Genomic DNA, 72,089 nt, shown 5'->3' with positions numbered 1-72,089 from the left:
CATTATTAGGGATAGACTGGGCCATGGATATGAATGGAGTGATTAATTTAAAGAACCAAAAGATGATATTTGAGAAGAAGTCCCTACGCGTAGTCGTTCCGCTAGACCCAGTTGAAGGAGCACGCTACACTGAACCCGTACGCGACGATGAAATTGATGAGGACTTGGATCATATCTACAAGATAACTGTGCGAGATCAGGATTGGGTAAATATGACTGCAGAAGGAAGGATATTGTGGGAATGCATAGAGGCCTACAATTCAGATTCAGATGAAGAATATGAACAATGGCATAATCGGTTGAACAGAGTAACAATGGTAAACTGCAACATGATGACTAGGTCGTTGTATTGCGTAAAAGCTCAGGATCGAGAGCTGCCGATGTATGATGGGCTGACAGCGATGGACGAATTCCTGACCATGTTTGAGAGCGCGGTACCAGAGCACCAGTGGTTCGATGCATTAAAATGGGCTTTGCACGCGACACCTGTGCATTAGTGGGGAACACATGACGGAACCTTTGAATACTGGTGCGGTTGCAGGCGGATGATGCAGATAAGGTTTGGGAAGCCGGAACTACAAATAACTGAGAAATATGATGGATGTGATGACCCACACATGCACCTCACCAGATGGACCCAGGCCTATGGAGAAGAACCCTAGCTAGAGTGGGTACACTTATTTTATCATACCCTAGATTTCATCCCAAGAAACTGGTATACTAAAACAGAACTCCACCATGGTACAGGCGAATGGTATATCTTGTGTGAGGGATTTTTATTGACATTCTTATTTGAGGATCAATGGATGGATACTGTTGACGATGCGTTGCAAGTTGTGAAGGCCGCCATTTTCAAAGTACCACTGGAACCAGAAGAAATAGTGCAGCTAGATTGGTCGCATCAGTTGAGACAGGCCCTCGAATGTTACAATGTGCAGGTAGAAGATGATGAGGATGACCCTAGAAACATCAATATTCCAGAAACAGAGGGGAGTCACAAGGTTCGTGAACCAGCGATCAAGGACCCCAACATCACCGCGCCATTGAAAACAAAACAAGTGAACATTGGTACGGAGGAGGAGCTGAAGTATTGAATGCTTGGGGAATATTTGGATGATGCCATGGTGGATAAGGTCATCGAGTTACTTTGCGAATATCAAGATTTATTCCCGACCAAAATCACAGAGTTAAAAGGGATCCTCAGCGACCTAGGAATGATGAAGATAAGTCTGAAGCTAGATGCGAAGCTAGTCAAGCAGAGGCCTTATCAGTTGAATCCAAAATATAAAGCAAAGGTCCGCGAAGAGTTGGACAAAATGCTTGCAGCAAGAATAATTGAAACAGTGGAGGAATCTGACTGGGTAAGTCCTATGGTTGTACAGGAGAAAAAACAGAAGGGAGAAATTCGCATCTGTGTCGATCTCAGGAATCTCAACGATGCATGTGTTCATGATCCATTCCCGACGCCATTTATAGATGAATTACTAGAAAGTGTTGGTGGACAGGAAGCCTACTCCTTCACGGACAGTTTCTTAGGGTACAACCAGATCAAGATTGCGCCAGAGGATAGGAGTAAAACAACTTTCACAACCGAATGGGGATATTTTTAGTACACTGTGATGCCCTTTGGACTAAAGAACGCGCCGACGATATTCTCACGCATCGTGGTAGATACATTCAAGCAATTTATACATAAGTTTTTGGAGGTATATCTTGATGATTGGACTGTATTTGGGCTAGTCAAGAAACATACCGCAAGCTTACGGTTAATGCTGGATACTTTCCGATGGCACCAGATTGCACTGAATCTAAAGAAGTGTACTTTCTTCATCCCCTTCGTGAACTTGCTCGGCCATGTGGTCTACAAGCAAGGCCTAATGGTAGACCCGACGAAGATTGTTGTCATACTCAATCTACAAGCGTCGCGAAGTGTTAAACAACTACGCGCCACAATGGGACACACTGGTTACTATTGAAAGTTCATAAAGAGCTATGCACAGATCACAACACTAATGGAACGGTTGTTGAAAAAGGACACTACTTATTGTTGGAATGAGGAATGTAACAAAAGTTTGGAGACTCTCAAGGAAAAGATGGCATCAGCTCCCATTCTGGTCTTTCCAAAATGGGATATTGAATTTCACATACATGTTGATGTGTTGTGTATTGCGCTAGGTGCGGTACTCACACAGGAAGGAGCGAAAGGAATTGATCACCCGATCGCGTTCGCAAGTCGAAGATTGTCCAAAGCTGAAAAGAACTACTCCACTATTGAGCATGAGGGGTTGGTGATGGTATAAACGCTCCAAAAATACCGCCACTATCTACTCAGAGGACACTTTAAGATGTATACTAATCACTCCGCGTTAAAATACCTAGTGAATAAGCCTGTTTTGGGGGGACGCATTTGTAGATGGTTGTTATTGTCACACGGAATTTGTCAAGGGTGCGGACACGACTGACCTTCCTAGAAGTCTAAGACATTCTAATGACAAACAAGACAAAATGGAGTGATCTTTCTCTAAATACACCTTTTACAACATGAAAACTACAAGTGTTTAGGCTTACCTTATTCCAAAACGCTGTTGTTGAAGTCCGTTCTTGACGATCCGGATGAGCTCCTCCTTCAAGTCAATTCCTGCAACCACAAACAATCAAACAATTACCAAGCACTTGCATTTCATATAATAAAACATATATTCAACATGCAGACCAAGGAACACATGAAATAACTCATTAACACAAGCTATTGAGAAAAATAAACCAGTTTGTATTAATAACGAAACAAAGAAACTCTTACAACCTGGCCTTGATGTTGTGCAAGTTCCTCCCAGGGTCCATCAAGGGTTTTCCTCTACTTTGACAAAGCTCACCCTCTCCCAAGTAGAATCAAGTGAAGACAATCTCTCCTCACAAAGGCTCTAATGGAAGACCTAAATCCTGCAGCATTTACCCAAAGAAAATGTATAGCTCCAACCTCCTCTCCCTCTGGCTCAATGTCTTTATTTATAGTGCTGTAAAGAGGTTATTCAGGTCCACTATCAATGGGATCATCCCCCTCTTTGGGTGGGATAGCTCCCTTATTGATGGGATAAGTTCCCCCTTAATAGAGATACATGAACCAACTGGAGGCGCATCCATTTCATCAAACCGACCTCTAGAATGTTCTAGAAGTAACCACAAGTAACTTTTTCAAGATAAAACTCGCGCATTTTGCCTTTTACAGAGGGACGCACCTGTCCCTTAACATACAGAGCGTCCATGGACGCAGATTTTGTGAACATGGTCAGCGTCCCCGCAGGTAAGGCTAGAGAGAACCTGCGACCCCAGAGATAAACATAGTTTTTACAATACTTTCTCTCTTCTTTGAGTTTGAGATGGATAACAGAGGCATGAGACTTGCCTAAGAGGGTAGCATGACTGTTGATTTGAGCCATACTAACTGTAAGTAGTCAAGGTGACATTTTTTAGTGTAACAGTTATTATTTCAAGAATATGATTTTGAAGTCATCGTAAAGCCGGGACATCTAAACGCAGGCCCAGATCACCTGTCCCAAATTGAGAATGGTGAAGAGCCCACAAACTTAGAAGAAGGACTACCTGATGCATAGCTTTATGCAGTGCACATTGCGGATGGCCATTTTGAGGATATAATCCACTTCTTAACCACAAGAACCACGTCGCAGGGGTATTCTATTCAGCAAAGGAAAGAACTGGTGATACGTGCAACAGACTTTACTGTTATTGCAGGGCACCTCTACAAAATGGGCAATGATGAAATATTATGCAGGTATGTACCTAAATTTGAGCAAGGACAGATCCTTTCCGAAGCACATGGGGGGGTTGCAGGAGGACATTATGCGGGATGCACCACAACACAGAAGATTCTTTGCATTGGACTGTGGTGGCCAACTCTGCATCAAGACTCAAAAGCGTACTGTCGGGCCTACGACCTATGTCAATGGATTGGGAAACCATCACGGAGGGATGAAATGCCACTCAAGCCATAGATGATGCTGCAACCATTCGAAAAATGGGCGATCGACTTTATGGGGCATATCATACCTCAAGGGAAGACAGGTGCGCGCTATATCATCATTGTGACAGAATACTTGACTCGATGGGTGGAAGCACAACCGGTTAAGGACTGCATAGATGCTACAGCTGCGAAATTTTTGTTCGAAAATGTGTTGATGCAGTTTGGATGCCCAAAAATTCTAATGAGCGACTGTAGAACACACTTCCTAAATGAGACTATCAGCGCCCTCACTGAGGAGTTCTAGATATATCATCAACAGAGTACGCCGTACCATCTGCAAGCAAATGGGACCGTTGAAGCTTTCAACAAGATTTTGGAGACTGAGTTGACCAAGGTATGTAATGCGCAGCAAAATGATTAGGATTTGTGCATACCTACTGTGCTATGGGCATACCGAATAACATGCAAGAAATTGATAGGCTAGACACCTTTCCGGTTAGTCTATGGCAAGGAAGTCGTCATGCCAATGGAATAAATTATACCTAGCTTGCGAATAGCAGCGATGACAGGCATGGAAGACCATGGGGCTTTGGAAGAAAGGATCGCACAATTGGAAGAACTTGAGGAGGAACGGTTTTTGGCAAGACTCCATCAGCAGGTATGGAAGCAGTGAGAAAAAGTTTGGCATGATCGCCATATCAAGTTGTGCACGTTCAAAGAAAATGATCTAGTATTATTGTATGACAACAACTTTGAGAAATTCCTTGGAAAGCTCTGAATGCATTGGTTGGGACCCTATGTAGTCAAAGAAGTCACCGATGGAGGCGCAGTCCAGCTTGGCAAGCTTAATGGAGAACCCTTTCCGGGCAAAGTAAATGGCCTGAAGCTCTACACGGGTGGGCCGACCACCTGACTAACCAACCAAAGTATAGTCTCACCGCTCCAGATAGTTGAAAGAGAGCACGAGATGATAAAGCAATCTGTGAGGGAGCTGCGCGACAACAAGGGTGCGCGTAGAATCAGTATGTCACAAGGGTCACGGTTGCGTAGAAGAGGCTGCACTGCTACGTGGATAAACTTGGAGGTGACCATTGCTATCACTGTTCATGACAAGATGTCTAAGCTAAGGCAAAAAGGAGTGGGCGGCGGGCAATTAAGATACAAAGTACGAGCCAGATTCGAAACAATCTACCATAGATGTAATGTTAAAGTGCCAGAAAAGGAGGGAATGACTAAATTTGAATTTCAACACGCCTATAAATTGCAGGGGGGCATCCATCGCATGATCTATGGTATCGAGAAAAGTGAGCTATTGGGCCTTCCCACTGGTATGGAACTGTTGGTCGTTGTTGCTAAAGGAGTAAGCCCAGGGGTTGTAATATGGCCCCTCAGAATGTAGGACCTTCTGGATAGTGTGGTGTTGACGGCCATGGATGTCGTGGTGAGTTCAGCACCAATGGTAGGGGAGGTACCGAAAGTTCTTATACACGAAGCAGAACTGGTCCGAATGTCGCTGCCTAAACCACGGGTTGGCCGACGACCCATGAAAGATAAGGCAAAGACCATGAATAGTGAGACAAATGAAGGAATTGCAGTTAACAACTCGTCTATGATGCACCTTGAAGATTGGGATCTTGCGGACAGCAACACCTTTCTTGCAAAAATGCAACACAAGCTATAACAGACAGTGTGTATAGTAGACCAAAAATTGGAAACTTGCTGCGTTGGCATGAAGAGTTCCCATATGTGGCACCCCAACTTGAGCTAAAATCTTATGAGGGGGTGCTCTGTGTTAACTGAGCAGAGCAGAATGAGCATCATCGATTATGCGAATTACTAGAGGCAATGGAGCAGGAGCTTGAAGAAGAGTTGCAGGAGACAAAGAGGGAGCAATAGAACGTAGTGCGTCACTCACAGGGATGGTGGACCACGAAGCCATGGCAGTGTGTATCGCTGCACCAACGAGTGGCTCGGGACAAGTCACAATGATTGTGTTGGGGACCTGTTGGGTAGCGGAGGCCCCGGGTAACGGTTTTGGGCCTTAAAGTCCATAAGTTAGGGTAATGATATTGTAAAAAGTTCCTCGAAATGCGCAGAGCGCGAAACGTAATAGGTCGAGTCAAAGGGTTGTCCGCCCGAAAATAATGTAAAATAAGAGAAGTAAGTCGGCCTACCCATGGTCTACAGACCATGGGAATGTGTAAATAGAGTGAGGCTCTAAGGGTAGAGGTAGCTTTTGGGAATATCCAAGGTATTATGAACTTGAAAAAGAAATAGTCGATCTGAGTCTATAAGTTCGAGTCGTGGGTATTATTAGTTAGATAGAGGCTCCACAGCTGTGTGCGCAGAGGCCTGATAGAGTCCGCAGCTATGTGCGCGGACCCCTGTAGCTGAGTGTGCATGACAGGAAGTGGATTGTACTGAACGAAGATATTAATAGAGATAAGTTGGTTTTGAAATATTGTGCTGATTCTGGACTATTGTAGATTTGTTTATATTCTAGTTTATGCATCATTTTTATGAGTTTACGACTGTCTTTGAGAATTATGATGGTGCGCATGGGTTATTACTATTAAATGTTTGCTTAAAGACTATAAGAAAGAGGTTAGATCTGTAAAAAACTCATTAATAATAAAGCGTAGCAGCACGGATCTACGCGGAAGCCTGACAGTAGCACAGAGTGGTGCGAGGGCACAGATTGGTTCGCGACCGCTCCAGACCACATCAAGACATCCCAAGGGTGCAGGAAACTGGTTCCAAAACCCTCCCCTACTACCTCGAGTGAGACTTCAGTCTGCACTCCGTGGAATGTTTCCGAAAGGGCCGGTAGTGCAGGATTTGTTTGGCTAATAACTCTTCAGAACCTGGGTCAGGCCCCAATAATCCAACATTGTGAATCTACAAAAATTTCTACAACGTCCCTACAACAGATCGAGTCTTGTTAATGACACAAGGAAGTATTTAATAGAAACTATGCATACCCCTTGAGTTTCATATCTGTTTACATATATGTCCTTCCCCTGTCTCCCATTCAGGTCCTGATAGTATTTAAACACCACATCATAAGCTCACACATTTCATTATTTGCGATAATGTAGAGAACATGACAGAATGTTAATTGTATTCAAAAATTTAAAGTGAGTTTCTAGTGTTGCTCTGTTGTTAGCAAGCCTGTTCAGGTGGAGTCACTCAAGAAATAAAAAAAAATTCTTTACTGCCAAACGGTTTCTTCAGTGCCCCTGCAAAGTTGATTAGATAACCTCTATATGCAAGAATCCTTTCTTTATCCTTTTCCATTTATTTGATTGATTTCTCTTTTATGTACATTGGCATCATTTATTGGGCATTCATTGCATTAGGATGGATGAGGGATCTCGACTTATTTTATGGGAAAGAGAGGTTGTTCCTTCTTTTTTTTTTCAAAAACTAAAGGATTTCTTTGACTTAGGTTTACCCTTATGCCATGCTTCTACATCCCATTTATGACTGACAGGTGAACAGTGAAAACATACCATTGAAATATTTAAGACCAAGCTATACACAGGGTTTAGCTTACATATTTAGGTCATAAGAACTAATTAGGCATCCCCATGAGCACCTATTTGTGAGTTAGAATCATAGGAAGGATGTTGAACACATATTTTTAATGGCAGAATCCATGAGAGGCTTCCTCTTGGAGCAGCCATAGTAGCCACACACAACCATAGAATTAGGGTTTCAACCCTAGGGAAAAATGACGAGACATGTTATTCTAGGGTTTCAACAAGTGTAAAGAGGAATAAGGCAAATTATTCTAGATATAAAAGGCTTGTGAAGAACATGCAAGGAAAAAGGCTTAGATGAAAGCGTGGAAGCTCATCGTGACATACAAGGTTAGCAGGGAGCATGCCTATAACAAGACTTGTGGAAGCTCATGCAGTGCCATGCAACATAAAGAGATGCAATGCTTGGTAAGCAGGGAGTGAATGCAATGTAAGGAGGAGATATTGCTAAGCACAAAACAAATGCATGATGTAATGCTGCAATGCAAAAAAAATACTACATGTAATACAGGAAATACAATGCAGTGTAGTGCAATAAAAATAAACCATGCAATGATTATGCAATCAATTTGCAAATTCAATGCAAAAGAATGAATGCATTCTAAATGCATAATTTCACTCAACAAATTAACTACCTTAAATAAAGAAAACATTAAAAAATCATATATAAACCCTAGAATCATAAGAATCAAATCCTAATAGGAAAACCTAATTAGGAAAATTTGACAAATAAAACCTAAGATAGTCTAAACCTAAAACCATAATTTAACTAGAGATGAAATCGAGTCATGCGAAATCAAGCTTCCAATGTGACCATCACAACAATTCCTTACTTGCAACAACATAGATATCAATGATTAAAACATGAATATATAATTGTGCAAAAAAGAATGTTTATCTGTAAAACATGCACAAGAGAAACAAGGTCATGTCTGTTGGCAAGAAAACATGCTAGAATATACTGTTCGAGCCAAGATGCAACTCTATCTTGGTAAACATAATGATTAAATTGAAAGCCTTGATAATTTCTCCATAATATGTATTCATTTGTATTTAAACCTAAATCCAACATAAGAGAAAAGAGATGTTTCCTACTTGTAGAGGGGTTTTCCAGATATGACTCTTCCAACCAGTCAACAATTCTGTCATGAAATTCAAAATGATCAAATTGAAGACCTGTTAGCCTCCTCCTGTAGCAGGTTAATCATCTTTCATGATCGACATTTTTACATGCCAAATATGTCATACTTTGCTTGCTGCAATGCTCCATATTTTCTACAGATGGCCAGAGAAGTATCCATGAGAGTGTGCCTGTCTAAATGCCACAACTGTGTTCCATTTTTTATGGGTTGATCCATTTTTGATGAGTTTTCAGCTAAGGGAGGTCCAAACGGCTTAATATTGGCTTCCCTAGGTTTCAATTTCCTGTTGTAGAATATAGAGAATGAACATCTGTCCAAACAGCTTAATCTTGGTAGATTTGTAGATAGGTAGAGAAACAAGGGTGCTCAACAGCCTAATCTGAGCCCCTGGATGCAATAAGTGTAGTTTTAGATAGGAGGACAGCAAGAAGAAAAGAATGAAAAGATGGGTATGCTAGTTCAAGTGCACCCAAACCAAAAAGAAGAGAAAATGCTAGGTGAGTAGGTCGGGTAGGTAGCTTTGTGGTTGCAGAATCATGGCTTGTGATCCATTTCATATTGTCAAGTGTTATATCTATCATATCACAAGTTGAAGGTGATTTTTCAGTTGGAGGACTTCAAGAAATGCATGTCTAACTTCCCCTTCTCCCTCTTTCCCAAATCACTCACTAACTTCCACTAAAGAGGTCAAGATCTGCTTGATACCTCTTAGATTCATCATTCTCCATATCATTTGCCTTGGTGAAGGTCTGCTTCACTTAAGGAAGGTCCTTACTGCTTCTATGAGTCATTTTCCCTCTTAATAGCCTAAAATTCACATACTTAGCGCTTTCTCATCATTATCATATTAACTACTAACTTTATTATGTAACTCCCTATCTATTTCCCCTTCCCCTACTAAAACTATGTATATAACTCCCCTGTATACTTATCCCTTCCCCCTCGTTGAAAAATAACCATATACATCCTTCGGAATTTCTAAGTTTATCAGAAACTCAGCAAGAACCCACACTGCCCCCCTTTAACCATCTTCCAAATGCAAAAGGACTCATTCCTTTGCATAGTTTACCTTCATATGTATAAAAATCATCCCTTTGGCCTTGGTCTGCCTTTACAAGGCAGGAAACCCTCTTTGGCCACTAAACCCCTCTCAAAACCACATCACTTTCCCCCTAAGTGCCTCTCGACTCCTTCTAAGCCATAAGAATACAAAAACCATGCAAAAACCATGAAAAACCTTCGAAAAAAAGAGGATAAAATCCTCCCTTTTTGGCTATCGGACCCCTTCCGATGCCTTAGAATCCATGCCAAACTATAAAGGAACCCTTCCGATTTCCCAAAAGGCTTGGCAGTTCACAAAAACATGGGTCCAATATAATAAAGTTTCATTTGGACCCCCTCCGATGCGATATCGCTATCGGGAGGGGGCAGTGGCATATATAAGCGAAAATGGCTAAGTCTCAAAGCATGGGGCATAGTGCCGATGGGCCGGACCTGAAAACATATAAAGTGGACCGGTAATAGTATGTTGGGTCCACGCAATTCGGCAATCCCATATGTGCCGCCCTCTGGTCCCTCCGATTGCCGATTCGCCGACGGATCCAGGACCGTTGGATCGGGCCCCAGATCTGACGGTCCAGATCTTGTCACGCGGTCCCCCACTTCACATCGCCCCATATACTGTTCCGATTTGGCGGAGCCGATGAGTTATCAAATGCAGTGTTAAGGGTTTTCGGGTCCGCGGACCCATTCCACTGTTAAAACCACCGATTTGGGTCCCGCCGATGGGTCGGACCCAAAATAAAATAAAGAGGGCTTGTATAACTTATCGGGTCCGATGGGTTTCAGCGTTTTTATGTGGCAACCCCATGAACCCATCTATAGCGAATTGCCGAGTTAATCTCAGCCGCCCATTCAGGCCCAGAGATCAACGGCCCATATTTAATCGCATCACTCCTATATGGCTCCGACCAGCGGAGCCGAAAAGTAATAAAGCGCGACATAAAGGCATATCGGGTCCGAAAGGGTCCGCACTGTGTGCTTCTATATCCCGGAGCTGAAAAATATTAAAGGGTAGTTTTAAAGGATTTCGGGTCCGCATATTGATTTTGTTAAAATCCGCCGATATGAAATCGTCGATGGGCCGGACCTGATCTCCATAAAGAAAGGGCATATAAGCATTTCGGGTCCGCGGCATTTTGGAGGTTTTATGTGTTGGGACCAATGGTCTGCCCCGATGCAAGTTAGCGCCAGCCGTTGGATCTGCCTTTGCGTGATCCAACGGCCAGGATTTAATCTCCGCTACAGTGTCGCTCCTGCCTATGTTTTTCACGAATTTGACATAGAAATTGGTCTTTTTCTGTGTAAAAGAAAAGGTGGCATTTGTTCATATTTTCACATATATGCCCACGCCCGGCTCCCGATAAGGGAATTCATGCATCCCTAAGCTTTCTGAGATCGCTCGAAGGCCCAGTTTTGCTTCAGATAGCCAGTTTCAGCCTCGGCACAGTCGGCAACACTTTTTCCGCCTGTTTGCACCATTTTTTAAAGTTTAAAGCTACTTTTGATCGGCCAGAGCGCCGATAGCATTCCAATGGCCACGGAGCACATTAGCAGCAGTTATTTTTGCATTAAAAGGCAGAAGGGGGCGATGGGACAGTTTAAAGAGTATCAGCGGTGAGAAAAGGCCCAGATTCAGTGCCAAAGTGTATCAGGATGCGACAAAGAGTATCAGTCCCGTTTTTCAAAGCAGATGAAAGCAAAGCAAGCCCAGCAAAGTCAACAAAGCATCATTCAGCCATTAAGGCTCACCAACACTTCTTTTGTTGCCTTAAAGCCACCTAAAGGCATAGATGAAGGCTTTCAAGGCAGAGTTATTGCAGAGACATTGTTCCCAGTCATATTTTTGGAGCAGCGCTGCTTCCTTAAAAGCACAGTTATCACACAGAGGACAGCGCATGGCTCAAGGCACTCTTTCACTCCATTTTTTGAAGCTGCAGGACCATGCGCAACCCTAAAGAGCCATTTTGATGAGGCTGCTCCCTGATGAACACCTGTTTTAGATATTTTATTGCATTTATTTCTAGCACAACTTAGCATTAGAAGCAGTTATTGCACAGATCTCTTTTGAATCTGTTTTAATAGATATTTTGAGATATTTTCTCCCTTGACACCTGTTCAAGGGATGTTTGTAAATATTTTCTACTTAAACCACCCTCTGCACTGTTTTAAGGGTTGGTTGGTCGATAACTTCCTCCTCCAGACTTGCATTGTATTTTCTTAGAGTCTCTATAATCAAACATCACTGGAATGTTTGGGAGATGAACTGACTGTTGTGTTTTAATGTCTGAAGAGTGACTATGGAATCCTAACACTTCTCCATAGCCCAATAAGTGTTTCTTATCTCTGTTTACAGTTTATATGTGTTTATGCCATCATTGTTTCACTATCTAAATAGCAAAAAGAAAGAATAGTTCAGAGCTCACTTAGTTGTATTCTGTTCTCAATTTCTGTGATTTATCTATGTTTTCCTCTGAAATAGTCCTAAGTATGAATACTGATTTGCTCATATTTACACTAGTTCCTTCATATATCAATGTTGTTTAGGAATCCTTGATTGCTCCTATATAATGTTCATTCACCTTCCCTCTGTTAGCATAATCACAAATGCTATCTCATGTCACAAATGCCAAATCTTTGAGGGCAAGAGAAAGCTGCTCCCTTTGCCTCTTAAACCCATCTCAACCGAGAAGCCTTTTCAACAATGGAGTCTTGACTTCATTGGAGAAATCCATCCCTCTTCCTCAGGCCAGCATAAGTGGATCTTAACAGCTACCGACTATTTCACTAAATGGATTGAGGCCATCCCATGTAGGCAAGCCAATGACACCACCATTATCCAGTTCCTTGAGTGCAATATCCTTTCTAGATTTGGCTGCCCTGAGAAGATAATCACTGACAATGCCTCTGCTTTCAAATCCAAAAAGATGATCAATTTTTGCCATAAATTCCATATCACTTTAGGCCATTCCACAGCCTATTACCCTCAAGGTAATGGCTTAGCCGAGTCATCTAACAAGAGCCTGATCAGTATTATCAAGAAGACCTTAGAAGAAAACAAGAAGAACTGGCATAGAAAGCTCACAAATGCCCTATGGGCAGACAGATTATCAACCAAGAAATCCATTAGGATGAGCCCTTATGAGCTAGTATATGGCATGGAGGCCAGATTTCCTTCATCACTAGGCATTCCTATTATCAAGCTGCTGCAAGAGATTCAAGCTGAGCCAAATGATATACAAAGGAGGATAAACCAAACAATTCATTTGTAGCAGACAAGAGAGAAAGTCTATGACAGAGCTCGAATTATGCAAGAGACGCTCAAAAGGATATTTGATAAGAGGACTAAAGCTGAGAATTTCTGTGTTGGCAACAAAGTTCTAAGGTGGGACTCACGAAGAGAAGACAAGGGAAAACATGCAAAATTTGATTTCCTTTGGAGAGGGCCATTTGTTATTTCTGTTGTTCAGGGAAATAACACATATTTCCTCAAATCTGTAGAGGGCAGCACTGCTGAAGAAGGCCCTGTAAATGGCCGTATGCTGAAGCATTATCATGATCCCTTTTGTTGAACATAACGCAGCTTTGTATATATCTCTTTGTACAGTGATATTTGTATATATCAACACTTTTGTTTGTATTTTGTATAAACAGTCCGATTGTTAGAGGAGCAACAACAAAGTTTGTGAAGACACAGCCGATGCAAGTCCTCTATTTTTAAGCTCTGTCTCTGCAGTAATCTCAGCAAAACAGAAAGAGCAATGCTATCATGTCACAGTGATTTATGTTAAAGAGAAACTGTTTGCAACTTGTAGTCTTCAAGTCAACAGTATAAAAAAGAAACGAGGATTTTTCAGTTTACTTCAGCACCCTTTCAAAGACAAGACAAGAAGAGCTCCAGTTTTATTCCCTTTTTTGTGTTAATTTCACAAGGCAGTGCTCAAGCAAAAGTGTACGCAATATCAAGCACGCAGAAGAAAGCAGGCGATGCTTTATTTTTCATAGTGTTTCAGTTAAGGAGGAGTGTTGCATTCAGAAGTTAAACTTCTAGTCATTCAACAGTTAGCACAGAAGAAATTTTCAATTAACAACAACTATAGAGGATCAAGGCATTCTGACCTGCTGTTCTTGGCTTGTCACAAGGAAAAGCCATCCCCAAGTGGAGCCACTGTTAGCCTCCTGCTGCAGCAGGTTAATCATCTTTCATGATCGACATTTTTACATGCCAAATATGTCATACTTTGCTTGCTGCAATGCTCCATATTTGCTACAGATGGCCAGAGAAGTATCCATGAGAGTGTGCTAGTCTAAATGCCACTGCTGTGTTCCATTTTTGATGGGTTGATCCATTTTTGATGAGTTTTCAGCTAAGGGAGGTCCAAACAGCTTAATCTTGGCTTCCCTAGGTTTCAATTTCCTGTTGTAGAATATAGAGAATGAACATCTGTCCAAACACCTTAATCTTGGTAGATTTGTAGATAGGTAGAGAAACAAGGGTGCTCAACAGCCTAATCTGAGTCCCTAGATGCAATAAGTGTAGTTGTAGATAGGAGGACAACAAGAAGAAAATATTGAAAAGCTGGGTATGCTAGTTCAAGTGCACCCAAACCAAAAAGAAGAGAAAATGCTAGGTGAGTAGGTCGGGTAGGTAGCTTTGTGGTTGCAGAATCATGGCTTGTGATCCATTTCATATTGTCAAGTGTTATATCTATCATATCACAAGTTGAAGGTGATTTTTCAGTTGGAGGACTTCAAGAAATGCATGTCTAACTTCCCCTTCTCCCTCTTTCCCAAATCACTCACTAACTTCCCCTAAAGAGGTCAAGATCTAATTGATACCTCTTAGATTCGTCATTCTCCATATCATTTGCCTTGGTGAAGGTCTGCTTCACTCAAGGAAGGTCCATACTGCTTCTATGAGTCATTTCCCCTCTTAATAGCCTAAAATTCACATACTTAGCGCTTTCTCATCATTATCATATTAACTACTAACTTTATTATGTAACTCCCTATCTATTTCCCCTTCCCCTACTAAAACTATGTATATAACTCCCATGTATACTTATCCCTTCCCCCTGGTTGAAAAATAACCATATACATCCTTGGGAATTGCTAAGTTTATCAGAAACTCAGCAAGAACCCACACTGCCCCCCTCTAACCATCTTCCAAATGCAAAAGGACTCATTCCTTTGCATAGTTTACCTTCATATGTATAAAAATCATCCCTTTGGCCTTGGTCTGCCTTTATAAGTGTCATGCGAAAAGAGTCAATTTTGCGGACAAAACCGACCTCCCTAGAAGCTAAGGCTTTCTATTGACAAACAAGACAATTAAGCACTATCTTTCCGTAAACATGCATTTAAAATACAAGAAACCAGGTGTTTAAAGCATACCTTTAGTCCAACGCTGTTTGTAGCAGTCCAGCCTCTCCGATCCAGATGAGCTCCTCCTTCTCTTTGAAACCTGCATTCACTAACAAGCAAATGATTACATAGCACCTGAATAACTCATAAAATAAAACACATTCATCATAAAGACCAAGGAGTATATGAAACAAATTATATATAACAACTTGTTGAGAAAAATGAACTTAATTGTATTAAGTGGAAACAAAAGAAACCATTACAACCAGTGCCTTGGTGTTGTGCAGGTCCCTCCCAGGGTCCAGCAAGAGTTCTCCTTTACTTTGATCAGCTCACCCACTTCCAAATGAAGCTAAGAAAGGATGGGAATCTCTCCTCTCAAGCTCTATAGGGGAGTCCTAATTTCAGCAGCATCTACCCTTAGGAATGCTCAGCTTTCAACCTCTCCTCCTTCTGGCCCAATGCCTGTATTTATAATGCTTTGGAGGAAGTTAATCAGGTCCACCATCAATGGGATAAGCCCCTCTTTGAATGGGATAGCTCCCCTCTTGATGGGATAAGTTCCTCTTTCATAGGGATGCATGAACCATCTGGAGGCGCTCAATACATGTCAAACCATCTTCTAGAATGCTCTAGATTCGACCACAAGTAACTTTTTTGAAGTAAACCTCGCGCCTTTTGACCTTTACAGGAGTACGCACCCACCCCTTTACAAACAGAGCGTACAAGTACGAAGGTATTGTGAACTTGGGGTGCGTACACACAGGTAAGGTTAAGAGAAACTGCGTAACCAGAGTTAATTGACTTTTTAAGGACTTTCTCTCTTTCTTGGAGTTTGACATGAGGAGCAGAGGTATGAGACTTGCCAAGGAGGATAGTATGACAGTTGATGGAGCCATACTAACTGCAAATAGTCATGGTGACAAATTTTAGTGTAACAATAAGGCAGGAAACCCTCTTTGGCCACTAAACCCCTCTCAAAACCACATCACTTTCCCCCTAAGTGCCTCTCGACTCCTTCCAAGGCATAAGAATACAAAAACCATGCAAAAACCATGAAAAACCTTAAAAAAAAAAGGATAAAATCCTCCCTTTTTGGCTATCGTACCCCTTCCGATGCCTTAGAATCCATGCCAAACTATAAAGAAACCCTTCCGATTTCCCAAAAGGCTTGGCAGTTCACAAAAACATGGTTCCGATATAATAAAGTTTCATTTGGACCCCCTCCGATGCGATGTCGCTATCGGGAGGGGGCAGTGGCATATATAAGCAAAAATGGCTAAGTCTCAAAGCATGGGGCATAGTGCCGATGGGCCGAACCCGAAAACATATAAAGTGGACCGGTAATAGTATATCGGGTCCACGCAGTTCGGCGATCCCATATGTGCCGCCTTCTGGTCCCTCCGACTGCCGATTCGCCGATGGATCCAGGACCGTTGGATCAGGCCCCAGATCTGATGGTCCAGATCTTGTCGCGCAGTCTCCCCACTTCGCATCGCCCCATATACTGCTCAGATTTGGCGGAGCCGATGAGTTATCAAATGCAGTGTTAAGGGTTTTCGGGTCCACAGACCCATTCCACTGTTAAAACCGCCGATTTGGGTCCCGCCGATGGGTCGGACCCGAAATAAAATAAAGAGGGCCTGTATAACTTATCGGGTCCGATGGGTTTTGGTGTTTTTATGTGGCAACCCCATGACCCCGCCGATAGCGAATTGCCGAGTTAATCTCAGCCGCCCATTCAGGCCCAGAGATCAATGACCCATATTTAATCGCATCACTCCTATATTGCTCCGACCAGCGGAGCTGAAAAGTAATAAAGCGCAGAATAAAGGCATATCGGGTCCAAAAGGGTCCGCACTGTGTGCTCCTATATCCTGGAGCTGAAAAATATTAAAGGGCAGTTTTAAAGGATTTCGGGTCCGCATATTGATTTTGTTAAAATCCGCCGATATGAAATCGCCGATGGGTCGGACCCGATCTCCATAAACAAAGGGCATATAAGCATTTCGGGTCTGCGACATTTTGGAGGTTTTATGTGTTAGGACCAATGGTCCACCCCGATGCGAGTTAGCACCAGCTGTTGGATCTGCCTTCGCGCGATCCAACGGCCAGGATTTAATCTTCGCTACAGTGCCACTCCCGCCTATGTTTTTCACGAATTTTACATAGAAATTGGTCTTTTTCTGTGTAAAAGAAAAGGCGGCATTTGTTCATATTTTCACATATATGCCTGTGCCCGGCTCTCGATAAGGGAATTCATGCATCCCTAAGCTTTCTAAGATCGCTCGAAGGCCCAGTTTTGCTTCAGATAGCCAGTTTCGGCCTCGGCATAGTCGGCAACACTTTTTCCTCCTGTTTGTACCATTTTTTAAAGTTTAAAGCTACTTTTGATCGGCCAGAGCGCCGATAGCATTCCAATGGCCACGGAGGACATTAGTAGCAGTTATTTTTGCATTAAAAGGCAGAAGGGGGCGATGGGACAGTTTAAAGAGTATCAGCGGTGAGAAAAGGCCCAGATTCAGTGCTAAAGTGTATCAGGATGCGGCAAAGAGTATCAGTCCAGTTTTTCAAAGCAGATGAAAGCAAAGCAAGCCCAGCAAAGTCAACAAAGTATCATTCAGCCATTAAGGCTCACAAACACTTCTTTTGTTGCCTTAAAGCCACCTAAAGGCATAGATGAAGGCTTTCAAGGCAGAGTTATTGCAGAGACATTGTTCCCAGTCATATTTTTGGAGCAGCGCTGCTTCCTTAAGAGCACAGTTATCACACAGAGGACAGCGTGTGGCTCAAGGCACTCTTGCACTCCATTTTTTGAAGCTGCAAGACCATGCGCAGCCCTAAAGAACCATTTTGATGAGGCTGCTCCCTCATGAACACCTGTTTTAGATATTTTATTGCATTTATTTCTAGCACAACTTAGCATTAGAAGCAGTTATTGCACAGACTCTTTTGAATCTATTTTGATAGATATTTTGAGATATTTTCTCCCTTGACACCTGTTCGAGGGATGTTTGTAAATATTTTCTATTTAAACCACCCCAGGGAAAATTTTAAGAACCCCCCCTAAATTTATAAATATAATAAATGGGCGAATCTCCATGGTATATAGGAAAAATAGAAGGCGATTTTATCAATAATATAATATGTATATATAATTTTTTGGTGAATCTCTCACCAGGCATGGTGAATATTTTACTCAATTATAAAATCTTGTAAGATCTTGGCGAGTCTTTCACTAAATAATAAAACTTTGTAAAGTCCTAGTGAATCTTAGCATAGGCTACATGTTGGTTTAATTCCCCCATTTAAATAGGCTACATTCCAGGTGAATACCATGGGTCAATACCATGTGCCATTTTGGTGAATACCATGGGTCAATACCATGTGCCATTTTTATTTTTATTAATTTTAATATTAGGGTTAATAATGGTTGTTTGCATGGTATTAATAACAATCTAGTCCATGGCATTTTTCCCATAGTATTTTGGCCATAGGTTTCACCTAAATATCCATTTTTTGAGTGTTCGTAAATATAAGGTGACTTATGGAGTAAATATAAAAAAATGTTTTATTTGTTTACCATACCTCTAGTTTATTTATATTTTTATTAATTTACCATACCTCTTTTACAAATATGGTATTTGGCCCATATGTTTCACTTAAATAAAACCTCTTTCTTGAGCCTTCATAAATAGAACGAGGGTTATGGACTAAATATAAAAAGAGGTTTTATTTATTTACGATACGTCTAGTTTATTTATATTTTTATTTATTTACCATACCGTTTGAGTAAGTATAAAAAGACATTTTATTTATTTACCATACCTCCACTTTACTTATATTTTTATTTGTTTACACCGTTACATGTATATAAGGTGACTTATGGAGTAAATATAAAAATGTTTTATTTATTTACCATACCTCTCATCTATTTATATTTTTATTAATTTACCATACCTCTTTTATAAATATGGTATTTGGCCCAGAGGATTCACTTAAATAAAACCTATTCTTGAAAATGGGCGAATGGATTCACTTAAATAAAACCTATTCTTGAAAATGGGCAAATGGATTCACTTAAATAAAACCTATTCTTGAAAATGGGCGAATGGAAGGTTGTAAGTCCTAATTTCAAGGGCTAAATTTACCTTTTTTACCCTCTCCCTTAAAATAAGGTGGGCTATTTGAGGTGATTTGTAAAAATGTACTATGATACAAAATATTCGCCCACTAAAAATTTAAAACCCCTTAATTTCGCCAAAGGGCGAACATTCGCCCCTAAAATTATCCTTGAACCACCCTCTGCACTGTTTTAAGGGTTGGTTGGTCGATAACTTCCTCCTCTAGTCTTGCATTGTTTTTCTGAGAGTCTCTACAATCAAAGATCGATGGAATGTTTGGGAGATGAACTGACTGTTGTGTTTTAATGTCTGAAGAGTGACTATGGAATCCTAACGCTTCTACATAGCCCAATAAGTGTTTCTTATCTCTGTTTACAGTTTATATGTGTTTATGCCATCATTGTTTCACTATCTAAATAGCAGAAAGAAAGAATAGTTCAGAGCTCACTTAGTTGTATTCTGTTCTCAATTTCTGTGATTTATCTATGTTTTCCTCTGAATTAGTCCTAAGTATGAATACTGATTTGCTCATATTTACACTAGTTCCTTCATATATGAATGTTGTTTAGGAATCCTTGATTGCTCCTATATAATGTTCATTCACCTTCCCTCTGTTAGCATAATCAGAGCTACTTAGTTGCCTTTCATTCACTGACCTTCATTCCATCCTTATTCCAGCTTGATATTGTTTTATGTGTAGCTATCCTACTCTGTATTCCTCTTGTGACCAAGAAAACGCAACAGCAAGCCTAATCCACGACTCCATGCCCAATGGTTTGAACTTCTCACACTATGCATCCCAACTCTGTTTGAAAGAATCCTCCATCCCACTAAGATAAAAAAAAAACCCAAGAAAATCATAACTAGCCTAAAATCAACCCAAAACAAAGCTAAATTATAAAGAGAGAGCCCTCTCTGATTGCAGGTGGGCTAGAACCTGCAGTCCAAAGATTGGTTTGTGGTTACCTCGGCCATATCCTTTAAGTAGCTTTAAGGACAACCTGAGTGATAACATAATGGCGACTCCACTGGGGAGCATCCTCAGTTAATCTCACAAATCAAGTTGGAAAGCTCCACTAAGAAGGAACCAGACCTTCAAAAGTTTCTTTCTAACCCTTATATTCTTAGAAAAATCCCCAGAAAACAAGCTAGAAGCTGGCTCCCAAAAAGAATTCACGTTATACAAGGTCAAATCCAGACCCAAATCCTCCAGGAGCTTTTGAAAATCCCAATATAATCCCAAGGAACCTTAGGAAGCTAGAGCGAAGAGAGGATTTTGCTGATAATAGTCTTGAAGCAGTTCACCCACGCTGTGGCCCAACCCCTGTCAAAGTTTTATTTCGTTCAACCCCTAGTTCTCCTTGTTATTCATCCACCTCTCAAAGCACTCCTTCCGCACCTCCATTCACTGCACAAACTACCACTACTACTCCTATTATCCCAGTTGTTCCTATTATCCCTCTTATCCCTATGAATATGGCTAACAGATATGCACCTTTGCAATTACTTGCTAATCCTGGAGCTATGCCTCAGGATTACCAAACTAAAATCACATATTTTGATGGCACAAGTGCCTGCACAGCCCTTCAGCATACAAAGAAAATGTAGGATTACTTTGAAAGCTATGAGATTGACGATGATGGTGTGAGAATGAAGATTTTTGTCCAAAGCTTGTCAGGTGATGTCAGGACTTGGTTTAGAGCACTTCCAGCCAATTCCATAGCAGACCCAGAAGCCTTATACCAGTCATTTATCAACAGATGGGAGAAAAAGAAAGACCCTTTGCACATACTAGCTGAATATGATACAATCAAAAGAGGTCCACAAGAAACAGTCTTGGACTATTGTGCAAGGTTCAATACCATTTATAATGCTATCCCACAAAAATTAAGGCCCCCACCTGACCTTGCCTTATATAAATTCCCTGATGGATTCGACCCATATATGGCCTACCAATTAAAAGAAAGAGCCCCTAACAGCCTTGCAGACATGCAAAATGTTGCTGTCACTGTGGAGGCAAATTTAATTGCCAAAAGGAACAGAGCTAGAATTGAGAGAAGAACCACCTTCAAGGAAGAGCCCTCAGCCTTGGATCAAAAGCTAGATGCTATTATCAATGGCATGCACAGGCTGGGAGACAGAGTAGAGAGTGTTGAGAGGAAATCATCATGGGAAGGACAACATCCCAATACCATAAGGAACCCGAATTTCAGGAAAAATCAAAATCCAAACGCTGGTAGGTCTAGCCCAGACCATGATATAAGACCTCCTTTCCAAGAAAACTATACAGAAGCATCCACATCTAGTGATGCCATAGAAAACACTCACATGAACTTGGTGGATTTGAAGGGTGAGCAACAAATTTTCCTAACTCAAGAAGACCAAGATGACCATGAGATAAATCAATTTCAGACTGACTCTGGTGAGTCTTTTGACTTTAAACAAGGTTATGATTCAGCTATTTATGAAGTCCACAAACAGTATAAGCTGAGGACAAGAACCATAGATGTGCCCGAAAAAGTTAAACCAAAGGAGGGCAAACAACCCAACCAGATTAGAGGCAAGGCTATTATAACAGAAATAGCTGATATAACTATCCCAAACCTGCACCAAGTGACTATAGAGGACATAACAGACATACAACCTTCTATTGATCAGCCTCTGCCACCTTCTTCCTCGAAAGAGAACTTGAACAACACTCCTAAAAGCCTTCCCAAAATAGAAATACCGCAAGGTATCACTCACCATAACACTGATAATCAAGAGGAAAACGCAGAAAATACACTTGAAAAGGGGAAATCTGCTATTGCCAACACAAAGACTCCATTGGAGAAACCATTCAACTTAGAAGCAGAAATAAGCAAACTTAAGATTTCCATCCCCTTATCTGAACTTGCAAAGCATGATGTGTATAGGCAACAAATCCAAAGATCACTGCAAATGCCAGAGAATAGGGATGATGTGAATGTTTTAGATGATACACCTGAGTTGCTTTTTGGTCCAGAAGTTGATGGCAAATCAGCACATGGAGCTGTTCTACCCTTTTATGTCAGTCTGCACATACATGATAAAGTTTTACATAATGCAATGTTTGACTCAGGTGCCTCACACAACCTTATGCCCAAAGCTGTAATGGAGAAGCTAAACCTTGATGTCACAAGACCCTACAAAGATCTATTCTCCTTTGACTCAAGTCAGGTCAAATGTTTAGGCCTTATCAAAGACTTGTGTGTCTCCTTAGTCCAATACCAAACAAGACAATCCTCATGGATGTGGTGGTTGCTGACATTCCACCAAAGTATGGCATGCTCTTGTCAAGATCTTGGGGAGAAAAACTCCAAGGATCTCTCCAATTAGACCTCTCCTATGCCACTATATCAGTCTTTGGGCAACCAAAGAGACTGTATAGAGAAACACTGATGAAGTATGTGGTAAGTAGTGAGGAAAAGCCCCAGAATTTCCCTATCTATTCAATCCATTCTGATATGGATTCTTTTATTTTGTTTAATGATGAAACAAGTCCTCCAACTAATGAGAGGCCTTTGCCTTTAGAACAAGAAACATGCATCAATCAAGAATCGGTTGCCCATACCCAGGAAACTGTCAAAACACTCAATGCAACCAGCATACAAGAAGAACCACATGAAGCACAAAACCTAGGTCTGCCCAATCCTAAAATGACTGAAACTCTTAATATCAACCACAAGCAAGAAATCACATGGTATTTAGAGTTTAATGGTTCTGTTAATAAGCTAGGAGCAGGGGCAGGAATATGGATTCACAATACACATAATAGCCATGCAGAGGGTCATGCTTACAGACTTAACTTCAGATGTACCAAAAACATGGCAGAGTATGAGGCACTCCTCTTAGGCCTCAAGCTGCTCAAAGCTTTAGGAGCTGCCAAAGTTTCCATTCTAGGTGACTCAGACCTAGTAATCCAACAAATAAAAGGCAACTTTGTTACCAATGATAGAAGGCTAAGAGCTTATAGGATTGCTGCCACTGTAATACTTGATACATTCACTGAATCCAAACTTGCTAAGATTTCTAGAAGCAATAACATGCATGCTCACAGCCTAGCTACTTTTGCTAGCACTTGCAAGCTTCCTTTTCAGCCCAATCACCATTTTACTGCTGAGATAAAGCACAGGCCTGCTGTCCCTAACAATGTTAAGGATTGGCAATTGTTTGAGGATGATGCTCAAATCAACAATTTTCTTACCTTACAGCATGAGTTTTCAGGCCTACACATTGATATGGATGCTATGGATGATCCACTGCAAGCAATAAACCAAATCCAGCAAACTGTAACAGCTCAAACAGCTAGAAAATTGCTACAGCCAACCATCTTTGATGGAGAAAACATAGAAGAGCTGAAACAGATGCATTTTGAGGAAATAGCCAAAACAGAGGCCGAAATCATTGATCTAAAGGACAATTTTCTCCCGGTTGGCCTCACTCCACTAGAAGAAATGTTTGATGCAAATGATGTGCCCAAAAAGCCAAAAATGCAGCCTATAAACACTTCCATAGAGGAATATAACATTGGGACAGTAGAAAGGCCAAAAAAGATCAAACTATCTCAATCTTTTCCACCCGATCAAAAGCCCAAATATGTTGATTTGTTCAAAGAATTCCAAGATGTATTTTCTTGGAGTTATGAGGACTTGAAGTCCTATGACACCTCAATTATTCAACATACCATTCCCTTAAAGCCAAATCAAAAGCCCTTCAAACAGAAACTGAGGAGAATCAATCCTGTGCTTCTCCCTTTAATTGAGAAAGAAGTGAAAAGAATGTTTGAAGCAGGTATCATAGCACCCATTAGATTTTCTGAATGGGTATCCAATCTTGTTCCCACAAGAAAGAAAACAGGTGAGATTAGGCTTTGTGTAGATTTGAGAAACTTAAACCAAGTCTCCCTTAAATACCACTACCCATTGCCCAAAATGGACCACATCCTACAAAGAGTAGTGGGGTCATCTAGAATCTCTTTCCTAGATGGCTTTTCAGGTTTTAATCAAATACTGGTTCACCCGGATGACCAAGACAAGACAGCCTTTACCACACCGTGGGGAACATTTAAGTATGTTAAAATGCCTTTCGGCCTAAAGAACGCAGGTGCCACCTTTCAAAGGGCCATGGACATTGCATTTGCCAAGGAGATCCATGATTTCTTGGTTGTCTATCTTGATGATCTTACCCCTTTCTCCAAATATGATCAAGAGCACCTAAGACATTTGAGACAAGTGTTCCTAACATGTAGGAAATATGGTGTTTCCTTGAACCCCAAGAAGTCTTTATTTGGCCTTGAAGAAGGCAAATTACTTGGGCACATCATTTCAAAAGATGGGATTAGAATTGATCCGGAAAGGATCCAGGCCATTCTCCAAATCCCATATCCAAGAAACATAAAAGAGCTGCAAGCATTCCTAGGAAAGATCAATTTCCTAAGGAGATTTATCCCAAATCTAGCCGAGCTGATAAGACTGTTGAGCAACATGTTAAAGAAGGATGCTAAGGTAAAATGGTCTCTTGAAACCAAGCAAGCATTTGAGAGTATCAAAGTTGCCCTAACTCAAGCCCCAGTCCTCACAAGTCCTCAATTTGATAGGGACTTTACAATATTTTCATTTGCATCTGATAATACCATAGCTGATGTCCTATTGCAAAAGGATGATCAAGGAAATGAAAAGCCAATCGCTTTTTTCAGCCGAGCCTTAAGAGATGCACCCCTGAAGTACCAAATGATGGAGAAGCAGGCCTATTCCCTTGTTAAAGCAATCAAAGACTTCAGAATTTACATTTTATATTCACCGTGATTGCCTATGTCCCAAATGCTGTTGTACAAGACATATTAACCCAAGAAGGATTAGAAGGCAAAAGAGGCAAGTGGATTGCTAACATTCTTGAGTATGACATATAAATAAAACCAACCAAGCTAATAAAGGGACAAGGTTTAGCCAAACTGATGTCCGAAACAAACTTTCAAGCCTTAGACATCAACCAACTGGACAATGAACAGGAGCTGGCGACTCCACAGATCAGTGACACCTTTCTGCAATCCCCATGGTATGCTGATATATGCTTTGTATTGTTAAACTTGTTTGCTCCCCCAGGATTGTCCAGGACCAAGAAGAGATTTTTAAGAATGAAGGATTTGAAATTTTGTGTCTTAGATGGTGCTTTATTTTGGAAGAATCATGAAGGCATATTGCTTAATTGTTTGACCATGAATGAAACTAATAATGTCATGAAAGAATTCCATGCAGGGGACTGTGGAGGACATCTATACTGGAAGTCCACTGCTGATAAAATTTTAAGGGCTGGTTTCTATTGGCCCTCTTTGTTTGCAGATGTAAAGAAGTTTGCTATCTCATGTCACAAATGCCAAATCTTTGAGGGCAAGAGAAAGCTGCTCCCTTTGCCTCTTAAACCCATCTCAACCGAGAAGCCTTTTCAACAATGGGGTCTTGACTTCATTGGAGAAATCCATCCCTCTTCCTCAGGCCAGCATAAGTGGATCTTAACAGCTACCGACTATTTCACTAAATGGATTGAGGCCATCCCATGTAGGCAAGCCAATGACACCACCATTATCCAGTTCCTTGAGTGCAATATTCTTTCTAGATTTGGCTGCCCTGAGAAGATAATCACTGACAATGCCGATGCTTTCAAATCCAAAAAGATGATCAATTTTTGCCATAAATTCCATATCACTTTAGGCCATTCCACAGCCTATTACCCTCAAGGTAATGGCTTAGCCGAGTCATCTAACAAGAGCCTGATCAGTATTATCAAGAAGACCTTAGAAGAAAACAAGAAGAACTGGCATAGAAAGCTCACAAATGCCCTATGGGCAGACAGATTATCAACCAAGAAATCCATTAGGATGAGCCCTTATGAGCTAGTATATGGCATGGAGGCCAGATTTCCTTCATCACTGGGCATTCCTATTATCAAGCTGCTGCAAGAGATTCAAGCTGAGCCAAATGATATACAAAGGAGGATAAACCAAACAATTCATTTGTAGCAGACAAGAGAGCAAGTCTATGACAGAGCTCGAATTATGCAAGAGACGCTCAAAAGGATATTTGATAAGAGGACTAAAGCTGAGAATTTCTGTGTTGGCAACAAAGTTCTAAGGTGGGACTCACGAAGAGAAGACAAGGGAAAACATGCAAAATTTGATTTCCTTTGGAGAGGGCCATTTGTTATTTCTGTTGTTCAGGGAAATAACACATATTTCCTCAAATCTGTAGAGGGCAGCACTGCTGAAGAAGGCCCTGTAAATGGCCGTATGCTGAAGCATTATCATGATCCCTTTTTTTGAACATAACGCAGCTTTGTATATATCTCTTTGTACAGTGATATTTGTATATATCAACACTTTTGTTTTTATTTTGTATAAACAGTCCGATTGTTAGAGGAGCAGCAACAAAGTTTGTGAAGACACAGCCGATGCAAGTCCTCTATTTTTAAGCTTTGTCTCTGCAGTAATCTCAGCAAAACAGCAAGAGCAGTGCTATCATGTCACAGTGATTTATGTTAAAGAGAAACTGTTTGCAACTTGTAGTCTTCAAGTCAACAGTATCAAAAAGAAAGGAGGATTTTTCAGTTTACTTCAGCACCCTTTCAAAGACAAGAAAAGAAGAGCTCCAGTTTTATTCCCTTTTTTGTGTTAATTTCACAAGGCAGTGCTCAAGCAAAAGTGTACGCAATATCAAGCACGCAGAAGAAAGCAGGCGATGCTTTATTTTTCATAGTGTTTCAGTTAAGGAGGAGTGCTGCATTCAGAAGTTAAACTTCTAGTCATTCAACAGTTAGCACAGAAGAAATTTTCAATTAACAGCAACTACAGAGGATCAAGGCATTCTGACCTACTGTTCTTGGCTTGTCACAAGGAAAAGCCATCCCCAAGTGGAGCCACTGTTAGCCTCCTGCTGCAGCAGGTTAATCATCTTTCATGATCGACATTTTTACATGCCAAATATGTCATACTTTGCTTGCTGCAATGCTCCATATTTGCTACAGATGGCCAGAGAAGTATCCATGAGAGTGTGCTAGTCTAAATGCCACTGCTGTGTTCCATTTTTGATGGGTTGATCCATTTTTGATGAGTTTTCAGCTAAGGGAGGTCCAAACAGCTTAATCTTGGCTTCCCTGGGTTTCAATTTCCTGTTGTAGAATATAGAGAATGAACATCTGTCCAAATAGCTTAATCTTGGTAGATTTGTAGATAGGTAGAGAAACAAGGGTGCTCAACAGCCTAATCTGAGCCCCTGGATGCAATAAGTGTAGTTGTAGATAGGAGGACAGCAAGAAGAAAAGAATGAAAAGCTGGGTATGCTAGTTCAAGTGCACCCAAACCAAAAAGAAGAGAAAATGCTAGGTGAGTAGGTCGGGTAGGTAGCTTTGTGGTTGCAGAATCATGGCTTGTGATCCATTTCATATTGTCAAGTGTTATATCTATCATATCACAAGTTGAAGGTGATTTTTCAGTTGGAGGACTTCAAGAAATGCATGTCTAACTTCCCCTTCTCCCTCTTTCCCAAATCACTCACTAACTTCCCCTAAAGAGGTCAAGATCTGCTTGATACCTCTTAGATTCATCATTCTCCATATCATTTGCCTTGGTGAAGGTCTGCTTCACTCAAGGAAGGTCCATACTGCTTCTATGAGTCATTTTCCCTCTTAATAGCCTAAGATTCACATATTTAGTGCTTTCTCATCATTATCATATTAACTACTAACTTTATTATGTAACTCCCTATCTATTTCCCCTTCCCCTACTAAAACTATGTATATAACTCCCCTGTATACTTATCCCTTCCCCTTGGTTGAAAAATAACCATATACATCCTTGGGAATTGCTAAGTTTATCAGAAACTCAGCAAGAACCCACACTGCCCCCCTCTAACCATCTTCCAAATGCAAAAGGACTCATTCCTTTGCATAGTTTACCTTCATATGTATAAAAATCATCCCTTTGGCCTTGGTCTGCCTTTATAAGGCAGGAAACCCTCTTTGGCCACTAAACCCCTCTCAAAACCACATCACTTTCCCCCTAAGTGCCTCTGGACTCCTTCCAAGGCATAAGAATACAAAAACCATGCAAAAACCATGAAAAACCTTCAAGAAAAAAAAAGGATAAAATCCTCCCTTTTTGGCTATCGGACCCCTTCCGATGCCTTAGAATCCATGCCAAACTATAAAGGAACCCTTCCGATTTCCCAAAAGGTTTGGCAGTTCACAAAAACATGGGTCCGATATAATAAAGTTTCATTTGGACCCCCTCCGATGCGATATCGCTATCGGGAGGGGGCAGTGGCATATATAAGCAAAAATGGCTAAGTCTCAAAGCATGGGGCATAGTGCCGATGGGCCGGACCCGAAAACCTATAAAGTGGACCGGTAATAGTATATCGGGTCCGCGCAGTTCGGCGATCCCATATGTGCTGCCCTCTGGTCCCTCCGACTGCCGATTCGCCGACGGATCCAGGACCGTTGGATCGGGCCCCAGATCTGACGGTCCAGATCTTGTCGCGCGGTCCCCCACTTCACATCGCCCCATATACTGCTCCGATTTGGCGGAGCCAATGAGTTATCAAATGCAGTGTTAAGGGTTTTCGGGTCCGCGGACCCATTCCACTGTTAAAACCGCCGATTTGGGTCCCGCCGATGGGTCGGACCCGAAATAAAATAAAGAGGGCCTGTATAACTTATCGGGTCCGATGGGTTTCGGCGTTTTTATGTGGCAACCCCATGACCCCGCTGATAGCGAATTGCCGAGTTAATCTCAGCCGCCCATTCAGGCCTAGAGATCAACGACCCATATTTAATCGCATCACTCCTATATGGCTCCGACCAGCGGAGCCGAAAAGTAATAAAGCGCGGCATAAAGGCATATCGGGTCTGAAAGGGTCCACACTGTGTGCTCCTATATCCCGGAGCTGAAAAATATTAAAGGGCAGTTTTAAAGGATTTCGGGTCTGCATATTGATTTTGTTAAAATCCGCCGATATGAAATCGCCGATGGGCCGGACCCGATCTCCATAAACAAAGGGCATATAAGCATTTCGGGTCTGCGACATTTTGGAGGTTTTATGTGTTGGGACCAATGGTCCACCCCGATGCGAGTTAGCACCAGCCGTTGGATCTGCCTTCGCGCGATCCAACGGCCAGGATTTAATCTTCGCTACAGTGCCGCTCCCGCCTATGTTTTTCACGAATTTTACATAGAAATTGGTCTTTTTCTGTGTAAAAGAAAAGGCGGCATTTGTTCATATTTTCACATATATGCCCGCGCCCGGCTCTCGATAAGGGAATTCATGCATCCCTAAGCTTTCTGAGATCGCTCCAAGGCCCAGTTTTGCTTCAGATAGCCAGTTTCGGCCTCGGCACAGTCGGCAACACTTTTTCCTCCTGTTTGCACCATTTTTTAAAGTTTAAAGCTAGTTTTGATCGGCCAGAGCGCCGATAGCATTTCAATGGCCACGGAGGACATTAGCAGTAGTTATTTTTGCATTAAAAGGCAGAAGGGGGCGATGGGACAGTTTAAAGAGTATCAGCGGTGAGAAAAGGCCCAGATTCAGTGCCAAAGTGTATCAGGATGCGACAAAGAGTATCAGTCCAGTTTTTCAAAGCACATGAAAGCAAAGCAAGCCCAGCAAAGTCAAAAAAGCATCATTCGGCCATTAAGGCTCACAAACACTTCTTTTGTTGCCTTAAAGCCACCTAAAGGCATATATGAAGGCTTTCAAGGCAGAGTTATTGCAGAGACATTGTTCCCAGTCATATTTTTGGAGCAGCACTGCTTCCTTAAAAGCACAGTTATCACACAGAGGACAGCGCGTGGCTCAAGGCACTCTTTCACTCCATTTTTTGAAGCTGCAGGACCATGCGCAACCCTAAAGAGCCATTTTGATGAGGCTGCTCCCTCATGAACACCTGTTTTAGATATTTTATTGCATTTATTTCCAGCACAACTTAGCATTAGAAGCAGTTATTGCACAGATCTCTTTTGAATCTGTTTTGATAGATATTTTGAGATATTTTCTCCCTTGACACCTGTTCAAGGGATGTTTGTAAATATTTTCTATTTAAACCACCCTCTGCACCGTTTTAAGGGTTGGTTGGTCGATAACTTCCTCCTCTGGACTTGCATTGTATTTTATGAGAGTCTCTATAATCAAAGATCGCTGGAATGTTTGGGAGATGAACTGACTGTTGTGTTTTAATGTCTGAAGAGTGACTATGGAATCCTAACGCTTCTACATAGCCCAATAAGTGTTTCTTATCTCTGTTTACAGTTTATATGTGTTTATGCCATCATTGTTTCACTATCTAAATAGAAGAAATAAAGAATAGTTCAGAGCTCACTTAGTTGTATTCTGTTCTCAATTTCTGTGATTTATCTATGTTTTCCTCTGAATTAGTCCTAAGTATGAATACTGATTTGCTCATATTTACCCTAGTTCCTTCATATATGAATGTTGTTTAGGAATCCTTGATTGCTCCTATATAATGTTCATTCACCTTCCCTCTGTTAGCATAATGAGAGCTACTTAGTTGCCTTTCATTCACTGACCTTCATTCCATCCTTATTCCAGCTTGATATTGTTTTATGTGTAGCTATCCTGCTTTGTATTCCTCTTGTGACCAAGAAAACGCAACAGCAAGCCTAATCCACGACTCCATGCCCAATGGTTTGAACTTCTCACACTATGCATCCCAACTCTGTTTGAAAGAATCCTCCATCCCACCAAGATCAAAACAAAACCCAAGAAAACCATAACTAGCCTAAAATCAACCCAAAACAAAGCTAAATTATAAAGAGAGAGCCCTCTCTGATTGCAGGTGGGCTAGGACCTGCAGTCCAAAGATTGGTTTGTGGTTACCTCGGCCGTATCCTTTAAGGAGCTTTAAGGACAACCTGAGTGATAACAAGACCCTGAAATGTTTTCCAAATATGAGCATCCAACAGGTGCAACTGAGATACGAGAGGACTCTAGCACGCAAATCCTAATTTCATAAACCCTAATTTTAGCTTGTTCATGGATTTTATCTTGGGGAGATGAGGGCCTAACATAACCGTCAACGAGAGCTAAAGTTCCTCACCATCTTGACAAATCTATGAAGCCTAAGATGGTAGATAATTGGAAATTAGTGGTTTTTGAAGTCATTAGATGAATTTAGGTGGTTATAAGTAGATGTGACAACAAAATAATTATTGAACACATTGATAGTTTGCCCAGATGTTCTAGTATTGATCGACTATTTGTTTAAAAGATCATATTTTCAAATTTCCAAAATGGAGGTAAATCAACAGGATAAGTACCATGAAAGAGAGGAATCGAGCGATTTGTTCCCTCGCATATAGTGGACTATGAGGAAACATTAGGTTGTACCTTAGCACAATGTACACCATTTAACCAATAATCAGAAGGATTTGAAGCAAAATTTAGTGTACTCTCTTCAGCAAACATATCATATTACAAGGAGTGATGCATCTCAAAATATTTAAAAAATGAGGTTTTATCAAGTGGGATGGTGATGAGAGGGGAATTTTGTGAGAAAAACCTTATTTGGCCTAGTTGAGGGATCTTGTTAGGAATGTGAAAACTAACATAACCATCAATGGAAGCTAAAGTTCCTCAACTTCCTGAAAAATATCTAAATATTGAGACTGTAGATCATCAAATTTCGATGGCTTAGAAAAATCAATAGGTGAATGTAAACAGCTATCATTAAGGGTGTCAATGAAAACCTTTTTGATAGGGTGATAGTCATAAAATCCACTAATTTGATTAGATTTTTCATCTAACCAATGATACTCTTCAAGGATTAATAATGATGATGAATTGACCAGAGGGGTTCCATCTTGAATTTCCAAGATGTAGAATCTTCCACTCCATCTATCAAAGAATATAGATTGAAAATATTATGGACAAGGGATTGGATATTTTCATCCTTTGATTGTGAGTCAACATCATCATGTCACTAATTGCAATTAGAGCTAGGAGGATAAATATTTAGAGAGTATGGAGACACCATTGGCGTAGTGGACTCATCAAAAAAATGATGATACAAGGAATGAAAGGGCTCATATGGAGGGGATTCAATTCCAACCAAGTTTGGTTCAGAGCTCATACCCTCTACATTAGTGTTAACTTGAGCAAGCAGTGGATCAACATGTATGTTACACGCTAGGGAATAAATTAAGCATCCATTGTCATCCAGTATAGAGCTTTGTTCCGGGGTCATGAATGAAGGAGAGTGTAAAGGATCCCTAGATTAGTCATCACTTTGACCCTATTATGATTCAAGATTTTGATTTAGCATCAAATATCAACTCCTGAATTATGCTCCATGGAACTGATTGCACAATGAGTATTATCTGAGAAAGATCCTAGGCTATTGCAAGGTGGTGAATGAGGGATCATAACATGAGTAGATTCATGAATAGATTCAAGTGTATTCTTAATGGGCTGAAGTTGAATCTCATCAATAGGGAGAGGTGTTTTATCAACTTGGTTCTCAAGCTGTTGAATTTCACCAAGACATATGAGAGCCTCAGAAGCAAGAAAACTTGGTTCTTTATCCTATAAAAATCTTCATCACCTAGATTATCAATGATAGAAATTTCATTTGGTAATGAAGCTGAAGGATGATGTAGAATTTCACAGGCGATAATTTCCTCCCCAGAGACTTGAGGCTTTTCCTGACACACAGAAACTAGCAAGACAAGATTAGGGATAATATTTGGTTGATTTGTGACTTGCAAATTATCTCGATGAACATTAGAATCAATATTCATTTCCAGATTGTAATTGTTGCAAAGAAACATAAATCAATTGTTGGAATTTCTCACTCAAATACATCCAATCCATGTCTCTTTTGGAAAATTTATAACAAAGATGACAAAACCAATCTGGAAAATGCTCTAATGATTCTTTTGGTTTCATTCTAAGTTGATTTCTCCTCTTAAGAACATATTGATAATAGTACCTATCAAAATATTGATAGAGCTTACTTATGAGTTACACAAACAATTGGATAGAAGAGCTTGGTAACATGTGGCACCATTTCTTGACACAATGTTCGAGCGTGAGGGTGAACAATCTGCCAATAACATAGAATGATAGAATCAGATAACTTGACACATATTTCCAAATAGAGTTGTTTGACACTCGCCATAAAATTTAAACCACGATAAAAGATAAAATATTTCCACGGGCACTGAAAGATATTATTAGAAAAACAAACCAGAATAGATATTTGAGAAGGATCCATTTAAAGATATGCTCATAGGATAAAGGCTCCATGGGTTCAACTTGTCATCTGGCCCTCCTTCTAGTGCCAAAAATGTTTTGACGTGTTGGAATGCATCACCAATATCTAGGGGGCTCCCTAGTGTGAATTCTCAATTAGACGTCACATCATTTGGGATAGCAGCCCCATCCGGTATGTAGGCCTGACTGCCATCATGTTGGTTTTTCTCCTAGTTGTGAAATGAGGAAATGTTAGAGTGATGACAAGAATGAAATTCCAGATCAATGGGAATAATGTCAACCCAAGATTGACAAATTGCAGAATGAGATACAAGAAAGAAATAAGAAGAAGAAGAAGAAGAAGAAGTAAGCCATGAAGGATCAGTGAGCCAAAACCATCTCAAACATACATGAATAGGAACATGTTATTGGTTAATTTCAAATCAATCCACAATAAGTTACTGGCATGGCATGGAATAAGAAAGCATAAACTCAGAGTGGACATGAAATACATAAGCTAAGATGAGTTCATTAACATATTCCCACCTAAAATCACACATACAAACATGATGGAAATACAAGAAATTTAGTACAACCATCATAAAGATGCACATGAATCTATACTGAAAGAAAATAAATTCTTATTAATGTTGATACAAATACAAGCACATGTTGTGCAATCCATCAAAGCCTAACATCGAAACATGGGTTTCTCGTACCATTATCCAATGCAAAACCCTAACCTCACCGTAACTCACCCTACTAACTGCCAAGAGTTGAGTGCCTCTAGCTCTTCAAGCACATATCAACTATCTAATGTTAGTCCTAGTTCAAATGCTAAATCCCGTTATAAATTAGGCATGAGGGTATATTTATACAAATGGCGAGGTGACTTTTCAACTTCCTCCTAACCTTTCGTATTCCTTGTGACCTTTAATATTCCTTGTAGTGGCAATTACACTTTCTAGTCATAGTGGCACCCTTTTAGTCATAATCTTAATTTCTAGTGATAGTGGAACTTTGCAGTTGCAATTGTGCTTTGTAGTGGCAATCGTAGTTTCAAAGTGTGACTTGGATCCATCACATGCAATAATAATAGCCTTAGTTGCAAGTCACATTTGTAGAGGGTAGTGAGTAAGTCACAAATTGCATGAGCAGAGGCTAGTCACAAATCACATCGACAGAGGCTAGTCGCATCTTCAAGTTATAGTGCTAGTCACAAATCCTCTTCACATTGTTGGTTGCATTTCTTATTCATAGTGTTGATTGCATTTCCTCTTCACAGTTCTGGTCACATATTCAAGTCACAATGTTGGTCACAAATCCTCTTCATAGTATTGGTCGCATTTCAAGTCACATTGTTAGTCAAAAATCTTCTTTGCAGTGTTGGTTTCATTTCCAAGTCATAACGTTGGTGATTAAAAGTGAGACTTGTGACTTGAGGGAGAAGGAAGGCCAAGACTAGTCGCAGGTCGCGATGATAGAGGGCATGCAATGACTACTAATGGGGGGAATAAAAATTAGGGTCCATAGAGTCCTATTTATGCTCAAAGTGTAAGTCACTATCTCAGTTGGTAGTGGTGAAAGGTGAAAATTCAAGTCTAGGGAAAATTTTTAGGTTGCACTGGAAGTGGAGTGATTGTGAGGAAAATGATACCTTGGAGTGTGAGGTCATAAGAGGGATATGAAAAGGATGAAGAAGGATAAAGTCTAGGTGTAAAATAAAAAGGGGAAATATGCATATAAAGATGAGGTTTCAGGAATACAAAGGATTTGGGAAGTTGAAGCGACAGGAGTATGAAAAGACACATAATAAGATCGAAATTGCAAGATGCAAGAATAGGGAGGTCATAAATTTAAAATATAGTGACTAGTCACAGGTTTCAGATCTAGTGACTAGTTGGAGGGTGCCAGTCACAAATTCAGTGGCTAATGGCAAATCACAAATTCAGTGGCTCATTTCATGTTGCAAGTTGGGAGTTCAGATTGTGTTTATCGCATGCTCTAGAGATAGTGAGGTCACATGTCGCACTTTTAGATGATAGTTTCAAATGAATATAAACTAGAAATGTGATTTCCAACTATAGGGAATGAGTTGTCTAGAGTAATTCATAAATCACAATTTTAGTGGATATTCATAGGTTTCAAGTTTAGTTATCAGTGAGGAGGTCACACGTAGGACTTAGTTACTGAATCTATTACATGCATGGGATCAACAGGGGTCATAGGTCACATATTTAGATATAAGTGTCAAATCATGGTGAATTTAAGACATGACTTGCAACTAATGGATGTGTGGAGCTTAAGGTGGGTGGCAAAGCAGAGTTACAATGGATAGGGAGACTAGCATTGCAAGTTTTGATTGTGACTTGCAACTAAGGAAAAAAAACAAAAGTCTTGAACTTTAAGGCTAGGCTTACCAAAATGCAATGAAAATCCTGGCTTGGTTGAAGGAGGATTCAAATCCTAAGTAATCATAGGAAGAGGAGCTTAGGGCTATGTTAAGTGGAGGGGAGTCCAAACTCATTGTTTCCTATGAACTCAAGATTGGATGAAGCCAGGTTGATCCCTATAACAACATGTCGATATTGAACCATAGATGGCTTTATGATGCAATTTATAAACCTTGACATAATGATATATGCTTCTCATTAAGAGTTTCTCTTGATGGCGACGAACCTTCTAATCTAGTTGCAACCTTGTCAAAACATTGGGACATACAAAAGCAGACATAAGTACTGAAACAATATACTTTCCATGCAAATAAATAGACACAGAGGAACATTGCTACAAGATCTTTAGAAAAATGATTGAATGAAAATGCTCTAAACCCCAAGGTAGAGAATGAAATAGGACAACAAAGATTAGACAGTGTGCCTCATGAACATACAATAATTGCAGCCCCGATGATAACTGAGTTAATAAAGGGTTCTAACTAGTTTAAGCCACAAAGATACTTGTTAATATTGAAAAGAACAGGGGGACCCAAAAGTTAGATATATAGGTTAAAATTTTGGGTGTTGTTGTAGTGGCTACAATGGAAAGTTAAAGTAGAAGAGTTAAAAAATGAAATAAGGAAATAAATATGATTTTTAGTAAAACTAAATGGTTTGAATAGTTAGTAGTTATACCAACACATCATAAATGGAAATGCATAATTAAATTTTAAGGGAAATGTCATGTTAATGATTGATTTCAATGGAAAACAAGGCTTGTACATATCTCACTAAATGGAGAATCAACACCCTTTCCATCTTGAAGAAGATGAAGCGACATGGAAGAGAAATTCAACATATGGAAATAAAGATTACACATTTTGTAAAGGACTGATCAAACATGTGAAGCACTCACAACCTAATAATATGGAATGGTTACCTTGCTAATATAATTTTGGAGGCACCACATATTTCATAGATACTGGACACTATAGAATGCATACAAAATACAACTTGAAGTATCTTCAACATTTCAATATTAGAAACTACCATGAATAGTTTTCCTCATGTAACAAACCATTTTTCATAGAGATTAATGGGAAGAATACTCAAGAGAGAGAAGAAAAAAATCAAAAGTACCACGATAGCATACAATAGTGAAAATATTTAGTTGCAATATAGAAATATTGTAAAAAGAAATCAGGAAGATCATAACACAACTTGATTTCATAAATTTAGATATAATAATGAATGAACATGAAAAAAAAATTATAACAATAATTAAAGACATACTATGAAATTGTGGAAATCAAAACAAGGGGAATCCAAAAGGTGTGATATATGGATCCAAGGAAGTCTTGCAAATAAGATGTTGCATGCAAGAACTTATGGATATAGAAGAAAAAAAGAAGGCCAAAAAAAGAAATTTGGTAAATGAAAAGGAAGAAGAACCATTATGCATGGCCAAAAAGAACCATTTTTTTTAGAAAGAATTATAAATGAATAAGAAAGATTTAGATAGTAACATCTCAAAAGAAAAGTGGATAATTCATTCTAAACAACTATTGTTGTACCAAAGTTCACATTGAGAGGGGGGGGGAGTGAATCAGTGTGAGAGAAATTTTACCATTTCATAATTTTTCATCAACAAATAATCATATTGCAATGAACCATAACCATAATTAGAAATCAAGAAATAGAAAAATGCACCATATCTCTATCAACACATCAAGAAGCCATCACATCACAAAGAGACACAAGCTTTGACATGGAAACCTATACAAGAGAAAACCACAAATTATTCTTCTTCTTAATCTTCAATTCATTAAATAGATTTGTAGGCTTCAAATTGCTAGAGGAACCCACCCGCAAAATATGTAAGTTTCTACTTGTTGTAGGCTACAAACTGATTGACGCAGCAACCTAGAAATAATGCAAGCAACTACTCAATGTAGGAGACAACCTTATTGAAGAACAAACCTTCAAAGAATACAAGTAGTTGATCATTATAGACTACAACCTGATTGAGGCACCAACCTTAATGATGAGTAAGCAACAAACTTGCTCTAGGCTCCAACTTGATTGAGGCACCAACCTTGATGATGAGAAAGCTTGAACCTACTATAGGCTCCAACTTGATTGAGGTTACAACCTCACTGGAGGCACCCACATCCTTATTCAATTCTCATGGACATATTGTTGGGTGTGGAGCCTGATTGAGAGTGAAGAGGGAATTACAGCAGATCTATTGTAGGTTGTATCTCTTTAGTTTGCTGGATAATATAAAAATAAGGATAGGTTGTTTCTCTGTGGATGTAGCCCAAACTAGGTGAACCATGTATATCTGTGTCTCTCTTGTTTTATGCATTTTTTGTGTTTATATTTCCGCAATATTTTATGTGTTCCATTGCTCTGTGATATATAATTCTCTAACAGCTGGTATCAAAACCGAAGGTCTTTTTTTGGCTGATAAACTCACAGGAGAGAAGGGTTCCTGGTTTGAGTGGGAGCAATGGCGGAAGATGGTAGGTTTAGGGTCAAAAAATTTAATGGCCAAAACTACCAGCTGTGGAAGATGCAAATGGAAGATTATTTGTAGCAGAGAGATCTGTACCAACCATTGAGCAGAAAGAAAAAGAAGCTGACAAGTATGACAGACACAGAATGGGATATTCTCGACAGAAAATCACTTGGAATAATACGGCTATGCCTAGCAGCGTCGGTAGCATTTAATATTTCAAAGGAAACGACAATAGAAGGTTTAATGTCGACATTGGCCAAACTATATGAAAAACCCTTGGCCTCGAATAAAGTATTTCTTATGAAGCGTTTATTTAATATGAAGATGTCAGAAGGTGGATCTATTGTTGGTCATTTAAATGAGTTTAATACAGTTACTAGTCAGTTAAGTTCTGTAGGGGTAACTTTTGATGATGGAGTTAGGGCTCTGTTATTTTTGTGCTCATTGCCAGAAATTTGGAATGGTTTAGTTATGGCCATTAGTAACTCTGTCTCTGGATCTAGTACTTTAAAGTTTGATGATGTTGTCGGTGCAATCCTTAGCGAGGAAATGCGAAGGAAAAGCTCTGGTGAGACATCAGGTAATGCTTTGACTGTAGAGACTAGGGGAGGAAAAATGGAAAGAGGAAAGAGCCCTGTATATTGCAGTAAGTCAAGAAAAGGTAGATCCAAGTCTAGATCGAGGATAGTGTGCTGGAAATACGGGAAGAAAGGACACCTGAAGCGAATGTAACAGGTGATGTGTTGCAAGATGCTTTGATTCTTTCATTAGAAAATATTATTAATGCCTGGGTGGTAGATTCAGGGGCCTCATTCCATGCCACACTTGATAGGAAACATTTTAATGATTATGTTCAAGGAGATTTTGGACAGGTTTGATTGGGTGATGATAAACCCTGTAAAATCATTCGAATGGGTACAGTTTTCATAAAACAACAAAATGGAAATCATTGGCTATTGAAGGAGGTAAGGCATGTTCCAAATCTGAAGAAAAATTTGATTTCAACAGGGCAGTTGGGAGGTGAAGGTTGCGTAACTACTTTCACAGATAAAACCTGGAAGGTCACTAAAGGATCCCTAGTAATAGCGAAAGGAGGAAAGGTTGGTACATTGTATTTATGCAATGGTATTTCTAATTCTGATAATGCTTTAACCTCTACAGGAGAAGATACATCATTGTGGCATCATAGGCTCAGGCACATGAGTGAGAAGGGGATGCAGATTCTTCACTCAAAAAATTTGTTGCCAGGTTTGAAGCATGCTGATTTAAAATTTTGTGAGAATTTTGTTTATGGAAAACAAAAGAGAGTCAGATTCCTTAGAGTTGGGAAAGAAAAGAAGAGCAAAAAATTAGAGCTTGTGCATACAAATGTGGGGACCTGCTCAGGTATCATCTCTTGGTGGCTCTCGTTATTATGTTACTTTTATTGATGATGCAACCAAAAAAACCTGGATTTATTGTATTCGAAATAAATCTGATGTATTTGATACTTTCAAGAAATGGAAAGCTTTGGTTGAAAATGAGATAGGAAAAAGGTTGAAGTGTCTCAGATCAGACAATGGAGGTGAATATTGCAACAAAGAGTTTGATAGGTACTGTTCAGAGAATGGAATTCGTAGAGAGAAGATAGTTCCAGGAACACCACAAGAAAATGGTGTGTCAGAAAGGATGAATAGGACAATCATGGAGCGTGCAAGGTGCATGAGATTGCATGCAGGATTGCCTTTACAATTTTGGGCAGATGCTGTAGATATTGTTGTTTATCTAATAAACAGAGGGCCTTAAAGTTCCTTGGATGGTGGTATTCCAAAGGAGGCATGGACAGGTAAAAAGGTAAACTACTCTTTTTTAAAGACTTTTGGTTGTGAAGCCTTTGTCCACATTAATGAAGAAAATAGAACAAAGCTTGATGCAAAATCAAAGAAATGTACCTTTATTGGATATGGTGTTAATGATTTTGGTTATCGCTTTTATGATTATGAAAAACACAAAATAATTAGAAGCAAAGATGTCATATTCAATGAAAAGGTTTTGTATAAGGATCAACTGCAGGAAAAGAAATAGGAAAAAGAAAACAGAGAATACATAGTGCTTGACAAGATCACAGGAAAAGTGATGGTGCCTGAAAATCATAATGATCAATAGCTAGAACAACAACCACAACAGTAACAAGCACCTCAAACACCTGAAAGTGGTGTTAGAAGATCTACCAAGATAAGTAGACCTCGTGAATGATACTCTCCTTCATTATATTATGTATTGTTGACTAATTCTGGTGAACCAGAATGTTATGAAGAAGCAGTGCAGGTAGATGTTAGGACTCCAAATTGACCATTTTTGACCTTGTATTTTTGCTATAATATTACCCTTTTTCAGTCCATAAGTTGAAAGCTTTGATTACATAATGACCTAATCATCTCAAGGTATGAAGTAACTCTCTGCATTACTATATGTTTAATTATTCATTACATATTCATGTTATCTTTATAATTATCTTTGGTAAAGTTAACCAAGTTGCTAAGTAACCGTTGAACTGTATAAAGTCTGCAGAAATTATAATTCATAGTTGCTGTAACACCAGAAACAACAACTACGCAGTTGCTGCAACACCAGAAACAGCAACTACGCAGTTGCTGCAGCACCAGCAACAACAACTATCTAAAGCAGGGAAAGCGTTATTTTGCAACAACTGGAATACCAGAAATGACAAACAACAACTATCAGAAGATCGGCAGAGTTCCATGCTGACACAGCACGACCAGCAACTGTCCAGAAAGGGTAAAACACGGTTACAGTTGCTAAAACACCAGGAACAGCATGAGTTTACTAAATCAGCAACAATGGGAAGCAGTAAAGGATAGTACGAGGATTCCAAGAAGACGGTTGAAGTTTGTTTACCAGCTGTGTAACAGTAAGAGACCCAAGAAAGAATACACCGTCACACTGTTGTAACGGCATCCTGTAACAAGGATGGATTTCTTATTTTTGACAAAAAGGTTTAACTGAATGAACTATGACGGTCTATTGTAATAGATGTCTCCTCTATAAAGAGGAGACATCTACATTAGAAGGGGGGGAGAAACAAGTTGTAAGGGAAATTTTGAAAAACAAAAGCAAGTCTGAATCTTTATTGTAACTGGACATTTTGGCAGATGAATAAAAAGTTGTTCTGAGCATCTAATCCAGCATTTGTGTTCTGGGGAATCTTGTGAGAGGGACAGGGCCCACCTTCTTCACAAGATTCACCCATTTATTTTCTGTTAGTGTGTGAGTGTGTTTGGCAATTTCCTTTTTGCTGGTACTCTGTTTGGATTCTGTAGCATTACCTCTGATAATTTCCTTTTGCTGATACTCTGTTTTGTTAATTGCTTGATGTTGTAAAAGAATACTTCACCAGTGAATTAGAATTGCAGTGTGTATTAGCAACCTGGTTACAGGGGCAGGTGCTGAACATCCTTACCTTGAGGATAGGGTCCTGATCCTCTGCTAATAGAGCAACCATCACTTTTCTTTTCAGATTTGTATTCTTAGTTAACTGCTTTCATTTTATCTTTGCAATATACTGTAACTGTTATAACATAGAGTAAGGAGTTTGACAGAAACAGAATCGTGTATACTACAGCTTTTAATGCTTTTAGAATTAAGTACATACAGTACGAGGTCACCTTTGAAATAAAAGGACTTTCCCAGGTTGACAAATTAATGTGGTACTTGACTGTTTAATCAATAAACAATTCAAGTAGCCAACATTTTGGCGCCGTTGCCGGGGAAGGCGACTAGAGATTTCAAAAGCATTAATGATTTCTTTTTAAGAATAACAGGTGCATGAGAGGACGCAGGAAACCTAATTTCACATGCGGTAAAGGCGAAGGAGGAAGAAAAACTTTTATTGACGAAATTATCTCAAAGGCCGAGACATCACAGAGGACGAGTTCCTGGAGACCTCAGATCCAGTATTCCTCACAAACAGATCGACAGACGGAGGAAGTACTAGGACTTGAAAGGAAGCTGGAAGTACCAGAATACACTGAGGAACCGGTAGAAGAACCTGAAGAGACAGAAGATACAGAAGATAAAGCAAGCGATTCAGGAAAAAGACCAATGGAGGATAACAGAGCAGAAGGAAGGGGGGAAAACTCACTCTCTACTCTGGAGTTCCCTATTGGGGAGCTCCCGAGAGGAGCAACCCCTATGAAGAACATTCCACTTTCAGCATTACCCAACTTTCATGGGTTATCCTCTGAAGACCCGGATGAATTCCTCTTTGAATTTGATATACTATGTAGGAGTTATGATTATGTGAGCCCTAATCAGAAACTAAAACTGTTTCCAGCAACACTGAAAGGGAATGCGTTAAGGTGGTTTATGAGCTTAGGAGCTCAGGCAATCACTACCTGGGATCAGATGAAAGAAAGCTTTCTGGCCAAATATCAGGATTACTGCCGAACAAGAGAAAGGAAGGAAGAGTTGTTTAAAATGGTTCAGAAGGAGGACGAGAATCTGGAAGACTTTGTGGAAAGACTGCAGTATAATCTGCAGCGGTCTGACCACCCTAACATGAATAAAGATATTCTGAAAACAATACTGCTGAAAGGGGTACGAGATGACTTCTTGGACATGTTGAATATGCTCGGAAAAGGGGACATTTCCAAGGAACCATTTGACGAAATTATCAACCTCTGCATGAGATGTTCAAGAGGAGCAGTAAGCAGATCAAAAAGCAGGGACAACGTATATTCAAGAGTCCAGAAGTCAGCAAGTGGAGGAGCAACAAGGGCTGAAATAGGTAATTTATTGGAAGAATTTAAAACTGAGATGTTAAGCTCTTTTGCTTCACAAATTGATGCTCTACAGGTAAAAAAGAAACAGGCAGAAGCAGAAGCTGCCCTAGCTATTTTTTGTTCTAAATGCAGAGAAAAACACCCACTCAGGGAATGCCCACTAGATAAGGTACCAATCTGCACGATCTGTGAAAAGGACCATGAAACCCAGCAATGCCCCTCTCTGCCTGGAATAAAAGCAGCATTGCAGTCAACCGAAGAAGAGGCTGAAGCAGTGTACCTGATGACACAGAGGAGGCAATGGCCACAAAGACAAGGTATGAATTCTAACACAGCATTTAGTCGTTGGAATAATCATTCTCCTTTTCAAACAAATTACCCACCCATGAACCAAATACAGTACCCACCCTTTAACACAATGAATTTTCTACCCATGCAACAACCAAGTCTTCCTTTTCCTGATCCTACCATATGGAATCCTTGGGCTCCCCAGCAATCGTATTTTAATCAATGGAATCCGAACTGGGCAGGCCAGCAGATCCCATTTCCTCAGCATCAACAGTCTCTTTCCTTACCATCCAATACTCCTCTGAATAACCAAGCAATTAGACCACAGCTGCCTGTGCAACCCAACCCAACCCAAATAACAATAAAGCCCTGCAAGTAATTGATATTCAAAATCAGCCTGTCTCCCCCATGCAATGTAACGATATCCATCTTCGCTCAGGGAGAATTGTTGAACCCATCATTGATGACATTACTGACTCTGATAAAGAGGAAGTTAGAAAAGAAAAACCAACTAACAATAATGCTGAAACAGTTGAATCAGCATCTAACAACAATGATCAAACAAAAGATCCGCCATTCCTTGAACGTCTGGCTCTCACTAAAACACTTGAGCAACCTGCTTTTAACCTTTTAGGCGAACTACAGAATTTATATGTTAAAATTCCATTGTTGCAAGCGCTAAGAGATGTTCCCATTTATGCTAGGACTGTTAGAGATATCTGCATAAAAAAACCTGGAAGAAAAACTAAGGACCCCCTCACAGTTCATGTGATGGGAGAGCTGACTGCTTTAATGACAGAAAAAGATCCTCCTGTGAAATATGGTGACCCTGGTCACCCTACAGTAACAGTTCAGGTTGGAAAAACCTTTGTCTCTAAAGTTCTAGTAGATTTAGGTGCTGCAATAAACATTATGACACTTGAAACAGCACAATTGCTACAGTTAAAAAACTTTATTAGGGAAACTCCAACCATCCTAGAGTTGGTTGATCGCTCTACAATTAAACCTGAAGGAGTCATTGAAGATCTAATAATTTCTGTAGAATCCTGGAATTACCCAGCTGACTTTGTGGTGTTACAAACTAAAACAAAGTTGGGGGGTCATCCGCTGATTCTAGGAAGACCTTGGCTAGCTACAGCGGATGCTTTCATCAGCTGTAGATCAGGATCAATGACCATCTCTAATGGGCAGGAAACCAAACATCTTACCCTTTATCCTCATGCTACACCCATGATTAATAATGACAACTCTGTATGGGTAGATTATGAGGATGAAGAAACCCAACCTATATTGACTATCGGACAAGCTTTAACTTTCAAAGACTCTACCGAAGATGAATTAATCAGCAGCTTCATTTCTGAACCTTCTTCGGTCGGCCCAGAAATGTATAATCACTTCACTGCAATCTTGGAATCTGAATCTCAGCAGAACCTGAAAGCTAAAATTTTATCTCAGACAACAGTAGGCAGCCCCTCCAAAAGTATAACAATAGAAATTGAGCTTGGAAAAACATTAAATATAAATCCTAACTTAACTGATAATGAAAAACAACAGTTAATAAAGTTACTCCGGGAAAATAAAGAAGCATTTGCATGGGATTATACAAACATGAAGGGGATCTCTCCTGAGCTATGTACTCACCGCATTTATATTAAAGAAGGATCCCGCCCAGTCTGTCAACTCTAGCGGCGGATGAATCCCAATCTAAGGGAAATTGTGAAGGAGGAACTTCAAAAACTGTTGAATGCAGGATTTATATACCCTATATCTGATAGTGAGTGGGTTTCCCCACTTGTAATTGTACCCAAGAAAAATGGCAAATGGAGAGTATGTGTGGATTACAAAGCTCTGAATAAAGCCACCCAGAAAGACCATTTTCCTTTACCATTCATTGATCAGGTATTAGATAATTTGGCAGGTAATAAATTATTTTCATTTTTGGATGGATTTAGTGGATACAATCAGATTAAGATTGCACCTGAAGACCAGGACAAGACCACGTTTACTAGCCCATGGGGGACCTTTGCTTACAGAGTTCTTCCATTTGGGCTATGTAATGCTCCAGCAACATTTCAAAGAGCAGTGATAGGGATTTTTTCTGATATGCTAAATGATTCCTTAGAAATATTTATGGATGACTTTACTCCTTATGGAGTGACTTTTGAGGATGCACTGCAGAATCTTGAAAAAGTACTTAAGCGATGTGTAGAAGCACACCTTGCCTTAAGCACTGAAAAATGTCATATGATGATGAATCAAGGTATTGTATTGGGTCACTTCATCTCATTCCTAGGAATTCAAGTCGATCCAGCCAAAATACAGGTAATTAAGACCCTCCCTATCCCCAAAATACAAACTGATGTAAGAAGCTTTCTAGGACATGCTGGATACTATAGAAGATTTATCAAGAATTTTTCCAAAATAGCTTCTCCTCTATTTGTGTTATTAACAAAAAATGCTGAATTTAAGTGGACTGATGATTGTGAAAAAGCATTTAATGATCTTAAACATCAGTTGTCTACAACTCCCATTTTGAGAGGACCTGATTGGGCACTACCCTTTCATATATCCTTTGACGCCTCAGATACTACAATTGGAGCTGTCTTGGGTCAAGAAGAAAATAGTCTTCCCTATGCCATTTATTTTATCAGTAAGAATATGACACCAGCTGAACTGAATTACACAGTCACTGAGAAGGAATTCCTAGCAGTCATTTATGCCATCAATAAGTTTCGACATTATATTACTAGCTATACTACTTTTGTGCATACTGATCACTCGGCCATTAAATATCTAATGAATAAATCAATTAAAAATGCTCGAGTTACCAGATGGTTATTATTATTACAAGAATTTGATATCACAATTGTAGATAGGCCAGGAAAAGAAAATGTAGCTGCTGATTTCCTTTCTCGATTAAAAACTGATGGAAACATTCCAATAGATGATTCTTTTCCTGATGAATATTTATTTGCAGTATCTGCTCACTCACCTTGGTATGCAGACATTGCCAACTATTTAGTTGCAGGGAAATTACCGTCGCACCTATCACACAGGTAAAAAAGAAAGATCATCCAGCAAAGTGCTAGGTACAGCTGGATAAGCGGGTGTCTTTTCCACACAGGAATCGATCAGGAAATCCGGAGATGCATTGGTGAAGATGAAATTTATGATGTATTAAAAGCTTGTCACAATGGCCCTTGTGGAGGGCATTTTGCAGATAAAAGAACAGCACACAAGGTACTCAGAATGGGGTATTATTGGCCCTCACTCTTCAAAGATGCAAGGAAATATGTGAAGGCCTGTGATAGCTGTCAAAGAATGGGCCAGCGTAATCACAGGGATGAAATGCCACTCAATCCCCAGGTAATTCTTGAACCTTTTGAGAGATGGGCATTAGATTTTATAGGTCCCATTAATCCCCCATCCAATCAAAGAGTGTACATATTAGTATGCACAGATTATATGACTAAATGGGTAGAAGCTAAGGCACTCCTTAAAGCTAATGAATAAGCAGTACTAACATTTTTATTTGAAGAGATATTTGTTAGATTTGGATTGCCTAGAGAACTAGTCACGGATGGAGGACCTCCTTTTAACTCTCATGGCTTCAAGGATACACTTCAGAAATATCATATCAAGCACAAAATGACTACACCTTATCACCCCCAGGAAAATGGGCAGGTAGAAAGCACCAATAAAGTCATAGAAGCCATTTTGACAAAAATAATAAATGAGAATAGAAGGGAATGGTTTCAAAGGTTGCCTGAGGCATTATGGGCCTATAGAACTACTTGGAGGAATAATACGGGCTTTTCACCTTATGAATTAGTTTTTGGAAAAAATGATGTTTTCCCTGTAGAGTTTGAAATCAAAACTTTAAGAACTTCTTTAGCTGTTAACCTTGACTTGACTGATGCACAGACAGCCAGGTTGCAGCAGCTTCAGGAATTGGATGAGAAGAGACTAGATGCCATCCATCAAACAACCATGATATAGCAACAAAGAAGCAGGTGGCATGATAGAACCATCAAGCAAAAGCAGTTTTAGAAAGGTAACTGGGCTCTACTCTATGACTCCCGTTTCGAGAATTTCCAAGGTAAGTTAAGAACAAGGTGGTTAGGGCCTTATGAAGTGGATGTTGTTTTTCCAAATGGGACAGTCAGACTTTTAACAATTGATGAAAGCAGAACACCACTACTAGTGAATGGGTATCGACTCCGTTTATATCAGCGGCCTGTTTCTAAAGAAGATTTTAAAGCTACTTGCATGGAAAATAAACACTAGGCTTCCCTAGGGGAACTTGCTGTCCCTCAAGGCACTTAAATTTCTGTTTATTTATGCATTTCTTTTTTAGATTAGATATTCTTTTCAACTAATAATCCCTGCCAAGGGTTGCCATATTACAATTCATTATTTTGCAGATCTTAGCTTTGGAAAAGGGCTAAGAACAAAAGCTTCAAAGGGATCACTTTGCGGACTTGGGAACACCGTTGCTGCAACACCACTCCCGTTGCTGCAACACCATTTCCTGTTGCTGCAACACCACTCCCGTTGTTGCAACACCATTTCCTGTTGCTGCAACATCACTCCCGTTGCTGCAACATCACTCCCGTTGCTGCAACACCAATTCCCATTGCTACAACACCACTTCCGTTGCTGCAACACCATTTCACCATTGCTGCAACATCACTCCCGTTGCTGCAACACAAACTCCCGTTGTTGCAACACCACTTCCGTTGCTGCAACACCATTTCACCGTTCCTGCAACACCACTCCCATTGCTGCAACACCATCTCCCGTTGCTGCAACATCACTTTCGTTGCTGCAACACCAACTCCCGTTATTGTAACACCACTTCCCGATGCCGTAATGCCTTTTTCAGTATTTCTCTCATTTATAAAAGCACCAGTTTCTCCACTTCAGCTCCCAAAGAAATGAATTATTATTTACATAAAACATACCATTTCCTACCAAAAGAACCAGCCATACACTATGATGATTACAATCCTCCACTATTACTTCCCGTTAGTATTAAAAATCGCCAGTATTCTCATACTGTTAGATCCGCTTTAATCATTGTGAATCCAGCAAAAGACAAGAAAATAGTTTTCGACGCAGCAACTAAAAAGGTAAAACATAAAGGTATGCATGATTATGTATGGACATTAAATAATAGTTAATGTGGAGACGTTGATAGGACTACCGAATAATTGTACTTCCAATCATATCACTTACTCGTAGCTTTTTGTGGGGGGATTACCAAAGCGCTGTCATAATTGTATAGCACGCCAACTGCCGCCGCCCTTAACTCTCCCGGTAATATGTAAAAGTCATCTCATCATGGTATGTTACCATTTGCAACGATTTACTCTGGACTGAACTCGGAATCTCGGCTCTGAACTGAGAATTTTCACTGAAAAAGCAGCTATGGAAGGAAATCTCATCACATACGAACCTGGTTCAACAACACTTCTTGAGCTCTATCCCGAGGCTTATCAAATCTTCCTGCAAGCGGGATGGCTAGATTATTTTAGGAAACTTCCAGACTTCGACGCACAGCAAGTCCTCGAGTTTGCATGCAATTTAACAGAGGGGTTTTCCATCGTTCAGGGAGTTCAAATTCCAGTCACAGAGGAAGTCATAGCCCAAGTTACCGGGCTACCAGCTAATGGCATGCGATGGTTCAGTAGGAAGCACCTGATCCTCAATGCACAGCAGGATTTTCTTCAACCAGGCGAGCAGGTGGAACCCAAGGGCAGAGGCGTAGCACTTCAATCACTGCCTCAACCATGGCTGAAAGTCGCTGAGTTCGTAAAGCAATACTTGACGTGCGAAGGCTGGTACTAGGTAATTTACCAGCACGATTTCGTCTTGTTGAATCAATTGAGGCATGGTCAGTTGATAAATATGCCATATTATCTATTGGGATGTCTTAAAAATATGTCACGTTACACTGTCAACGCAAAGCGTCCGCTCCATTCCTTGAAACACCACCGTCTAGCTCAATTGTTGATAAATAGAGGCCTTGCCTTAAATAACCCCCCTCCCCTCATTAATCCCCATCAAGAGGCAGAAATCCCTCAGCCATAGCAAGAAATTCCTCACCAGGAAGAGGAAATTCTTCACCAAGCTGAGGACATACCTCAGCAGGATGAAGAAATCCCTCAGCAAACAGACGATATTCCAGAGCAAATACCTGAAGAAATCCCTCAACAAATAGACGATATTCCAGAGCAAATGCCCGAAGAAATCCTCCAGCAAACGCCCCCACAAGTTGCTGAAAATGTACAATCAGCAGTAGAAATACCCAAGGAAACAACCCCATCCCCCAATAAAACCGACCCATCCGTTCCTATACATGGTATTTCTACCGATGACTCTGATGATAACATCCCTATTACCCTTCTCAAACGAAAGATGCAGCAGAAAAATGAAACCCCACCGAAAATAAGAAGAACTAGGGCTTCGGCTAAAGCAGCTGCTATTTCCGCCACTGCCCCTATTTTAAAGAAAGCTAGCCTAAAAAGAAAAATTTCTGAATTCCCTACTTCTCTACCCAAGCAAAGGACTCGGTCGTCTGTAATAGCCGAATCCCCTAGCCACACCCTCCCCAGCTCCCCACCCATCATGTTAAAAACCCGTACCCCCACCAGCCCTGGAAACTCCTCTCCCTCACCCTCGGAGGCTAAGATGCAGAGTGTTCACAGTGTCGTGACATTATCTTTTGAGGCAGCTGTCACACAAGAACCAGCTGCCGACACCCAAGGTAATATTGGCCAAGTGGCTGTAACACAAGAAACAGCCACTACCCCACCAGGTGACACACAAGAACCACCTGTTGGGGGTATAAATGATCAAATGAATGCTGAAACACAACCTCTGCCTCCACTGGAACCTGCCGCTCCACAAGCTCAGCCTACCATATCTGCCCTGCAGGAAGAAATTGAATTTCTGAAATCCCAAATTCAGGATTACCAGGAGGAAATAATAAGGGTCAAGGAAGCTTATCAAAATGAACGCAACCTGCTGTAACACAAGAACCAGCGGGCTCTCTAGAAACAGTGCAGGAACAAGCAGAGCAACCTGCTGTAACATAAGAACCAGCAGGTTCTCCAAAAACTATACAGGTGGAAACAAAGCAACCTACTGTAACACAAGAACCAGCAAGATCTCTAGAAAGTGTAAAGAAAGAAATAGAATAACTTGTTGTAGCTCAAGAACTGGCAGGCTCCGCAAAAGCTATGGAACAAGAAGAAGAAGCATTTACACAGGAATTAGCAGGGAATGGAGAAGAAGACATAAAATCACCCCGGCCTACCCAAACTGTTATGGAACAAGAAGAAGAAGCATTTACACAGGAATCAGCAGGGAATGGAGAAGAAGACATAAAATCACCCCGGCCTACCCAAACTGTTATGGAACAAGAAAAAGAAGCATTGGTTGTTACACAGGAATCAGCAGGGAATGGAGAAGAAGACATAAAATCACCCCGGCCTACCCAAACTATTATAGAACAAGCAGAAGAAACATTAGCTAGAAATGGAAAAGAAGACATCGAATCACCCCGGCCTACTCCAATTATCATAGAGCAGAAAATTCTTGTTGATGGCTTTACACAAACTGAATCTCCCTCTGCCAGTGATGCATGCATAGAGACCGCTAGTTTTCAAGAATTAAAAGGAAAATGGTGGAGAGAATATGAGCTGTCACAAGGGAAAGCATTCCAACAGCAAAAGGGAATCTAGTTCAATTATGCATATAAGAACTTTGAAGCACTTGAGCAGTCTAGAGCTTAGTACAAAGAAATTAAGGAACTAAAAGCTAGACTGTCCCAGATGTTTGAGTTGGTTCAAAGAGTACTTGCTACAAGGAAACCCTCTTTCAACTGTGCAGCATTTTTGAAGGAACGACTAACATTCTTACAGATAAAGGCAGTTAGAGATGGTAGACCTCATCAGGTGATTACATCAGAACAATTTATTGAAACCTTTGCAGAGGCACCTAAAAATGATCAGAATTTGTTGTGTGAGCTTTATCTCCACAACGAAGCCATGTCTGAAGACAGAAAAATGAATATACTCCCTCTTGTTGGCGACATACAACTTAGAGCTTTCATTTCCTTTCTAGCCAACCAACTCACTTGGAAAAATACCTTCATCTTAGCACAACATAATGAACAGAACTGCCTCCTTTGGATTAGGGTTGAACCTCAAAATGCAGCTACTTTCATTGCACAGCACCAAAGAATGTTAAGTGAACCTGGAATGACTGATCACATTAGGCAACTACAAGCAGTGGTCCTGCGAGATTGCCAACACTATGTGAGAACGAAGGCACCTTTGGCTATTAAAGCCAACAACCTATTCTGGGAAAACTGTCCCAAGGAAAGGCAAGAGTATCATCCTTACAATCCAACTAATTTACAGGCAGTAATTTCAAGGGTACCTTACTATGTTAGATGTATGGAACAATGTGCTGAAAATTGGATTGGCTACAGATTTAAATTTCCACTTTTATGGTTATCTGGTCAACAATACAAGGGTCAGTTTGGATTATCCAAAAAGGAAGAGGCGGCAACATGGAGGTGTTACACTAAAAAATGTCACCGTGACTATTTACAGTTAGTATGGCTCTATCAACAGACATGTTATCCTCCTAGGCAAGTCTTATGCCTCTGCTCTCCATGTCAAACTCCAAAAAGAGAGAAAGTCTTTATAAATGTATTTATCTCTGGGTACGCAGGTTCTCTCAACCTTACCTGCGGATACGCACCTAATGTTCACAAAAGCTGCGTACTTGTACGCTCTGTATGTAAAGGGGCAGGTGCGTACCCCTGTAAAGGTCAAAATGCGCAAGTTTCATCTTTAAAAAGTTACTTGTGGTCATTTCTAGAGCATTCTAGAAGGTTGTTCGACGTGTATTGAGCGCCTCCACATGGTTCATGTACCCCTACCAAAGAGGAACTTATCCCATCAATAAGGGAGCTATCCCATCCAAAGAGGGGATTATCCCATTGATGGTGGACCTGATTAACTTCCTCTAGAGCACTATAAATACAGGTATTGGGCCAGAAGGAGGGGAGGTTGGAAGCTAAACATTTCTAAGGGTAGATGCTACTGGAATTAGGACTCCCATTTAGAAGCTTGTGAGGAGAGATTACCATCTTTGCTTGTTCTATTTGGAAGTGGGTGAGCTTTGTCAAAGTAAAGGAGAACTCTTGATGGACCCTGGGAGGGACTTGCACAACACCAAGGCTCAGGTTGTAATTGTTCCTTTTGTTTCCTATTAATGCAAATGAGTCCATTCTTCTCAATAACTTGTTATTTATGAGTTGTTTCATGTACTCCTTGGTCTATGTGTTAAATATGTTTTATTTTATGAGATTATCAAGTGCTATTTAATCGTTTGATTGTTAGTGAATGCAGGTTTCGAAGTGAAGGAGGAGCTCATCAGGATCAGCGGGGCTGGACTGCTACAACAGCGTTGGACTACAGGTAGGATCTAAACACTTGATTTCTTATATAGTAAATGCATGTTTAGAGAAGGATTGCTCTTATTTGTCTTGTTTGTCACTAGAGAGTCTTAGGCTCCTAGGGAGGTTGGTTGTGTCTGCACTGTCGACTCTTTCCGCCTGACAAATTGGCGACTCCGCTGGGGAATCCATTGATGTGAAAGTTGTTTCCTTTGTATTCAACTTTGATATGAGAAAAGTCATTTATTTTCTGATTTTTGGCTCTGTGACTTTGTATTTGGGTGGTTTAGCTTAGGGTTAGATTGAATTTAGTTTTTCTTGGCTTTTTCAGTGGTACGCACCCTCTGAGTATTGCACAGTGCGTACCTGTACGCACTGTTGCTGTGTGCACAGAGCGGGCCCGCACCTGTCTTAACAGGTTGCCTGTGTACCCTGCTAAAAATTAAGAAATTTCCATTTTTTACATTTTTCCTCTTAGATTTTGCTTTTTCTTAGTTTTTACTGCCCAAATCCATTAGTCTCTTGTCAAAGATCTTCACCTGAACTTGTTTCGATAGCATTGAGTGTTTTAGTGGATTTCATAGAAGTTTAAGCCCTAGGGTTTGATTTTTGAGTAGGTCCTGTAGTGACTTTGGCGGTAGAAGTTGTCAAGCCTTAGATCTCTCTGGTTTTGTCAGCCTTCTTAGAAGTCGGACCTGTCATAAAGTCTACCTATGAGAGCAACTTAACTTTGAGTGGTCTCTTTGGCAAATTTCGAAGTGCTTGTTGATTGAGTATTGAATTCCATTTTACAAAAAGAACAAAAAGATTTGAGTTTTGTTTTGACTAGTCTTTTGATTCTGCATTAGCTGGTCGTTGGCTTGATTGTGGTCAAGTAAAACAACCTAGAATCATCTTTGTAGGTTTTTGCCTCGTTAGGTTTGCTTAGAATAAATTTCTTTTTGATTTGCTTGTGAGTCAATTTTTCATAGATTTTATAGATTTTGAGATTGATTTTCGTTACAATAGATTTATATGCTTTATTAAATAAGAAAAATACAAAAACATCTCCTTTGAAAAGTTTTGTTTCAAGTAGCTTTGAGGTCTTTTGAAAGAAAAAGAATTTTTCGTGCACGTAAGGAGTGGTCATGTTTGTATGCTTGGAAAGATAAAGAGAATTGTTTCTTTGATTGTCTTTACTAAGAAAGTTGTTTTCTATAAAAATTTGCATTTTCCAACTCTCTTAGTTAGGAATTTCATCGAAAGAGAAAAGTAGTGTAAATCATCTTAGGTGCATCTTTGTAGTGGTTTGAGTCGAGTCTACACACCATTGGTTTCATTTCCGCTACCTTTTGTCTTTAAGAAAAACCATAAAATTAACGCTTAAAGTAAAATCAACGTAGTAACTTTTATTTACTAGGGCTCTGAAACACCAATTTAGATCAGGCTAGTGTCTTGGAGTAGGAGAGTAATTAACTCTCCAAGACAACAAAACCAAACAAGTAGCTTATCTTGTGATAGAATAAATCCAATTGTCTCATTTGTACTCTGGGAAAGCTCCTCTTAAAGGAGAAGCACGAGCTCGTGTCCGAACCAGTGAGGGGATCAATCCTCCCTCGTTGGGAACGATGCCAGACACGCACGTATTACAAACGGTAAACCTCGGATTAACCATTGTCGAGGAGCCAGGGGTCACTTGTCGGTAAACCTTGGATTATTGTCAAGGAACCGGCAAGGGGATTGAGCTTGATACTCTGCCCTTGCGTGCTGTCGGAGTGTAGACTGTTCCCCCAGGTGCATTTGTTGCGGTTGGTAACCTTAGTGACCATTATCTTTAGGATTCTACCGAGGTGACGGTGGAGGGAAGATCCCACTGTACCTGGAGCAGACGTCGGCTAGACTCACTTGGATTTTCCGGGGGGTTCACTTCACTCGAGACGGTTAAAGTGGAGGAACTTGTGCCGGTCTATTCATTAAGCAGGTTGCCGGGGTAACTGTTCCACCCGCCACTTCTGTACTGAATCCGGCGATGTTGGGTTTCATCTCCAACTAGCGTTTTTGGTCTGGAAGGCTACTGTTTGTGCTTGGTTTGACGCCCTAGATTCTTTAGGCGTGTGATTCAAATTTGTTTGGTTCTTTAGCGACTTTAGGTGGTTTGATTTGAGATTTTACTTTGTTTTCGTGTGTAGTAGTTAAAAGTTTTTAGCTGTGGCGGAATTACCGAGACAGTCCCGTAGACTTCGGGGCCAGTCTCCTGAAGTTGTTTCTGTGGCCGAATTGTTGAGAAGATCCCGTAGACTTCGGGGTGAGCCTCCTCGAGACGACCCGAGTAATCTAGAAGGTTTGAAGGTCCTTGTAACTCCTCCTAGTGGCAGTAGAGTAGGTTCACCTGAAGAAGGAGAATCTTCCTTGGTAGTCCATCCAGATTACCAAAGTCTAGAGACAGGTTATAATCCCGAAGCTGTTACAGTTTCTGAGCTTGCTGGTAGTTTTTCGTCTACTAGTGATATAGGCGAAGAACCTGAAATATCTGAACCTGTTACTCCGACTTCTAGTGTTCCAGATTCACCAAGAGTAGAATGAGTTATCACCGAAAATCTTCCTACTGGTTTGATTGCTATTGAAGAACTTGCTCCAGAGGAAGAAATAGGTGTCTCTAACCTTGAAGATCAACTTACTATTGAGGTCAGGGAGCGTGAATCTATCTTTTACAGTCCTCCTAGAAGTACTACTTGGTACCTTTTGTTAACCAATTATTTAGACAACTCAGGGATAGGTTTTTCTACACCTCGTACTCCTTTTCCACCTGGAGGTATTTATACTCCTGTAAATATGTCTGGTCAGTCGTCCGTGTTTACTCAAACTCCTGAATCTTTCTTACACGGCGGTCCTTCTGTTCCCACTGGGTATCAATCACTTTCTGGTACCTTTGCGGGGGCATCTCCTCAACCCATTGATCATGGGTTAATAGCTAGAAACAATGGTAATGTACCGTTGGGTGTAGGAGACATTTACATGATGTCAGGTTCAGTTCCCGTTTCTCAACCTCAAGGTGGCCAATTACCACCTGGGGGGCAACCTCAATATGTACCCCAAGGTCAACCTCGGTATCAATATTTACCTCAAGGATATCAACCCCAAGGGTATCAACCTCAAGGGTATCAACCTCAAGGTCAAGGTCAACCCCAGTATCAGTATTTACCCCAAGGTTATCAACCTCAAGGTCAATACTCGAGTCAAGGTTATCAACCACCTCAAGGTCAGTCATATGTTCCGAGTATGGGAACTGTACCTTTCAGTTATCAATCCTATCCTCAATCCGGTTATGGACCTCAGTATTCTCAACCTGTTACGGGTCAATACCCCGGAATGTTAGTGTGGGATCCATCACAGGGTCAACAGGTGTTGCAGCCAAGTATACAGTTGGTACCTCAAGCTGGACAACCCGTAGTTTCTGGTCCACCCCAGCAACCGCAACCTGTCCAGTCAAATGTTCAAACTTCTGTAACTTCGGTAGTTACTCAGCCGCCAATTGCACCTAGTACTCCATCTCAAACGGCTGCTGCAACTACCGCAACATCTGCTGCACTTACTTCTGGAGTATCGACAGCTCCGGTTTCTACTGTCTCTGCAACCACTCCTCAGGTATCTTTACCGTTGTCTGGATCTACGATTCAAACCACGGTCCAGATGCCTACAGGTCAGCCTGGTATAAGTACGGTTGTCACTACTCAACCTCAATTTGTTCAACAACCGTACCAGGGACAGTACCAACATGGGCAAGCTGTCCAACAGCCGGTTTACCAGTATCAACCGTATCCTGGGTACACTTATCAACAACCTCAACAACCCCAGTACGGTCCGGTTAATCCTGGTTTTCCAGGAGGATATAATATCCCTAATGCGACTCCTGTTCCTAGTTATCCTGGATATCCTCCTCCTGGGACTGGTCTTGTGACCCAGAGTTTTAGAGATCCTAACCGGCAATTACCGTTTATCGCAACTTTGGATTTACCAGACTTGACGCGCCTAACGAACGATCCAATTCAATATCTTCCGTTCTGGCCGCCAATGCCAAATAAGTTGCCCAGTGATATACCCAAGTTCGAAGGTAAGTCTGGAGAGGATCCGTCCAATCATGTGATGACTTACCACCTCTGGTGTGCTTCAAATTCTATCTCGGATGATTCGATCCGCTTACGTCTTTTCCAGCGTACACTCATTGGTCTCGCGGCCAAGTGGTACATTGAGTTACCACGGGCCTCTTTTTACAATTTTAGCCAGTTAGCTACCTCGTTCTTAACTCACTTTCAGTTGCCGGTCAGATACGATAACGGCACGGAGTTATTAACTTCACTAAAACAATCGACGTCCACGTATATTTCTGATCACATTCATGAGTGGAGACGTCGAAGAAGGTTAGTGAAAGTTTTTATTCCGGACCAAATCTTAGCTGAATGGTTTGTTAAATCATTATTACCGAAGATTACTGAAGATGTAGCTAAGGCCGGAGTAGTTACTGAGGAGCAAGTCATTGCTCAGGCGCAGTACCTTGACTTAGTTTATACTCAGTCGGGTACGTTACACGAGAAGATTCCAGATCTTCCAAAATCGAATCAAATCGCTGCTGCTCCTTCGGGATCTCATGCCGCTGATGGTATGATTGGCATCGTGAATACAAAGAGCAAGAAGAAATCTTCCAAGACTTCTACTACTCCTATAATCACTTTGCCTGATTCCCCGACAGGAGAGTCTTCTCCTGAACTTTCCGCCGATATTCACGCTGTAGAGTCATCTACGGCCAAATCAAAAAATGGTGGAAAGAAGAAGGCTAAAGCAGACAAGGCTCCGAAGGAGAAAACAGAAAAGTCGAAAACCAATGACGAAAAGCGCAAACCTCGATATCCTTGTCTTATTTGTGAAGAGGATCATTTTACAAGAGATTGCCCTCATCGGGCCGAGGTTGTGAAAATAGTCAAAGGTTCTCCCACTCCTGCTGTGTTAAAAGATCCATTTCCAAAGCAGGAGAGTAAGATGATAGGTTCTTCCTCGACTGCCAGTGAAGAACCCATTTTGATGATGTCTCATGTGAGGATTGCGACTCGGTCGCAAGATTATGGTAGTAAGAATCCTGTTGATGGTAAGGAAGCAGAATCTTCTCATTCTAATCCATCAACCTCAGCTCCTGGTTCCGATCCACTACAGATCGAAAAACCTAACCCGGACTTAGTAATCAAACCGCCCGCCAAGGGTGTACTTCGAAGGTCTGCTTTCAATCCACATGCGAGAGTGGCCCAGAATTACAACATTGTTGAGGACTTAGCTGTTTCACCCTCAGCAATGTCGGCTTTAGAAGTGCTGCAATCATGCCCAGCACAACGAAAATTACTTTTGTCGGCTATCGGAGCTGTTGATGTTCAGGACCCGAATCTGATAATCTTCGATCTAGAAAATAGTACACCGCGTCTACCCCATCAAATGGCTTTCCAAATTCCAGTGATAGTAAAAAACAGGCCTATTCATCGGACTGTGATTGATGAGGGAGCTTCTACGTGTATTATGTCGATTCAGTGTTGGAGATCGCTTGGTTCTCCTTCGCTGAACCAATCCCCGACCATCCTTAAGGCCTTTGATGGCCGTGGGTTCCGTCCGTTTGGTATTCTACAGGAATTGCCTATATGGGTAGAAGGGAAAACCGTTAGTCTGGATGTGGAGGTGGTTGATGCCCCTCTAGACTACAACCTTCTTTTGGGTCGAAGTTGGTCATATGCTATGACAGCGGTCGTTTCATCGGTCTTCAGAGTAATAAAGTTTCCACATAACGGTAAGATCGTGACAATTGATCAGCTGACATACTTTTCATCCGACCCAGCCTCTTCAGAGAGTATCCAGCATGTCGGTAAGACGACAATCCCTTATAGGGACGTTGGCGTAGGTTTAGTTAAAGATTCCGGTTTACTGGGAACTTTTCCTTTCCCTCCAATCAACGCAGACCCTTCATTTGCATCAATTCATATGATTACATCAGACACCATTATTTACGACGATCCTTGGATTGTCCCATCTGAATCTGAGATAGACTCATTCGGTGATGCTATGCCTTTGAGTCCATATGAAATTGCTTATGAAGCCGTCATGTCTTTTACCGACTCGCGTTCAACCCAAATCGACCAAATGAATGTGGTCAGTGAAGAATCACTTTTCACATCAACCTTAGAACGGATAGCGTTTCCCAAAGTCGTGTCATCTGACGAGCAACTTCGCGAAATCCTAAGTGTAGACGATCTACCATGGGAAGATCTCCATCACAGATCTTCGTTTTTACCTAAGGATGATGCTTTTGAAAATGATTTTTCATCTATCTTTACCGCTGAATATGTCAAAGACGCTCAGAATCCAACGAAACATTCTGATTCAGAGTTGAATTTAGGGAATATTTCTCACACTATTCCCATTGACATTTCAGTGAAGCCAGGAATTGAGGAAAACATTCATATAGGTGCCTCATGTACAGAAGATGAAATCCAAACTTACAAGGCCCTATTCCAAGAATTCCGCGATGTGTTTGCCTGGTCTTACGAGAAAATGCCGGGAATCGATCCTGCCATTGTTGTTCATGAAATAAAGACCTACCCGGACGCTAAACCCGTCCGGCAACGGTTGCGTCAGATTCACCCTCGGAAAGCGGCTGCGATTAAAGCAGAAGTCGAGAAGCTGTTGAAAGCAGGTTTCATTTATCCAATCCCGTTAACGGATTGGGTATCGAATATTGTTCCGGTTAACAAGAAACAAGGAACAATAAGAATCTGTATCGATTATAGGGATATAAATCGAGCTTGTCCAAAAGACAACTATCCTACGCCTTATATCGATCAAATTATTGATGATTGTGCCGGAAGTGAAATGTTTTCCTTTATGGATGGTTTTTCGGGCTATAATCAAATCAATATTCTACCTGCCGATCAACCAAAAACGGAATTCATTTGTCCATGGGGGACATTTGCTTACTGCAAATTACCTTTTGGGCTTAAGAATGCCGGAGCCACTTTTCAACGGGCGATGTCTTATGCATTTCATGACATCAAGCACATTGTGCAACCGTACCTCGATGATTTGCCTGCTCATTCTTTACATCGAGCTGATCACCTTGTCCACTTACGAGCAATCTTTATGAGGTGTAGGCATTATCGAATTCGGTTGAATCCCCACAAGTGTGTATTCTGTATAGAAATGGGTCGATTGCTGGGATTTGTTGTTTCAAAAGCTGGCATTCGCGTCGATCCCTCGAAGGTCGAAGCTATCATCAAATTTCCTCCTCCTTCGAGTTTGCGCCAACTCCAAAGTTTGCAAGGGAAAGCAAACTTTTTACGCCGATTCATTCCAAACTACGCCGAGGTCACTAAAGGTTTTACACGGTTGTTGAAACAGAACGCTCAATTCTTTTGGGACGAGATTGCCCAACAATCTTTTGATGCACTTAAACACGCGTTGACCCATGCACCGTTGTTGCATCCTCCCAACTACAACCAGGACTACTTCTTATACCTCGCAGCTTCGCATTCCACCATTGGAATGGTGTTAGTTCAAGAAGATGAATTCGGAGCGGAACATGTGATATATTATCTTAGTAGGACATTAAACCCCACTGAGCTAAAATATTTGCATGTGGAGAAATTGGCCCTGGCAGCCGTTCAAGCTGTCCAGCGTTTTCGTCACTACATTCTTCTCCGTAAAACTACAGTTATTTCGGATTGCAACCCTATGATTTATATTTTGACAAAACAACTGCTAGGGGGCAAGTACTCTAAATGGATCGTTATCCTGCAAGAGTTCGACTTGGAGTTTGAGAAGTCCAAGTCTAAGAAATCCTTAGTTTTTGCGGAATTGATGTGTGATTTCCCGCGTGCTGACACAGAAACTGTGGCAGAGGAGTCCATTGCGGACGAATCTTTGTTTCTATCAGTACTTTAGATCCGTGGTACGGGGATATAATCATCTATCTCCAAACCCAAACCTTTCGGCCTGAAGCTTCAAAGTCGAAACGTCGAAAAATTCGGTTTCAATCCCAGCAATACAAAATTATTGGAGATACACTTTATCGCCGGGGGTCAGACTTAGTTTTTCGACGTTGTTTAACTCACGAAGAGGCTGAGAGGGTTTTGAATGATTGTCACTCTGGAGCATGTGGCGGTCATATGTCTGGGTATGCCACAGCTCAGAAGGTGTTGCGCGCTGGCTATTTCTGGCCGTCCATGTTTAAAGATTGTATCATTGCGGTCCGAAAGTGCCACAACTGTCAAGTGTTTGATCGCAAGATGCGCGCACCACCTGCTCCTCTCCATCCTATAATTGTCGTTGGTCCTTTCGCCAAATGGGGTATCGATTTTATTACTTGTAACCCTCACTCAGTCGGGGGGCATGCGTATATCATCCTCGCGGTTGATTATTTTACTAAATGGGCCGAGGCGATGCCTACATTCGACGCAAGCGGCAAAACAGCTGCAGTTTTCGTATTCAATCACATTATAACTAGGTTTGGTGTCCCACAAGCAATCATCACTGACCATGGGAGCCATTTTCGAAACATCATGATGACTGAGCTTACAAGCCAGCTTGGTTTGCGCCACGATAGCTCTACTCCTTATTATCCGCAAGCCAACGGTTTGGTTGAGTCTATCAACAAAGTTCTGGTTATCATGATCCGACGAACCATTGGTATTCATCGGTCGAATTGGCACAACATGTTATTTTCAGCGCTATGGGCATACCGAACCTCAGTGAAAACTTCAACAGGGTTCACTCCTTTCCAGCTAGTTTATGGCTTGGAAGCTGTGTTACCCATTGAATGCGAAATCCCATCACTTCAAATGGCTGTCGAATTACTCCCAGCTACTTCCGAAGAGGAGAAACATTTATTATACTTAGCTCAATTAGATGAGACTCGACGTGACGCTGCATTGGCAATCGAGACTCACGCGAAGCGAATGAAAGCTCAGTATGATAGAAATGTGACCCCTCGAAGTTTTTCAGAGGGAGACCTAGTGTTATTATATGATCAAGCTAACGATAAGCTAGGTGCTGGAAAATTCGTTCCTATGTGGCATGGACCCTACATTGTAAAGCGAAAGCTAGCAAAAGGGGCCTATGAGCTGGTAGATTTTGATGGGGACTCTTTGGGTAAACCCAGAAATGGACTTTACCTTAAGAGGTATTATGCTTAAATGATGGGTATGGAGAAATTTAGTTAGGTTAGGTTTTCTTTCTAGCTAGTATGTTTGTTAGTTTAGATAGTGTGCTTAGCTTAGAAAGTGTGTTTTTTCGTCGTTATTCTGGCTTATCTTGGTTTTACTCTTGATATTGCAGATGTCGACGCCTCTCCAAACGTACATTGGATTTGCCGATGGTGCTTGTCGTAGTACACGGAATATCTCTTCCGCAGCTTGGGTTATCTATTCGCCCTCTGACGAGTTAGTTTCTATGCATGGGGTGAGCCTCGGTCAAACGACGAACAACATTGCAGAATACAGTGCAGTGGTTGAATTATTGTCTGAATCTATTTCATTTGGAATTCGACGTTTGATAGTGAGGTTAGATTCTGAACTCGTTGTATTACAGCTTAATAGAGTATATGCCATTAGAAATCCTGTGTTATTAAGGTTGTTTTTGAGAGTGCGTCTCTTGGAACGTGAATTTGATTACATTGAATATCAGCATATTCCAAGGTCTTTAAATACATTAGCAGATGCAATTGCTTCTCGAATGTTGGACAAACATTTACGATAATCATGCAAGTAAATTTAAAAACATTTCATCAAATATGTTAAACAAAATGAGCCGGTAATAATGATATATATAGATAGGAGTGTGTCAAAAAATATACATCGTCTTCGATCATAGGTTGAAAAACACCTTATGATCGGCAAAAATGATAAGTACAAAAAACCAAAAATGTCATATGTGTCTACAAAAAGTGACTAGCCAATCACTGGTGGTGCTCTCTATACGAGACCACTGCCCGCGCTACCCTACACAAGAACCTCCTAAAAGGTCCTGGGACTGCGACCACATAGCGCTGAAGTCGAATGGGAATGTCATCTATGGTGGTCTCTGGTATATTCGCCGTCAGACGCTCTAGATCCTGTTCCAGCTTGGCTAAGGTCTCTGCGGCCGCATCCTGTGGGGCTGGTGCTGGTACAGCTGGTACTCTCCTCTCAAAAGCCCGGAGGTTGGCTGGACGCCGTGGACCTACATCTGCATTTTGAAAATTTGTGCTGTCAGTTTTGAGGCGATATATAAAAAAAAAAAATACATAATTTGAAAACTTGTGAAAAATGAAATACCTCTGTCGTCCCATTGTTCTCCCTGTGGAAGAACCATGTCTGGATCATTCCGAAAATCCATTCCGGCATAAGGAAAATCCTGAATAGCAAAGACCTGGCTCTCTAGCCAGTGAAAGTAACCATCAGGAAATCGAACAACTGCTACGCCCTCATCAGGATGCCGGGCCATTACCGCAACCCATCTCGTCAACTTAGGCTCCCGAGGCGCCCCAACTGGAACTGTAAGATGCTGGGGGACCAGCATTGGAACTCTCTCTAGGGCAAAGCTCACGACTATAGGCCCATATCCAAAGGTCTTCAGTTGTCCTTTCTTTGCCCTGGTTAGTTGGCCCTTCAAATTAGCCAGCACAGCATCACACCAGTTGAAAATGGTGCCATGGAAACAGTCTATAGCCATCTGCATTTGGGACCCGGTGGCTTGGTGCAAAGCGGCCGCGCCGCAAAGTCTGGTAACAGTAAAGGCTATCACCATAAGTTCAGGTCGGGATATGTACTTGATTCCTATCCCCTTCTCATGGTTTTGGTTGTTGCACCACTCTAGCCGGAGACTGGCAAGGGATTGGCCACCCGGCCTAGTCCCGAATAGAGAAAGTTGCTCGCCCTTGTTAGGCAAGCCAGTGAGAAAATATATGTCGGAGGGCTCTATCTCGAGCTGGTGCTCTCCGATGTAGAAACATTGCTCCTGAATGTTCCACCTTTCAACCAGCCACTCAAGAAAAGGCACTTGGCCCCTCATGCCAGGTATGGCCCAGTATTTGTACAGTCCGCATGCTTTTAATGCATCAATGGAAGGTTGATGACCTATCACGGCCAAATCAACATCCTCGTGCTCTCTTTCACGCCAATCAAGCATGGTGTGCTCCCTGCACATCATAAAACATCAGTTAGGATCCATAAAATTTAAAAATTTTGGTCTATGTTGGAGGTATGAGGGTTTCAATTTGTGTTTTGCGGGGTACGCACCCTGGCCTTTAGGGACAGAGTGCCCGAACGCAGCTTCCCTTAAGGCCGGGTGCGTACACCCCGTAATTTTCCCATTGGGAAAATATCGGGGTACGCAGGTCAGCAATGCATGACCTGCGTACCCCGAAGTGCGCATCTTGAAACTCCAAGTCCCCCAAAAAATCAAATAAAAGCTTAAAAATGAATTCTAAACGGATGGAAAACAAGAGAGGGGTGTTGTAGAATACCTAGTGAAACGGCGTTCGATTCTGACGGTCGGATTCTCCGCAATCTCCACGGGAAGTTTCTTGTCAAAAGCCCTTTTTTCAACCTCAACAGTAAAATGGTAAAAATGACATGGTAAAAGTCTTTTTATAGGTTTTTTGGATGAATGAATGCTAAGTTTGTTTATTTTTCACCATGAAAGGACATTTTTCAATGTATTTTTACCCATCTTAAACAGGTATGAGTAATGTGTCGTTTTTGTGCAGGACAAAAGGACTTTAGAGTAAAATCATCATTTTTCATGAACCAAAACATCAGAGTCATCTTTTAAGCTCTTTTCTGACTCCTAAAACATGAAAAGATTGCCGAGCGTTTCTTTTACACTCGTTAAAACGGAATTAAAAGACGGTCCCCTTATAGCTCTTTTCTGACCGTAAAAACAGGAAAAGATTGCCGGGTTTTTGTCGTTTCAAACTCGATATGGAAATAAAACGACGTTTCCTTGATCGCTTTTTACTTTTCAGGTCAGAGACTCTAATCATGAAAGTAATCCTTGGTCGCAAGATCAAGCGGTTCTCCCAGGTATTATTTTATACTTTTTCGGGCTTGGGGGACACAAATTTACGAAAAAGTTCAACCTGGAGTCTTCTTAAGTTTTTCAGACTCTCTAAAATTGAAAAACGCCGAGTTTCTCCTATACTGGGCTCGTTAAAATTTCACAGTAAAGGACCTGTTCAATTACAAACAGGAACGAACCACTCCTTCCTAGGGTTCGAATCAAAACTAGGTTGGACTCATCCGAAGGATGAGCTTATAATCAAGCATATGTTATCCTCCTCAAGCTTGTTAAAAATAAAGAGGTACTTGCCAGAAATGGTGGGGGAAAAGAGAGAAGAATGAGCCTATTTGTTATCCTTTGTCTCAGAAGGAACCTTATTACCACTCTTGAACACGACACTTTTCATTCACCTGGGTTGGGAAATCCTTTACCTCACAGTTGATCAAACCACATTGAAAGTCTTCAACCGGGTTCCGGGGATTAACTTTGAGTCGTTTATCACCAAGCCATCTGTTGTGTCGTTATGTGTTCAAGAGGTCTGCAAGCAAAACTTTCATCTGCAAAATACTTGTCATCCATTTGACCATCCCTGAGTCAGTCCTTACAGCAACATTTCTTCAACTTGAACAATGATTTCGTGTTGTGGGCTTGCCTGCAACGGGTCGCTTTCTATCGACATCAGCACATTATCTAGAGAGATGACTTAGAAATCGTCAGTACCTTGAAGTCTGCATGCATCAATGGTAGGTTTCTCGCCTTTGACGTCAGTTTACATCATTGACTTACGATCGAAGGATTCCGTGAAATGTTCGACATCAACTCATTCATTCACATCTCATGGATTGTACTGGGTACTTTGAGAACCATTGACATTACTGGTGGTCTCTCTCACACTTGTTAACGGTTTACATCATCGACTGGTAATCAAGTGGTTTCTACCATGTTCGACATCAACTCATTTATTCGCATGGCTAGAATCGTACCAATTCGGGAAGTAGAAATGAAGACCCTGGATCTAGTTTCCACCATCCAGGCTGTGAGGAGTTTTGTATTCATTATCTAAGTAGACTAATCATAAACAGATGGCTGCGCCCATACTGTGTCTACAAAAGTCTATGATTATGATGTACTGCAAGATCATTCCTGTATCAGAGTAGTTAGTCTCTTAGTTAAAGTTTTGATCTGAGTATGGGAATGCCTACCTCAGCGATGATATAATTTTATACATGTATTTTGTGTTGAAATTGCAGGTTCTGACCAGGCTCTCCACGAGATAATCCTTGAAATGATAAAGCGCTTCACCCTTCCTAGATAATACAAAACCCTAATCTACTACAGGCTTCGCACTTTAGGGGGCAATCTGTTACACTAAAAAATGTCACCGTGACTATTTACAGTTAGTATGGCTCTATCAACAGACATGCTATCCTCCTGGGCAAGTCTTATGCCTCTGCTCTCCATGTCAAACTCCAAAAAGAGAGAAAGTCTTTATAAATGTATTTATCTCTAGGTACACAAGTTCTCTCAACCTTACCTTCGGATACGCACCTAATGTTCACAAAAGTTGCGTACTTGTACGCTCTGTATGTAAAGGGGCAGGTGCGTACCCCTGTAAAGGTCAAAATGCGCAAGTTTCATCTTTAAAAAGTTACTTGTGGTCATTTCTAGAGCATTCTAGAAGGTTGTTCGATGTGTATTGAGCGCCTCCAGATGGTTCATGTACCCCTACCAAAGAGGAACTTATCCCATCAATAAGGGAGCTATCCCATCCAAAGAGGGGATTATCCCATTGATGGTGGACCTGATTAACTTCCTCTAGAGCACTATAAATACATGTATTGGGCCAGAAGGAGGGGAGGTTGGAAGCTAAACATTTCTAAGGGTAGATGCTGCTGGAATTAGGACTCCCATTTAGAAGCTTGTGAGGAGAGATTACCATCTTTGCTTGTTCTATTTGGAAGTGGGTGAGCTTTGTCAAAGTAAAGGAGAACTCTTGATGGACCCTAGGAGGGACTTGCACAACACCAAGGCTCAGGTTGTAATTGTTCCTTTTGTTTCCTATTAATGCAAATGAGTCCATTCTTCTCAATAACTTGTTATTTATGAGTTGTTTCATGTACTCCTTGGTCTATGTGTTAAATATGTTTTATTTTATGAGATTATCAAGTGCTATTTAATCGTTTGATTGTTAGTGAATGCAGGTTTCGAAGTGAAGGAGGAGCTCATCCGGATCAGCGGGGCTGGACTGCTACAACAGCGTTGGACTACAGGTAGGATCTAAACACTTGATTTCTTATATAGTAAATGCATGTTTAGAGAAGGATTACTCTTATTTGTCTTGTTTGTCACTAGAGAGTCTTAGGCTCCTAGGGAGGTTGGTTGTGTCCGCACTATCGACTCTTTCCGCCTGACAGGAGGCAACTAGAGACTGTTTGTGGGTTCAGAGACAAGTTTGATAACACTTTCTATAGCTACTGTCTCAGTAATTTACACTGTTCATCCCAGTACTCCGACTCAGATTCAGAGTAAGCATTGCATGAGGACATGCAACCCTTTCAGTTGGGGGGGATGTTAGGACTCCAAATTGACCATTTTTGACCTTGTATTTTTGCTATAATATTACCCTTTTTCAGTCCATAAGTTGAAAGCTTTGATTACATAATGACCTAATCATCCCAAGGTATGAAGTAACTCTCTGCATTACTATATGTTTAATTATTCATTACATATTCATGTTATCTTTATAATTATCTTTGGTAAAGTTAACCAAGTTGCTAAGTAACCATTGAACTGTCTAAAGTCTACAGAAATTATAATTCATAGTTGCTGTAACACCAGAAACAAAAACTACACAGTTGCTGCAACACCAGAAACAACAACTACGCAGTTGCTGCAGTGCCAGCAACAACAACTATCTAAAGCAGGGAAAATGTTATTTTGCAACAACTGGAATACCGGAAATGACAAACAACAACTATCAGAAGATCGGCAGAGTTCCATGCTGACACAGCACGATCAACAACTGTCCAGAAAGGGTAAAACACGGTTACAGTTGCTAAAACACCAGGAATAACATGAGTTTACTAAATCAACAACAATGGGGAAGCGGTAAAGGATAGTACGAGGATTCCAAGAAGACGGTTGAAGTTTATTTACCAGCTGTGTAACAGTAAGAGACCCAAGAAAGAATACACCGTCACACTGTTGTAACGGCATCCTATAACAAGGATGGATTTCTTATTTTTGACAAAAAGGTTTAACTGAATGAACTATGATGGTCTATTGTAATATATGTCTCCTCTATAAAGAGGAGACATCTACATTAGAAGGGGGGGAGAAACAAGTTGTAAGGGAAATTTTGAAAAACAAAAGCAAGTCTAAATCTTTATTGTAACTGGACATTTTGGCAGATGAATAAAAAGTTGTTCTGAGCATTTAATCCAGCATTTGTGTTCTACGGAATCTTGTGAGAGGGACAGGGCCCACCTTCTTCACAAGATTCACCCATTTATTTTCTGTTAGTGTGTGAGTGTGTTTGGCAATTTCCTTTTTGCTGGTACTCTGTTTGGATTCTGTAGCATTACCTCTGATAATTTCCTTTTGCTGATACTCTGTTTTGTTAATTGCTTGATGTTGTAAAAGAATACTTCACCGGTGAATTAGAATTGCAGTGTGTATTAGCAACCTGGTTACAGGGGTAGGTGCTGAACATCCTTACCTTGAGGATAGGGTCCTGATCCTCTGCTAACAGAGCAACCATCACTTTTCTTTTCATATTTGTATTCTTAGTTAACTTCTTTCGTTTTATCTTTGCAATATACTGTAACTGTGATAACATAGAGTAAGGAGTTTGACAGAAACAGAATCGTGTATACTACAACATTTAATTCTTTTAGAATTAAGTACATACAGTACGAGGTCACCTTTGAAATAAAAGGACTTTCCCAGGTTGACAAATTAATGTGGTACTTGATTGTTTAATCAATAAACAATTCAAGTAGCCAATAGTAGAAACCAGGAAGAAGTGGGAGCAAGCCATGAAAGAAGAGATGGACTCCTTAGGGCATAACCAGACTTGGGGCTTAGTCAGGTTGCCTGCAGGTAAAACAACATTGCAGAATAAATGGGTTTACAAGTTGAAGGAAGAAGATGAAGGTAGAAAAAGGTATAAAGCTAGACTTGTGGTGAAAGGGTTTGCACAGAAAAAGGGTATAGACTTTGATGAGATATTTTCTCCTGTTGTTAAAATGACTTCAATCAGAACTATTTTAAGTCTAGTAGCAGATGAAGATTTGCATCTTGAGTAGTTATATGTAAAGACAACCTTTCGCCATGTGAATTTGGAGGAAGAGATATATATGCAGCAACCACAAGGATATGAGGTAAAAGGGAAGGGGAAACTAGTGTGCAGGTTGAACAAGAGCTTGTATGGCTTAAAACAAGCTCCAAGGCAGCGGTATCTAAAATTTGACAAGTTTATGTCTGAACAAGGTTATACTATATGTCACTCTGATCATTGTGTTTATTAGATGTCATTTTGGGATTCAACTGCGTTAAGTAAGTCATTCACGTATGACCATTTCCATGAGAGGTAGTCGTAACTAACTAATTTCTCATGATTTTTGAATAGTTCACTTAGCACTCATTGCATCAGGTGATGCTCACAGGGGTGAAGAAGTGGAATTGAAACTAGTGAAATGAATCACATAGCATCAATCATCACTTCCGGGGTTTGCACTTGGTAACCAGGACTTCCCAAGAGGTCACCCATCCCAGATCTCTTGTGGCTCAAGCACACTTAACTGTGGAGTTTTCAATTCCACTTCTTCACCCCTGTGAGCATCACCTGATGCAATGAGTGCTAAGTGAACTATTCAAAAATCATGAGAAATTAGTCAGTTACGACTACCTCTCATGGAAATGGTCATACGTGAATGACTTACTTAACGCAGTTGAATCCCAAAATGATATCTAATATAATGCGCTGTGTAAACCCCCATACTTCATTGTGTTTATCTCAAAAGGAAAAATGATGGCAACTATATTATATTGTTATTATATGTAGATGACATGCTTGTTGCAGGTTCTAACATGCAGGAAATAAATGCGCTCAAAATAAAATTGGCAAACTCATTTGCAATTAAGGATTTGGGTGCTGCAAAACAAATCCTTGGTATGAGAATGACTAGAGATAGGAAGAATTGCAAATTAACATTGTCTCAAAGTGAGTACATATAAAAGGTGTTGAAAAGGTTTAATATGCATTTTCAAATTAAGGAGGAGTGTCCCAAGACTCAGGAAGAAATGGCTCATATGTCTAAAGTTCCATATGCATCAGCAGTTGGAAGATTAATGTATGCAATGGTATACGCAAGGCCTGATATTGCACATGTAGTGGGAGTTGTAAGCAGGTACATGAACAATCCAGGAAAAGAACATTGGATGGCCGTGAAGTGGATTCTCAGGTATTTGAGAGGTACCACAAATCAAGAATTATGCTTTGGTGGTTCAAACATTGCTCTATAGGGATATGTTGATGCAGATATGGTGGGTGATAGAGATAACATGAGAAGCGCTATTGTAGGTGGAACAGCTGTCAGTTGGGTCTCAAAATTGCAAAGTGTTGTTGCATTCTCAACAACAGAAGCAGAGTATGTTGCTGCTACAAAGGCTAGTAAAGAAATGATTAGGTTACAAAGGTTTCTGGATGAATTGGGTAAGAAGCAGGAGTTGGGCAAGTTATATAATGACAACCATAGTGCCATACATCTTGCAAATAAATATGCATTTCATTCCAAGACTAAACATATACAGCTCAAGTACCATTTCATACGGTCAGCGTTGGCAAATGGATAGTTGAAGTTGGAAAATATACACACTAGCTAGAATCCTACAGATATGTTAACAAAAGTTGTAACCAGGGAGAAACTGAGAATTTTCTCAGTTTCAATTGGTCTTCAAGTATGATGAAGAAGATGAGAAATAGCAAGGTCCAAAGTGGAGTCATTGTCCAACAAATGAAGTAGCGGTGGAGTTGCTATAATCAGTCTCCAAGTGGGAGATTGTTGGGTGTAGAGCCTGATTATCTTTTGTATTCAAAGGTATCGCCGCATTGGACCCTAGTTTGTAATGGGGCGGCAATACCGCCCGCAAAATATTTGCTGCAGGGGGGGTCTAGGGGGGGCAGCTATGACCTTTGGGAGCGCAGCACCCCCGAAGCTAAGAATAGATGTAAAATTGCCTTGTAAAATGTTGTAATTTCGTAGTCAATCTAGGTCGTTCATTAGGCGGAGATAAGACGGTAGAAGTTATGTTAAATTTAGGGTTTTTTGCCCTAGAATGCAACCCCTCGCTATATATGGGGGAATTGTATTGCGTCTATGTAGATCTGTATTCTGAGTGAGGAAGAGAGAGGAGATTGAGAGCAAAGAGGGAATTACAGTGGATCTGTTGTAGGTTGTATCTCTTTAGTTTGCTGGATAATATAAAAAGAAGGATTGGTTGTTTCTCCGTGAACGTAGCCCAAACTAGGTGAACCGCGTATATCTATGTCTCTCTTGTTTTATGCATTTTCTGTGTTTAAATTTCTGCAATACTTTATGTGTTCCATTGCTCAGTGATATATAATTCTCTAACACATATTTTCATAATCTTTCAAACCAGATCCATGATCATCATCAATCATTGAATCATAATAATGTCACAATTTGCAATCACAATGTAAAAATATTGTCCCAGCAAAACCTATCATAATATGAAATCACTATCATTGCAACAACTACAACCATTGTCACCACAATATCTATCACGATATGCAACCCACTATAATAGTATGCGATCATTGCCACAAAATATCATATGTCATACCATGCCAACACTTGGTCCAATGTTTTAGGGTCACATGCCAATATACACCATTCATGGAACCAATCAAACTTGGATATGTGTCACGCCTATGCCACATCACAGTTGAGGTCGAATGAATATTGTAACCAGAGAATGTGACCCTTATGGGAGCGAACATAAACTATAACCAAATAACATCGCCCTCGTGGTGA

This window comes from Pinus tabuliformis, chromosome 6 (assembly GCF_031772625.1).
Source record: "Pinus tabuliformis cultivar Carrire ecotype Pingquan chromosome 6, CPIR1, whole genome shotgun sequence".
Lineage (NCBI taxonomy): Eukaryota > Viridiplantae > Streptophyta > Pinopsida > Pinales > Pinaceae > Pinus > Pinus tabuliformis.
The sequence above is the reverse complement of the archived record's forward strand: the minus strand, read 5'-3'. Positions refer to the sequence as shown.